The sequence below is a fragment of the Garra rufa genome, chromosome 17, assembly GCF_049309525.1.
Source record: "Garra rufa chromosome 17, GarRuf1.0, whole genome shotgun sequence".
Classification (NCBI taxonomy): domain Eukaryota; kingdom Metazoa; phylum Chordata; class Actinopteri; order Cypriniformes; family Cyprinidae; genus Garra; species Garra rufa.
In genome coordinates, this window is record NC_133377.1 from 35,196,764 (window position 1) to 35,260,880 (window position 64,117).

Here is a 64,117-nt window from a genome sequence, read left to right on the forward strand (position 1 = left end):
AGGACTACACAACCAGTCATAAGGGTCAATTTATTGGTATTGAGATGTAAAGGTCATCTGAAAAAGGTGAATAAATAAGCTTTCTATTTATGTATATATTGTTAGGACAATATTTGGCCGATATCCAACTATTTGAAAATCTGGAATCTGAGGGTGCATAAAAAAAAACAAAAAAAAAAAAACGAAATACTTTAAAGTTGTCCAAGTGATGTTCCTAGTTCCAAGTAAACAGTTAAATTTGTGGTCAAAATGAATTGAATTTTTGACAAATATTATAATGCTTTGTTTTTTACTTTGTATAAATTATAGTTCTCAAAATTTAATAATTTACTAAATGTGTTAGTAAAATATAAAAATGATTAAATCTTTACATAAAAGACACAAGACAATATTTTAGTATAAAAATATAATACATTTAATCAGTTGAAAAAAAAATGTATACATGTAATAATTATTTTAAAAAACAACATTTTTAAATGCACAATAATATTAATTAAAATGTAATGCAAGTTAAATGTATAGATTTGGGTTTTATTAATTTTATAGTATTACATTAAAACTGAAAACATTTTAAATTTAATTTAGAATTAAGCAATTAGTAATTTTTTTTTTTAAATAGTCACAGAAGACATTTTAAAAATTTTAAAGTAAACATTTAAATTTTGTATAAAATCTGTACATAAAATGCGTTTTAGGCATGGTAAAATCTTTCAAAGATGGTTTTAATATGACCTTCATATAACAAAAAAAAGTTTGAATCTGTTTGGGTGTATAAAAATCAACCTGTGGTTCATAAAAGTGCCCAAAGTTGAAGAAACATCCATTGACAGAAAAAAATTCAGACATTTATGAACCGTTATTGGAGCCAGACTTCATGAAAATCATTATTCAGAGCCAATTGTGAACAACACTAACCTTCTAATGTCTGTTTGTTAATCTTACAGTGACTTGCTGCAGAATCCTCTGATTGTTCCAGTGAAGGTTCTGAAGGGTCACAGCATCACTCATGACCTCGGGGTCCTCGATGTGACCTTCCACCCAACCCAACCCTGGGTGTTTTCCTCAGGGGCCGACGGAACAGTCCGTCTTTTCACCTAGAGAACAAAACGAAAACAGCCCTCCGTCGGGAGCCGCGACCTCGAGTTTTCGAAACCAGAAATTACACGCCAGTTACGACTCGATGAGGTTTTTTAGACTTGCTGCTCTCTTGAGGACACTGACATGTTGCTGGCAGGAATCAAGTGCCTGATCTGATATTGAACATGTCATTATAATATGTGTTTTGAGCTATGTTTTGCCTTTTTTATGTTAGAAGAAAATACATCCAGCCGTTCGTAGAGTCCCACGGGACTCGAGTGCAGCGTTAAAAGAAAGACAGGTTTGGTTTCAAACCCAAAACCGTGTGCGCTCGGAAAGGCCCGTTTCCGTATCGGGCTGTCAGTGCCCCACAGCAAATCAAGCCCAACCGCTAATCCTTGGACAAGGAAGCTGTATTTGAAATGAAACAAATGTCTGACGTTGGGCCTTGCCAAAGGAAACAAGACGTGAAACAAAGCTGCAGACGTCTGTCCTTCACTTACACCTCCCGATGTTTTCTTAAACCGCCTTCTGAAGCGTTTCATTCAGAAATGAGCGTCCTACCAGTCAATGTGTCAGTTTTTTATTTTTTACCTTAACCTGTTCAGTTGTGAAACCTTTACCTGTTGTATTTCTGAGACTGGTTAGTTTTTAATTAAACATGGTGTTTCTTGAAAAGTGTTTGGAGTTTGTTTTCTCTTTCTCTTCTGGTTTTCTCGCCACAGGTCAGCGAGGGTGATTTTCAGGACTCCTGAATTATATGCAGCGAGGGTCTGGGAATTGGTTTCGTTTCCTCCTCCGAGAGGCCCAGACGCCGTTGATCAGACGGCATTGTGTGTTATAGATCATATTTCGTGGAGGCCGTCCACCTGCAGGTCCTTCTCTCAGCTCCAGACGTCGTCTCAAGGCTGTGAGCCTCTCCGTGTGGAGATTGCAGTCCTTTGTTAATTTGCCAGCATCTCCAAGGATGAAGTGTTTGTAGACCAGTGGCGAATAAATATTATTTTAGATTGCTTACCAAAATGCTTACCAAGCATGAAAAGTACTATAATATTTGATGTAGTATTTATATCGAAATACCTCCATTCTCCAGTGATAGAACAGTTATTGTGAAATTTTATATCACAGTAATGGTGTGTTGCAAGGTATCAGATTTATTTTTGCTGGAAGTTCAAACTACTAGTCAAAACTTTTTGAACAGCAAAAACTGTAAAAAGAATTTAATATTTTTTCAATTTGAAATAACAGTTTTCTATCTGAATGTATTTTATAATATATTCCTGTGATTTCAAAGATTTTTAGCATCATTACTTAAGTCACTTGATCCTTCAGAAATCATTCTTATATTCTGATTTGCTGCTCAAAAAACATTATTTTCTTGAAAGCAGCTAATTAGAATTTTTTTCAGGTTTCTTTGATGAATAGAAAGTTCAAAAGAACAGCATTTATCTAATCATAGAAATCTTTTGTAACATTATAAATGGTTTTATCATCACTTATCAACTGATTTAGATATTGATAATAATAATAAATATTTCTTGAACAGCAAATCAGCATATTAAAACGATTGAAATGACACTAAAGAGTAGGAGTAATGATGCTGAAAATGTAGCTTTGATCACAACATTTTAAAATATATTCAAATAGAAAGCCACTATTTTAAATGGTAAAAGTATTTCACAAATCATTTGCTGTATTTTGGATCAAATAAATGTAAGCTTGGTGAGCAGAAGTGACTTCCTTAAATAACATTTTAAAATCTTACTGTTCAAAAACTTTTGACTGGTAGTTGAATAAAAAAACGAGTTGTTAATAGTTTACAAACCAAAAAAATGACAACTGAAAACTAAGATGATCTTGGCAGGTTTAAGCTGGTCTTCAAGATTGATAAACCCCCTCTTAAACCAGCTAACAGAGACCAGTTTAGGCTGGTTTCTTAACAAATGAATCAATCCAAGAGTGATTTGAAAAGAAGAGACAGAAAACTGTAATAAGCTAAGTTGTGATGCAAAATACTGACTAACCCTTACGAATATTAACCATGATTTTACTACAAATGAAACAAAAAAACGTTTAATATAGCCACGATAACGGCAAATTAACCATAGTTTATCCATGGTATTTGTAGTAAAACTGTTGTTTTACAAATGGTAGTCAGCACGCCAAGAAAGATCATCAGTCGGCCATTTTGGTGGCACTAAACGTAAACTATGCCAGTGAACCGAATGAAACTTGCTGCTAAAAATGGTCAATTATTGTCATGTTTTGTGCTGTATTAATCAGTTGGACTGGGAAAAACATTTGGAGTACTATCTGCCAAAAGTTATAACAAATCAAGGAGAAGAGTACAAAAAACTGGGGAACAAAAAAAGGTGTTTGTGGTTGGCCAAACTGAACTGGGATTTCCAGGGCAAGAATCTTGAGAACATCCGTGTTCGTTCTTATCATTTTCAGTTAGGTAGGTGAAATATTAGGCTAATATCTTGATTAATACTGCTCTTACGTATCTTTATCACCTATTAACTTTAATTTGTCAAAATAGTGTGCCTTTTCCTGCTTAAGTCCATCTCTATATAATTTATCAGCTTCCACGCGTTTTTTCCGTGGTTTAGACAGCATAAATTAGCAGAAAAACATATTCAGTAGTACATTAAACGTGCAATCCATTCTGTTTACATCTGAGAATCTCGCATATGGCCAAGGCCTGGATTTGGGTAACTCACCAAACAGTGATCTAAGTTATAAAACTCAAAAGTTGAAGCCAATGAGCTGAAACTAGTGAATTATCGCACATTGCCTGAATTTTATACTAAGTTATTTCACAGACTCTCATCTCTTTCAGCGAATTTAATCTTAAACGACTAAATGTTCATATTTTTAATGGCAATCCCTTTTCATGTTCACATATACACTCTTTGATCATATTCCAAATTAAGAAATCATTACAATGCAGGATAAATTATGAGGAACACAAATTAGTTCGACTCCCGAGCCACTCAATCGTTTGTCACGTGACAGACGCAAAGTATGGCGATTGTACGTTATCATTTTACACACATCCATATCCTGGAAAGCACTTATTCTTTTCTTTTGCGTTGATTCAGCATTAGTTTTGTGGTCACTGACAGATTGCCAGCTAGATGACCAGCCAGCGCATAGTTAGTCCGTCGATCAGTTCAACCAGAGTTGACGTCGGTCACCGTGCCAAGCCAGCGGAGGGCAGCGTTCGCGTCTTGTTCTGAAAGGCGGCCCGTTTGTCTGGATATTATTCTGTTGTTTATATGATTAGCGTTCAGTACGCCAGGCACATTCTGTTTTGGGGATGTCAGTTTTCTAAAAATAACTTAAGAAATAGTCATTGTCAGCGCTCCAGTGGTTTTCCCTCAACTCTACAAAAACATGAATGCGGTAGCAGTAATTCATCGGAGCGTGACTCCAGCGCTCATGGAAAGACAGAAGCCTGATACACAAAAAATGCCTATCTTGGCGATTATGAATATTTTAATGTTGCTAAACAGGAAGCATGGATGGCTTTTTGTGAAGTACTGTGGAAAACTGCCTGACAAATTTAGTAGAGAAGGAAGTTTTTCGTAAGAATACCAGCTGTTTAACTACAATCAGTGAAGAAAGATGCTTTTTGCCCTCACGTGGTGTAGTTACGACAAATACCAGCAAGGCTTAACTGAACCAGGCTAACCAGCCAAAACTTGACTAATACACAGAATGGATAAGTATTTTCAGCTGACATGAGTAATAATAATTTGTCTTCATAAAATGTCATGTAAAAGCTTAAAGGCCCAGCTTTTGTGCCTTTCTTTCTGGGAATGCAACAATATCGCTCATCTGCTATTCTTTTGTGTTTAGAACGATTCTTAAAAACGATGTTATAATTATTATCTTTGGTGTGAACGGGCCTTTAGTCTGACTGAAATTGTACCTGATTTTTATGGACTACCAGACAGAAATTTTAGCTTTGTTGAACATGTAAACAAGTTCAGATTACAGACATGTATGGGCTTTTCTACAGAATTGGTCCAAAGTCAGAATTGGAAAAGTCTTGAAAATAATGTATTTTTCCAAAACATTTGTAGGTATGCAAATTGTGAAATATCCAAGGTACACATTTCTAGTACTTGTGAAGTTAATTACTTCTCATATTGTATTTTCAGAAAGTTTTGGAATATTTGTCCTCTTCTCAAATTTGTCACTACCAAAACACAGTAATATATAATTTAATAAGAATGGTTATATTGACCTATTAAGACTTTTGCTTACATCTACATCATAAATATATATTTTTTTGCTATTTTATTAAAATTTTTCAGAGGTGAATCGATAACAATTACATTTTCAACAATATATCAAGTGTAATTTAGATCTAAGATTTCTTTGTATTTTGAATTCAGTTTTTCAGATCATACTGATTTCAAAGTTAAGGATTAATTAATTTGAATATACATTGAAACAAAAAGTATCATAAAAGTATCATATCGTTCCTTAAAGTTACTCAAAAGATGTTTCAGACTTTTGAACACATTTACCTCAAAATGATTTGGGATTAGGGTTCAGGACAGCCACCTCCAAATTCAAAAGTACCCAAAAGTGAGTACACCCCTCACATTTCAGCAACCATTTCAGTATATTTTTTCAAGGGACTTTACTATAGAAATTAAACTTGGATATATTTTAAGAGTAGTCAATGTGCAGCTTGTATAGCAGTATAGATTTATTGTCCCCTGAAAATGACGCAACATACAGCCATTATTGTCAAAATAGCTGGCAACAAAAGTGAGTACACCCTAAGTGAACTTGTCCAAAGTGTCACTATATTGTGTTAGCACCATTGTTATCTGGCACCGCCTTAATCGTCCTGGGCATGGAATTGACCAAAGCTGCACAGGTTGTTGCTGGGATCCTCTTCCACTCCACTATAATGACATTACTGAGTTGCTTGATGTTAGACACATGGTGCTTCTTCACCTTACGCTTAAGGATGCCCCACAGGTGCTTAATAGGGTTCAGGTCTGGAGACATACTTGGCCACTCCATCACCTTCAGCTTCCCCAGCAAGGCAGTTGTCATCTTGGTGGTGTGTTTGGGATCATTGTCATGTTGGAAAACTGCCGTTCAGCCTAGTTTCTGGAGGGAATGCGAGGCATCATATTCTGCTTCAGAATGTACAATATATAATGGATATCCATGTTTCCCTCAATGAACTGCAGCTTCCCAGTACCAGCAGCACTCATGCAGCCCCAGACCATGATGCTACCACCACCATGCTTGACTGTAGGCAAGACACAATTTTCTTGGAACTCTTCACCAGGACATCGCCACACATGCTGGACACCATCTGAGCCAAACAAGTTTATATTCTCCATATAGTCTGTATAGACCACAGGACATGATTCCAGTAATTCATGCTCTTGGACAGGTTGTCTTCAGCAAACTGTTTGCAGGCTTTCTTGTGAGCCAGCTTCAGATGAGGCTTCCTTCTGGGAAGATGCCTATGCAGACCGACTGCGGCGTATGGTCTGAGCACTGACAAGATGACCTTCTACTTCTGCAGCCTTTAAAGCAATTCTGGCAGAACTCATGCATCTGTTTTTTGAAGCCAGGTTCTGCACCTGACGCACAGAACGAGTGCTCAACTTCGTTGATCGACCCTTGCAATGCCTGTTCCGAATGGAACCCATCTTGGAAAACCTTTGTATGACCCTGACCACTGTAGTGTAACTCAGTTTCAGGGTGTTACTGAACCTCTAATAGCCTTGGCCATCTTTGTAGAGAGCAACAATTCTAATTCTCAAATCCTCAGATAGTTTTTTGCCATGAGATGCAATGTTGAACATCCAGTGGTCAGTATGAGAGAATTTTACTTAAAGCACCTAATTTTAGCTGCTCTAATACAAGATACACAACTTTGTATGGTCATGTCAAGCAGACAAAAACATAAACATGATGAATAGGACATGTGGCTTTGCATGGTTATACAACATACTGCTGTTATCGCTTAGGGTGTACTCCCTTTTGTTGCCAGCTATTTTGACTATAATGGCTGTATGTTGAGTAACTTTCAGAGGACAGTAAATCTATACTGCTATACAAGCTGCACATTGACTACTCTAAAATATATCCAAATTTCATTTCTATGGAAATTTTTTTTATAGTATTGTCACTTGAGAAGATAAAAGACTAAAATGGTTGCTGAAATGTGAGGGGTGTACTCACTTTTGTGAGATATTGTATATTGACTAATACTAATATTTACTAATATTTTAAATATTATTGTGGGTTTCCATAGATAGAAGGATAATAGAAAGATCTTAGTAAACATCTGATATTTGAATACTTAAATGCTTTTTAAATGTGCTTTTTGGTTGTGAGACTGTTTGTACCAATTCTGTAGAATGACCCATATATATAATGTATATTTGGACAGACAGATGAAAACTGTGGCTTGCCTACGCAAAAACCTGCTACTGATTACGTCTTGAAATCACATCCTTTATCTGAGGTACAGTTCACCAAAAAATGTCTTTTTTGTCCATACAATGAAAGTCAATGGGGTCCAACATTGATTTGGCCTTATCTGAAGCTGATTAAGTGGCGTTGGGGAAGTCATGGCTCGTAAGACACACTTCTCCATTATATCATGTTTCCACTCTAAAAAATTTCTCCGAAAAAACTCAAGGGCCCATCGGCGATACCACATTTATCAATTAACACCGTCAGTAGTAATGGAAACGCCATAATTGATTGCAGCTGTCCATGTCCGTGCTTTTTTCCATGGGTCATTTATATCGTTGTGCGCGCGGAGGAAACATAAAATTACGTTTAATCAACGCAAAGGGATTTTTTCGAAATTCAGTAGTACAACCAGAAAGGCCACAAAGCGTCTTGATTGACAGGCCTGCATGAGACTCGCGAATGCTGGGGCGTAACAGATGACGTGGCGGCGCGCGGTGCCCCCGTTAATGCTCGTCCAGACACGCGACACACGTTCCAAACCCCAAAATGGCACGAGACACATTCCAAGGAAAAACCTTCAGTCTGCGAGATGACATCATAAGTGCTCGGGAGGACCGGGGGTGACCTCATAATGACTTCCTCCGGTCGGGCCCCTCTTAGTGGACTTGTCAGACGCTCAACGTTGACGAGACATCAGAGAGCGTCTGTCCCACCATTAAAAAAAAGCTGGTATTTTACAAGCTCCACTAGACAGTGGACAGTGAATGGGGTTTTGTTAAATTCAGGTTATGCACAGAGAGGTTTCATGAAGTGTTCCGTATATTTTGCATCGCGGCGCTCCATAATTGGAGTATGACTTCAGATGGTGGCATTGAAACTGTCTGGTAAGAAACCCTTCAGAGGCTCTGGATGTCTATCATGGTGCGTCTCGCCCACAAGCCTATGTGTGTGTATGTGTGTGTGTACCTGTGGTTTTCCTGTCGGTGAAACCCAATAACAGTCCCATTGCATCATTTTGAATAGTTTCAGGAGAAAATGGATGCAGTTTTGGCAGTCGGCGAGTGTTTCCATTGCTTTCTCCGAACCGTTTTCCTCTTCTGCTCGCCCTCCCCGCAGGGAAAACGGTCAAAACAAACAGCAAATAGTTGGTGTTGAGAGACTTGGGCACTTGGAAGGCCACATTCCAGCATAAGTGGAAAAAATTAGAGTCCCTGCCGGAGTGCTGCAGCTCCCGGAGGCTTTGATTCACTAAGTTAATTTGGGATAGCCTCTGAGAGCTGTAGGATTTCAAGCTGGCGAGTAACAACATTGTCAGCAGGTTTTCTTCGGAATGCCCCCACGTCAAGAACGTTCTCTGACCCGAAACCCCAGCAGCCCACCTGAACAGCAGCTGTGCCAGGTTTTTGACTCGAGTAACCCACAAGGTGCCTGAAGCTTTTCATTTTATGAAGAAATAGCATCTTAAATTGTAGCCCTAAGATTGTTATTTACGTCAGGTTATTAATAAAAATGTTATTTAATTGTTTCCATTTACTTTCTTTGTGAGGAGCTGCAACCATCTGCTAAATGTCTCTTTTTGTGTTTCACAGGAAGAAGATACAAACAACATAAGGGCGAGTAAATGATGACAATTTACATTTTTATATTTACTGTACTTTTTAAATATTACATTTGGTGGTGCCCTGCTACCTGGCAAGGCCACCAGACAGAGCCACATATAGGTCATAATGTATGCAATTTTCAGCTAAATTGAAACTGGTGTTGTACATTATCAATTTAATTCAATTCACATTTGAATCTTCAAAATGTTAATCATTTTACCAAAATAAGAGGTATCATACAGGATGCTTGTTATTTTGTATTTAGTACTGACCTGAATAAAATATTTCACATAAAAGACATTTACATATAGTCCACAAGAGAAAATAATAGCTGAATTTATAAAAATGACCCCGTTCAAAAGTTTACATACACATGATTCTTAACAGTGTTGTTACCTGAATGATCCACAGCTGTGTTTTTTTGTTTAGTGATAGTTGTTTGTAAATCTCTGTTTGTCCTGAACAGTTAAACTGCCCGCTGTTCTTCAGAAAAATCCTTCAGGTCCCACAAATTCTGTGGTTTTTCAGCATTTTTTGTATATTTGAAGCCTTTCCAACAATGACTGTATGATTTTGAGATCCATCTTTTCATACTGAGGACAACTGAGGGACTCATATGCAACTATTACAGAAGGTTCAAACGCTCACTGATGCTTCAGAAGAAAACACGATGCATTAAAAGCGGAGGGGTGAAAACTTTTTGAATTTGAAGATCAGGATAAGTTTAACTTATTTTGTCTTTTGGGAAACAAAGTATCTTCTGTAGCTTCTGTAGGGCAGTACTAAATGAAAAAATATCATCGTTATGCAAAATAAGAAAAATGTACACATCCTCATTTTGTTCAAAAGATAACACCCCCTGGCTCTTGCATCATTTTTTCTTCTGAAGCATCAGTGAACGTTTAAACTTCCTATAATAGTTGCGTATGAGTCCCTCGGTCGTCCTCAGTGTGAAAAGATGCATCTCAAAATCATACAGTCATTGTTGGAAATTGTTAAAATACATAAAAATGCTAAAAAACCAAAATAATTAGTGGGACCTAAAAGATTTTTCTGAAGAACAGCAGGCAGTTTAACTATTCAGAACAAACAAGGGACTCATGAACAACTATCACTAAACAAAAAACAACAACTGTGGATCATTCAGGTAACAACACAGTATTAAGAATCAAGCGTATGTAAACTTTTGAACAGGGTCATTTTTATAAATTCAACTATTATTTTCTCTTGTGAACTATATGTAAATATCTTTTATGTGAAATATCTTATTCAGGTCAGTAGTAAATAAAAAATAACATGCATTTTGTATGATCCCTCTTTATTTTGGTTTTTACTGTATATCACATATTATTATATAATTTCAACGCAGAAATTATACAAAAACTGCATATTACCAAATCTGACCTGACCTGACCTGATATTTAAAATTATTTAGACATTTATTTTTCCGCAGAAATGGTTCTGGTTCTAACCGAAAGTTCCACTATTTTCAGAGCCAAACCATGACATAACCTACCCACAAATAAACATGCCACATCACATCTTTGTTGATGAGTGTTATGAGTTTTGAGGACATATTTTAACATCCAACTGTCTAAGCTGGTTTTGATGACACGGTCAAGTTATTCAAATATATATTGAATACAATTCACAGCAATCAATTGGCACACAATATTTGTAAACAGAATCATTTTATATTAGACAGAGAGTGAAAATAACGTCAAGCCACTGTAAAATGTGACAGGCATGGGAACGGTTCATCAACCGAACATGCTGCGTGTTTCCATTCTAGACAGTTTCATTGATTGTAATGCAAACAGTCTAGTTGTGTTTAGTCTTGAAAGTCCGAGTTGTTGTTGCTGAAAACGTACAAAACCTGGCTACCAAAAAACATCTGGTTTGTGAACAGATTGGCCACCTGCATTTAGTTTTTTAAAGAACCTGTTACCTTATTTACTACAGCGCCCTCAAACTGTGTATTTACAAGCTCTAAAATCATTTCATGATCACGTAGTTGATTCATGTAATGGATTCTTGTTTCACTTGGGTCTGAAAAATAGTTTAAGATGAAGTTTCAGCTTGAATTTTTTTCAGGATAAATCGTTGTTTGGAGAAGATCTCATTTGTATCCTTCAAAGAACATTGCACAAGCTCTTATGGAGCGAATATTTGTGCAATGTGGATATTGAATCTTAAAAGAGAAGTTTACTTCCAGAATGAAAATTTCCTGATCATTTACTCACCCCAATGTCATCCGAGATATTCATATCTTTCTTTCTTCATTCGCAAAGCGATTAAGTTTTCTGAGGAAAACATTCCAGGATTTTTCTCCATATAGTGGACTTCAGTGGTGGCCAGTGGGTTGAAGGTCCAAATTGTGGTTTCAATGCAGCTTCAAAGGGCTCTACACAATCCAAGCAGAGGAATAAGGGTCTTATCTAGTGAAACGCTTTGTCATTTTCCTAAAAAAATAGAAATGTATGCTTTTTAATCACAAATGCTCATCTTGCACTGGCTCTGCGATATGCATGTGGATCCTTACACATTGCGTAATCATGCTGGAAAAGTCTTGTGCGGTTAGATCTTTGTCTTTGTACTTCGGTTTAAAAAGGTAGGGTAGGGCGAAAAACTCCATCTCATCTCATTTGTGGTTAAAAATTATATAAATCCAATTTTTCGCTAGATAAGACCCTTATGTCTCGGCTAGGATCGTGTAGAGCCCATTGAAGCTGCATTGAAACGGCAATTTGGACCTTCAACCCGTTGGCCACCATTGAAGCCTACTTGATGGAGAAAAATCCTGGAATGTTTTCCTCAAAAACCTTAATTTCTTTTCGACTGAAGAAAGAAAAGCATGAACATCTTGGATGACATGAGGGTGAGTAAATTATAAGGAAATTTTCATTCTGAAATTGAACTTCTCAGTTAAGACCCAGAGCCTTAGCACTCCAAATAACCCACTCCAATTATATGTGAAGGGAATATCTCCCAGAACGAGTGAGTTTTTTTTTTTTTTAATGGAGTTGTAGCCTGCACGGAGGCGGATTCTAGAAGGATTGAGTGTACTAGCAGACTAGTCTGTCGGTTTTATTATACTGGCTGAACATTGTGACTCATGTCAAACATCTGATCCTCTGGCTTTGAAACCTAATTATTCACATTCAATGTTAGTGAGGTTCTGGATGTAAATGATACCGATGCTGGATCCCAAAGCCTTAAAGTCAACATGAAATCTGAATTGAGTTGGTTTGAACACTTGCTGTGAACAATTTATCAATGAATGTTGGTTTTAATATTGGATGAAAATGTAATAATAACTTTACGTTTCAGCTAACATCATTAATTCCTCTTATTTTTCAGCTTTCTATCATGTTGAGCCACTTTTCACCATTCTGCTTATCCTGTTACACACAGAGGTATGAAGTAAAATACTTGGGAATGCACTTTCTAGCTATTCCATTTTTCTTTAAGGTAGTACTTATCTAAAAACTGCAAAGTAACACACCAGCAGATGAAAAATATCATTTCGTCTGGCTTTTATTGTAAGTAACAGTGATAAAATGCTTTACCAGGTGAGCTTCAGTCGTGTCTGGGTCAAACGCTTACCCACACGAGTGCGTTTGGCCCGTCAGTAGGGCTTTGGTCGTGAATATGACAGGCTATTTTGTTGCAGGACTTTCAGGAGGAGAGATGAAGCTTTTACGTGACCAAATGAGAAATCCGAGCCTGAACATTCGGCATGCGAAGCCAAAGATGGATGGATGGTTCTTTTTGCATTTCGGTCGTTGAGTCATTCCAAACGGTAGCAGCCAAACACATTATTGACACAGTGAGGGCACATTAATATTTTCCTAGCATCTCATTTAAGAAACATTGTCGTTCTTTTTTGGAGTTCCTCTGCCTCGTTGTGACCACAGTTAAGAGATGAGGCTTTTTCATTGGAATCTGGAGGATTGCAACTTCAAGCCAAGTGGTTTTCTAAAGGGGTCTGGTCCTGATGCAGAAATGCAACCTGGTTTATTCGAGAAATCAATGCAGTCACTAGCTCAGTGTTAATGTATAAATAAACCAGTGTAAATCTCCTCTTAACCACACGCCCGCACTCAGACTGAATTCTTTATGTTGTGGGCCTTTAACAGATGCTTGTTTCCTTATATGGCTCGATTTAAGCTGGGAATAGACTAAACACCTCTTTGATCAAAGATCCTTGAAGTTAAAATGGTATTCGCACCCCATTGTACTTCTGTAATGTGGCCTTTTTTTGTGGCTTTTTATTTTTTAAGTTTAATTTTATTAATTTTGTTATATTTTCTTTCATTATTTTTATCTTTTAAATTACTTTGTTTTTTATTATTTATGTTTTTTAATCTTTTTTTCTCTTTTGGAGTAACATGCACTGATGAATCATTAACAGTAAGATCAGGAACGTGTTTCCCTACTTTAGCAAAGAAAAAACAGTCTCCTCTCGGCTTATATCAAAATCTGCTGACATTTTTCCTCACAAATCCTCCTTTTGTACTTCATGCGCAACGCATACATCCTACGTCATCCACCTGGAATGGCTTCCGTGGACAACATTTAGCGCAAGTTAGAGAAAAGTTATTATTATGTTTTAAATATGGATAGTTTTCTTACAAAAATGCATTGATTTGCTACAGGAGGCCTTTATTCAACCCCCCGGAGCCTCGTGGAGCACTTTTTATTATGAATAGATGCACTTTATTGGACTTCTTTTGGACTGTTGAACAGAAGCACCTGCCCATTTTTAATATAACTCTGACTGGATTCGACTGAAAGTCATATACACCTAGGATGGCTTGAGGATAAGTAAATCATGTGCTAATTTTCATTTTTGGCTGAACTAATCCTTTAAGAAAGGGAATGGATATCATGTTGACTTTAATGGCAGTGAAAGTTGTTTTAGGCTGAGGTGATTGTAGTTCTAGTCTTTAAGTGCTTATATCATTGATTGTTCTTCAGTGTGTCTTCTTTAGGAAGAAGGCGGGGATGCTGGGATGCTCGGATCCCATCGATGTAGCAGCACACAGTATCCAGCGGAGGCTGAACTCCAGGATCTGTCTCGGGCCAGACTGTTGTCTCTCACAGATCTTCAGTCTGTCCATGCTGACAATGGAGCCCTTCTTCAGCTTTGAAGACTTTGGCAGATGCTCCTAAAAAAGGAAACACATTCCTGTTTTTTTTTCTCTTCTCTTCTTATTCTGCAGCTTTTCTCCATCCTCTTGGAATCAAGTAATTGTTTGCAACATAAGGTATTTAAAAAAAAGGTGAGTGTGAGTGTATATGTTTATTTATTTATTTTGTATCTTTTGGAGGCCTTAAAGGAATAGTTCATCTGAAAATGAAAATTCTGCCATTACTTACTCACCCTCATGTCTTGCCAAACCATGTAAGACCTTCGTTCATCTTTGGAACACAAACTAAGATATTTTTGATGAATTTCGAGAACTTTCTGACCCTGCATAAACAGCAATGCAACTGAAATGTTCCTAGGCCCAGAAAGGTAGTAAAGACATAATTAAAATAGTCCATGTGACATTAGTGGTTCAACCTTAATACTTTTTGTGAGCAAAGAAAACAAAAATAATAACTTTATTCAACAATTTCTTCTCTTCTGTGTCAGTTTTCTTTGTGCACACTACCTTTCCAGGCCTTGAACGTGTCAGTTGTGTTGCTGTCTATGGAAGGACAGAAAGCTCTTGGATTTCATCAAAAATATCTTAATTTGTGTTCCGAAGATGAACGAAGGTCTTACAGGTTTGGAACAACATGAGGGTGAGTAATTAATGACAGAATTTTCTTTTTTGGGTGAACTGTCCCTTTAAGTACTCAATGAAGGCAAGACACAACAGACATATATCAAGCTCAATTTCTTTTTTAGCATCTGGTGTTTAATCTAACTGAGTTTTTCAGTCATTAATTTGGCACAGATAACTTCCACCAAGAATGACAACTATTTTTTGATCAATGATTTGATTATACAATTTGTACTTCTTGATATATGACATAATTTGTGTAAAAATTGGCAAAAAAGATGAATTCATTTTATAAGAGTATGTGAATTTTCTTAGTTTGTACGTTTAACCTGATCAGCTGTAGTGTCTCGCCAACATTTGAAAATGTGCACTTGTCCTGATGTTTCCTACAGAAGACATTCAAGAAATCAGTGTTTTCTTTCTTTACAGGAAACAATTCACTCAAATATAAAGTATTAGTTGTATTATATTGGAACAAGGAGACATTTGTATCATGGTTAAACCTCCAAACTTTTCATATCTCTGAAAAGACCACAATGTCTCTTTAACAGACTTAAGACTTAAAACTCGCAGTTGATCCTTCGCAAACTGCTTAATTGACAGGCAATCTGACCAATCCGAATCCGCCTTTCTGTCCAACAAACAAATCAGACAGGAGAGTAGATTAACTTCGGTGAACTTAAGCTTGAAACATTGAGTGTATTGACGTATTTCAGTACACACGGTTGAAATAAAATACGTTCTGATGTTCATTCATGTTTTTTTCGTGCTTTAAGTAAAGAAAAGACAATCGGTTTACATCTAAGATTGATCTAAGAAGGCAATGCAGCAATCTGTTATGATACATTAAAGTGCCACAAAACTGTATTAATCATTTAAATGTCTTAAGAAATGACAACTTTTTAAAGCTGAGAGTGAGGCCTTGTTTCATACCAGAAGTGACCTGCTCTGTCGTGTCTGTCGGCGTGTTGTCAGTTTCCTCTTTGCTCCGCAAAGTATTTTTCACTGCATTAGAACTTGATGTGTGTGCGAGCGTTTTTCACAAAGGGTCAATTATGACCCTAGAAATGCACTAAAATCAAATGTCCAAATGAATGAATTGCTGAGTCCAAGGAGGTTAAATGCACATAGAAAGAGCAGAGGAAATGTCTCTAGATGGACTTTTTCCACATAAGCACCAAGGCCCAATGTGCTTTAACCACTTGGTCACGTCTCTGATGTTAAAGACCGTTAAAGAGTATCAAAAGAGGGCAGCCAGATCTGATCCTCCTTGACCCCAATTTGCCGCACCTGCAGAAAGGCAAACGCTGGGAGTTTACGGCCGTTTAATTGGAGGGAAAACAGCCCTGTGAACTGCTGGCAGCCGCCTTCATTCAGATCTGTTACAAATTACCGCTAAATAGAGGAACCTTTTTCATTTTCCCCACACATGTGCTTACAACCCCGCGATGACATCATGGCACTCTAGCCGTGCAGACGGTGGTGGAAGCGAAACCGCACCGAAATTGAGTTGCCTGAGCTAATTTAGAGAAAAGTAAAAGGCTGTTCTCTGGTTACTTTAAGCAGCACATTTGATATGAAAGGGGAAGCTTTGAAGGAGAGGCCCGTCGGCGGCAGTCTCTTATTATCTGGACACGCACTGACCCGTACAGTAAGTGTGCGTGTTTGTTTCAACAGAAGCGTCGGTAGACTTTCTCACCTACTCTGGCATGAGTCAGGTCACTTTCCCGTGCGTGTCTGAGTTTGTTGTTTTTATTGTGAAAGTGGTTTGCTAGTGTTTTTCAATATGTGGTTGATGATGCCATTTTAAGCATTTAAGAGCCTCGTCTAACCAAATAATCCTTGAAAAGATACAAGCCGCAACAGATATTAGCTGTCAAACTAAACAAATGTTAGTGGTGGCATTTATTGATGAATCTGTGATTCATTTTGTTGTAATACTAAGCATGTTTTTAAAGGGATGGTGCATGCAACCAAAAATCATATGTCATTCCAAACTTGTTTGAATTCATTTACTTCAAAAGATGACTATTTGGTCATCCCAAGGTCGATAGCACTGGACAGTGACTCACTTTTGGGCACAAAAAGTCATAATTTAGTGACAATCTTGATGCCTGTCATAGATCTCCATTGCACTTTCATGAGTGCATAAAAGAGAAGCTACATATAAAAATCTTTAGAATAAAATAAAAAGAATAGAATAAAAAACATTCATTTAAGTTTTTATCCCCAATTCTGACTTTTTTGTTTATGAAAAGAGATTGCGAGAAAAAGGAGAATTTTGAGATGTAAACTCAGAATTGTGAGGAAAAAATGTATTTTGAGATGTAAACTCGGAATTGAAAAAAAAAGAGAATTTCAAAATGTAAACTCTGAGTTGTGAGGGGGAAAAAAGAGAATTTAGAGATGCAAACTGAAAATCTATTTCCACCTCAAACAAAAAAAAACAGTAATTTAAGTATTTATCTCCCAATTATACATTTTTTGTTTATGAAAGAGATTGTGAGAAAAAAAGAGAATATCAAGATGTAAACTCGGAATTGTGAGGAAAAAAGAGAATTTCAAAATGTAAATTCAGAATTGTGAGAAGAAAAAAAACATTTTGAGATGTAAACTCGGAATTGTGAGGAGAAAAAAGAGATTTTCGAGATGTAAACTCAGAATTGTGAGGATAAAAAAAAGAGAATTTTGAGATGTAAACTGGGAATTGTGAGGAAAAAAAGAGAATTTCAAAATGTAAACTCAGAATTGTAAGGAGAAAAAAGAGAATTTTGAGATGTAAACTCGGAATTGTGAGAAAAAAGAGAATTTCAAAATGTAAACACTGAGTTGTGAGGGGGGAAAAGAGAATTTAGAAATGCAAACTCAGAATTCTGAGGAAAAAAAGAGAATTTTGAGATGTAAACTCAGAGTTCTGAAAATCTATTTCTACCTCAAACAAAAAAAAAACAGTAATTTAAGTTTTTATCTCCCAATACATTTTTTGTTTATGAAAGAGATTGTGAGAAAAAAGAGAATATCAAGATGTAAACTCGGAATCGTGAGGAAAAAAGAGAATTTCAAAATGTAAAAATGAATTGTGAGAAGAAAAAAAACATTTTGAGATGTAAACTCGGATTGCAAAGTTTAGAGGTTATACTAAACAAAGCTTTCAGAATCTGAAATTGGATTAGACTGATGTAAACATACCTGAAAGCCATAAAAAATATTTTTAGTCTAGTTTTGTTAAATAAGCAAAGAAAATCCTTGAAGGTATCTTCTTTTATGTTCCATAGAAGAAAGAAAGACTTACAAGTTTGGAATGACATGACCGTGAATAAATTCTGGGCTAATTTAAATTTTTGGGTGAACTATTCCTTTAAGCGAGTACAACATTATGCGTAGTCTGTTGTGTATATAACCTATGGTGTTGAAGTTCACTCGGGTAATTTGGGTAGTAATTTGAGGTTTGTGAAATTCTCCACACAAGGTTAGTAGATTATAATGGAGAGGCCATCCAGGATAATTGAACATCATTAGCGTTTAGTCACACATTCAGCCCCGCGGGTCTGTTTCTGTGCTGTTTTAAATACAGAAAGGTCATACAGTAGTTTAACACAACTTGCAATAGCGTTTGTGGGCCTGGCTGAAATACACATATCCCATGATTCCCCGGCACAGAATTCTCTCTCAAACAGCACTTGTGGGAGTTTTCATGTGGAGGTTTAAGGATGTTGTACAGATTAATAACTCCTTTTTTAGGTCGTACCTTAAACACTCAGCTCTGCCATGTGGGTTTGTCAGGGATATGTTGAAGAATAAGCCAGCGGGCGATAAAAATGCCTCAGTGCCCACGTCCTGGCTCATGCTGCCTTTTTCGGCACCAATTCTTCTGTAAATTGACATCGGCATCTCTCTGAAAACAGGATGTGGGGAGCGAGTTAAGCAGCAGACGGATGACCAGCACTGGCCCGGCTCCTGTTACCCTGTTTTCTACTCTGTCAGCCTGCTGCTTCACTTATGACGGTCGACCCGCCTGCAGGGACTGTTATGAAATCGAGCGTGTCTGTCTGTCACAGGCTGTGTGTGTGCGTCTCCATCTGTAGGCCTCAGTTCTAAACTAAGCTTGACTGTTTAAAGAGAATCAATACAAACAAAACAATAATCATTTTGAATATCATTTAGCTTTAAGTAGAGCATGACTGAGAAATTGCAATCACATACTGGTCTGAAAAATCGTGAGTTCCAAAGAAAAGGTTAAAAAGTTCCCAGCGCATATTTGCTCATTTTTCTGAATTTGCCGCATTGACCGAAAGAAAGCTGCTTGGTAAGTATTGCGAGATATAAACTCAGAATTGTGAAATGTAAACTAGTAATTGTAAGATATAAACTCAAAATGGCAAGATGTAAACTCAAAATGGCAAGATATAAACTCAGAATTGCGAGATATGGACTCAGAATTGCAAGATTTAAACTTTAAATTGTTAGATATAAACTCGGAATTGCAAGATATAATCTCAGAATTGCAAGATGTAAACTCGGAATTGCAAGATTTAAACTTGGAATTGTGAGATATAAACTAAGAATTCCAAAATATAGACTCGGAATTGTGATATGTAATCTCAGAATTGCGAGATGTAAACTTAGAATTGCCAGATGTAAACTTGGAATTCTGAGATATAAACTCGGAATTGCAAGATTTAAACTTGGAATTCTGAGATGTAAATTTAAAATTGTGAGATATAAACTCTAAATTATGAGATTTAAACTCGTTCTCATTGTTTAAAATTTATAGCATTGACCGACAGAAGGCTGCTTGGTCAGAATTGCGAGATATAGCCTCGGAATTGTGAGATGAAAACATGGAATTTTGAGATGTAAACTTGGAATTCTGAGATATAAACTCGGAATTCTGAGATATAAACTCGGAATTGCAAGATGTAAACTCGGAATTGCCAGATATAAACTCAGAATTGTGAAATATAAACTCGGAATTGCAAGATATATACTTGGTATAGTGAGATGTAAACTTGAAATTGCAAGATGTAAACTCGGAATTGCGAGATGTAAACTCGGAATTGCAAGATGTAAACTCAGAATGGCAAGACATAAACTCAGAATTGCAAGATATGGACTCGGAGTTGCAGGATTTAAACTTGGAATTGTTAGATATAAACTTGAAATTGCGAAATACGAACTCGGAATTGTGAGATGCAAACTCAGAATTGCAAGATTTAAACTCGGAATTGCGAGATGTAAACTCGGAATTGCAAGATGTAAACTCGGAATTGCGAGATGTAAACTTGGAATAGTGAGATGTAAACTTGGAATTCTGAGATATAAACTCGGAAATGCAAGATATAAATTTGGAATTTTGAGATGTAAACTTGGAATTCTGAGATATAAACTCAGAATTGTGATATGTAAACTCATAATTGCGAGATGTAAACTTGGAATTCTGAGATAAACTTGGAATTGTGAGATGTAAACTTGGAATAGTGAGATGTAAACTTGGAATTCTGAGATATAAACTCAGAATTGTGATATGTAAACTCATAATTGCGAGATGTAATCTTGGAATTGTGAGATATAAACTTGGAATTGTGAGATGTAAACTTGGAATAGTGAGATGTAAACTTGGAATTCTGAGATATAAACTCGAAAATGCAAGATATAAATTTGGAATTCTGAGATGTAAACTTAGAATTGTGAGATATAAACTCTAAATTGTGAGATTTAAACTCGTTCTCGCTGTTTAAAATTTATAGCATTGACCGACAGAAAGCTACTTGGTCAGAATTGCGAGATATAACCTTGGAATTGTGAGATGTAAACTCAGAATTTTGAGATGTAAACTTGGAATTCTGAGATATAATCTCGGAATTGCGAGATGTAAACTCGGAATTGCCAGATAAAAACTCAGAATTGTGAGATATAAACTTGGAATTGCAAGATATAAACTTGGAATTGTGAGATAAACTCAGAATTGTGAGATTTAAAGTCATTCTCATGTTTAAAATTTTCATCAACCAACAGAAAACTGCTTGGTCAGAATTGCAAGATATAACCTCGGAATTGTGAGATGTAAACTCTGAATTTTGAGATGTAAACTCTGAATTGTGAGATATGAACTCTGAATTGCGAAATATAAACTCGAAATTGCAAGATATAAACTCTGAATTGTGAGATATAAACTTTTTTATACATATTTACGAGGTCACTTTACTTACTTAATATTAGAGTAGGCATATTTGAGGTTTGGAATTTGAACAAACATTATATGAAGCATGGCTTTTTCATGCTAAATGTGAATCTTTGAAGAACAAAGAAAAAAATTATATAACTTTTACATTTTTCCTCACTTAACCTTCTCTCCAAGATGCTCAGCTTTCTCCCATCCCTCTGTTCTCCTCCAGTCTTCAGTTGTTGCGAGACCCCCTGATTTATTCCCCCAAAAACCTTCCTGCTCCGGCCCGGGGCTAATCCCCACCCCAGCTGTGGGGTCCCGCCTGGGTCATAAATCTGAGACCCTAAATCCTTACCTGGACAGTGTTCAGAAAGTGCATTCCCTGCAGGAAGCTGGGGGTGTTTGTTGCCGAGATGAGGGGGACGGAGCAACGTGATCCTTAAGCTAGCCTAAGTGGTTTGCACCGGCGCAAATCCATGCATTTCTCTGTTGTACACTACATCACTCAAATTCAAACGCTAAGCATTAGGAAAGTGTTTCTTAGCTCTTGTTTTTTAGTAAAAAATGATGAAGCTAATTTTTGCATTGTGGAGAACTAGCCTTTTTCCACAGGGTTAAGTGGTATTCCCTTGTCCTGCAAGGTTGTGATTCTTAATGTACTATGGGAAGGGTTTCGGAAATGTTTTTACAACATCCCTGTTCTGTTTGTTTGTTTTCCTCCAGTAATCAGATGATGGATTGTGGCCTACATTTTACAGTGTAAAAGTTACATACAGCTTTCATAAGGAAAGAGAAAACACTTTCCATATCTTTTGTTACTGGCATCAAAAGAGCGTCCAATCAGTGTTGTTTTCGTCAACGATGACGATGACGAAATCATTTCGTTGACGCCACTTTTTTCCATGACAAAAACGAGACGATGACGAGATAAAAATGGCTCGTTGATGACTAAAACATGACGAGACGTGTGTGAGTTTTCGTTGACGAGACGAGAATAGACGAAAATGTTAGTGGGTGGTCCGTCAGACGTTTAAAATGCATGACATTTCTGCTTATTGTGCATGCCAATTAAAACCGAAAAAAGTACCTGCCGCTATGGCAAGCCGTTTTAGCGTTAAATGCTCTTTGCCATACTAGTATGGCAAGCCGTTTTAGCATTCCATCCTTGTTTGTCTTTTATGTTCTTAAACATTCCTTCATTATTTATTGGTGAAAATAGTCGATCCGGAAGCTCACATTGTGTTGAACTATAGATCTGCTATTTTCACAACTTATAAGTGACACTACCCAACAGCAAAATACTTACTGACCTACATTAATTTGTTAAAAGACTACTTTTTCCCCTTTTTTTGACTAAAACTAGACTAAAACCTTTTTGACTTCGTCGACTAAAACTAGACTAAAACCTTCTTGACTTTTCGTCGACTAAAATTGGACTAAAACTATCACATATAGAAGTGACTAAAATTTGACTAAAACTAATAACCATTTTAGTCCAAAAGACTAAGACTAAGACTAAATCTAAGATGGTTGTCAAAAACAACACTGCGTCCAATGCTATTTTTGTCCAAGCGATGCCAAGGTTATGGGTTCGATTCCCAGTCAATAAACTGATTAAATCTATACTTTGAATGAAAGGTAATTCTCTTTGGATAACATAGCTGCCAAATGCATAAATGTAAAGTCAGAAACCATTAACAAAACTACACAAAGTTTAAGAAAATATGACCCAGACTACTATTAAATACAGCTTCACTTCCAATAAGGGTTAAAATGGTTTGTGTCGACCACATTATGTTCTGTCTAGTGAATTATTGGCTGCTGAGAGCATGAAACTATTGAAATTCAAGAGACATTCAAAAGCCATAATGGTCTATTCAGTCTGTCATGTTAATATTTTTGCATAATTTTGCATATTATTGTCATTCATGTTAATATTAATACATCAGAGTTTAGGGCATTTAGGTTCTTTCTTATGATTAACAATTTAGTTTCTGTGTTCGGACACTGTGCTGCTCTGCATCCTGAAGCAAAACCAAATTTTTTTTTTATTCAGGCGGAGAGATGGTTGTGTCAATCACAGATTACAGCCTGCGGGACCTGAGGCGGGCTGTTGAAAATGAACCGTGGTGTTTGTTGGACCGCAGCTCTCAGGCCGGTAAGAAAATAAGCTAATGGGTGCTTTGAGCTCGAAGCAGTGGACTGTCAGACCCCCTAAAGGCAGCAGCGCTAGTCTGAGGAGAGGATGGTTGGCAAGACTGGCTGTCTGTTGTACATTAGCCGGATTTCATTTCAGATGGCCTGTAATTATACGGCTGATGGGGGGGAAACGGTTGGTGGTGCCCTGTCATGATAAAAGCGAGTAAAGGGGTGGAACTTGAGGACGTTATAATAGCCACGTACACACTGCAAAGTTTCAGGAGTGACAACTGCATTTAAAGCTATTGTATGTAGTTTTTCTGTATTTTTGAGATTTTGGAGCCCCCTAAAGTTAAATGAGTGAAATTCATTAGTCACAATTACAGTAGATGGCTGTACACATGCATTTGTTGAGCACAAATTTGTAGGGAAGGCTTGAAGGAGAACACTTCCAGAACAAAAATGTTCAGATAATGTACTCATGCCCTTTTCATCAAAGATGTTCAGGTCTTTCTTTCTTCAGTCGTAAAGAAATTATGTATTTTAAGGAAAACTTTTAGAATTTTTCTCCATATTGTTACATAGGGACGTGAGACAGTCGGATCCATATGCACGCTTTTATTAAGGTGAAGCACAGACATGGTCATAAACTGGCAGAAGGGTCGAGCAACAGCAAACGGATAAAACAAAGGCAAAACACAAGAGTAATCCAGACAGGGGAGGGTCGAAAACAGCGGCAAACTTAATCCAACGGGGCAAGACAAATGAGTAATCCAAAAGGGCTGGCAGGAGATCGAGAAACCAGACAGGGCAATATAAACACGGAAACACAAGACAGAACTAGAAAAACAAGGGAACGCTTTGTACGGCGGGTGAAAGTGCAAACCGTGCAATGGAAGATGGGAAGTGTAGTCCAGGGTGAAGTGTGAGAGTCTATGTAAAGAGCGGGCGACCCTCGGGTTGTGAGCGGACGGGAGAACACAGGCAGTGTTCGTAACACATATAGTGGACTTCTATGGTGCCCAAACTAAAATGTAGTTTAAATGTGTCTTCAAACGATCCTAAATGCAGTTGTTAACGATCCCAGACGAGAAGGAAGGGTCTTATCTAGCGTTTTTTTTTTTTTTTTTTTTACAATTTCTATACTTTTTAACCTTAAACGCTCGTCTTGTCTTGCTCTTCCTGAACTAAAGTTTGCGAAGTGAACATGCAAAGAGGATCAAACACCCTTAACAAACAAGGTAAAACAGCAATGTAGGGTGATTTTGAAGTTGAGGGAGACAATGAGATGGGAGTTTTTCAACATACCCTAGTGCCTTGAACTGGAATACACAGAGTTCACGCAGAGCAAGACAAGATGAGCATTTGAGGTTAAAAAGTATATAAATTGTAATAAAAAAACACGATCTTTTCGCTAGATAAGACCCTTCTTCCTCAGATGGGATTGTTTACAACTGCATTTGGGATCATTTGAAGCCACATTTAAACTGCATTTTTGAAGTTCGATATCTGGGAACCATAGAAGTCCACTATAAAGAGAAGTATTTTTCTCAAAAAACATTCTTTACGACTCAAGAAAGAAAGACGAACATCTTAGATGAAAAGGGGGTGAGTAGATTATCTGTAAATTTTTGTTCTGGAAGTGAACTTCTCCTTTAAGTTTTAGGGTGCTTTAATTTTTTAGCTATATTTTAGTTTTTTATATATATTTTATAACATTTAAAAGCTAAAACATTAAAATAAAAGCTAATTCAGAACAATAATAAATACTATAACACTATATAAGTAATACTAAAATAACACTTAAGTGAATTGGATTTGTCACTCGTGTAATATAGCCAGTGTGTGTGTTCTAAATGCCACATCATCAAACGTCCTATTGGACAGTGAGGAAATAATAACCCAATTAGATCATGACTTGGAGTTTCTTCAGTGGAGAGAACATCTGTGAAGTCCTTGTGTGACCTCACAGGATCTTTAGATTAGAGTTTATCCCTTCAGCTGAGTGGATGTAACTGCATAATGACAGGCCCCCCTCACTACTGATGAGGCAATTTTCCCAAAACTTACTCAAAATTAGTCACATCTCCACCATCTCAAGAATTCATCTGCTGGCTTCTCCATACACTCACTTTATCCCTTCATTAGGTCATCGTCCAGCGTATGTTTTTCCTTAGGAATGATGTAAGGTGACTCCAGAATTCCAGCCTCCAGTTCTCCTAAAACAAACAAAATACATGCGTTCTTCATTACAAAGCGCTGGTGAAAAGTTCACTTACATCAATATTTATAACTATATGGAAGCTTGTTTCCACTACTGAATAAAAAACATTTTATTTGACAATTCAGACTTTTTTCTCGCATTTGCGAGTTTACATCTCACAATTCTGACTTTTTTCTCAGACTTGTTAAATATAAACTCACAATTGTGAGTTATTAATTAAGAATTGTGAGATAAAAACCTACAAATCAGACTTCTTTCTCAGAATTTCATGATATTAACTCACAGTTGCGAGTCGTAAGTCAGAATTGTGATATGAACTCACAAATCAAGACTTTTTTTTAACTGGTATAAGATATAAACTGGCAAATCCGATTTTTTTTCTCAGAATTGCATGATATTAACTTGTAATTGTGAGTTATAAAGTCTGAATTGCAAGATCTAAACTTTTTTCTCAGAATTTCATGATATAAACTCATAATTGCGAGTTATAAAGTCAGAATTGTGTGATAAAAAGTTGCAATTCTGAGAAAAAAGTAAACTACGAAATATTAACTCACAATTCTGACTTTTTTTTTCTCAGGATTGAGAGTGTATATCTTGTAATTGCAAGTAAAGTCAGAATTGTGAGATATAAACTCACAATTCTTAAAACATATCAGCCTTTTTCCTCCTCAAAATTGGACTTTATAACCCGCAATTGCAAGTTTATATATCTTTTATAAATCTGTTTTTTATTGTTGTTTCATACAGACATTATTATATGAAAGCCTGTTTCCGGCACTGAATTAAAAAAAGGGTTTCGCGACTTTTAATCTCACAAGAATTGAGAGATATAAACTCGCATTTGCGAGAAAAAAAGTCTGAATTGCAAGATATAACTTACGTGTGCAAGAAGAAAAGGTCAGAATTGCAAGATACAAACTTGCAGTTGCAAGAAAAAAATTTAGAATTGCGAGATAGAACACATTTGCGAGAAGAAAGTCAGAATTGCGAGATATAAACTTTACAATTTATATCTCACAATTCTGACTTTTTTTTTAATTGTTTTCATACAGACATATATGAAAGCCTGTTTCTGCCCATTAATACATTTTTTAAATAGGTTATTGCGACTTTTTATCTCACAAAAATTGAGAAATAATTCACATTTGTGAGAAAAAAGTCAGAACTGTGAGATATAGTCACAATTGCAAGAAAAAAATGTAGAATTGTGAGATATAATCTCATTTGCGAGAAAAAAGTCAGAATTGTGAGATGTAAACAAGAACAAAGTTTTCGCCACTGAATAAAAAAATTGGAAAAAAGGTTATTGTCACTTTTTATTTCACAAGAATTGCGAGATAGCCTAAAAACTTGCATTTTTGCGAGAAAAAAAGATTTACAAGAAATAGACATTTGCGAAAAAAGGCATAGTTGTAATTTCATATCACTTTCTCTTCATTAACACATTCTGACTTTATTGCTTTTTTGAAATTGTTGTTTCATAAAGACATTATTGTGGAATATAATAGGGCTGGGCAATTTGGCTTAGAATCAAAATCTCGATTAATTGAACATTTTAACCCGATTACGATTAATGAACGATTATTTTATTTATTAATAAAATTATATTTAATTATATTTATATAATAATTATTTTTTTGCCCTCATAGTTCACTGACAAGTTTTGTACAGTAAATATGTTCACATATTACAAGCGAGAGATTTTTGGATGAAGGGTGCATTACTTGATTTTAAAATAATTGAAGGAAACACACTATCTACGATCTATGATTATTAATTGAACATCAGTGTTGAACAACTGAAATTAAAGCAAGCATTGCTTAAAACGAAAAGTCACATTTTTCTTAAATTAGTGAAAATAAATAACTTGCACTATTGGAAACAAAATAAATAATTTTCAATGTTTTTCATATTAAAAGTAGAAAATAAGCAGTATCTCCTCTAAATAAAATTACCCTTGTATATCCTGTAAAAATACTTTTTACTGTATAAATACTGTTTAAGCTCTCCATCGACATGTCGGCAGAATAACGGAACGGAGCGCTTGCGTTTTTTAAAGGGAAAGTAATTGAAATAATCTTCCTGGAAAAATTTTAACGATTATAGGTTCTGAATGTCGATTTCGATTATTTTTCGATTAATCGCCCAGCCCTAGAATATAATATAACAAAATAAAAAAGGTTATTGTGACGTTTTATCTCAATAATTGCGAATTGTCAGATTTGTGTGATACAAACTCCCATTTGCGAGAAAAAAGCTTACATCTCACAATTCTGACTCTAGAACTCGCAATTGCAAGTTTATATCACACAATTCTGACTTTATTTCTTACAATTGAGAGTTTGTATTATGCAATTCTGAGAAAAGTCTTAATAACTTTTTTTTATTCAGTGGCAGAAATGGGCTTCCATATAATAAAAGAAAAAAAAGTGTTGCAGTTGCAATGGAAATCCAGAGTTTGCGAGAAACAAATTCATTATTAAGCCATTTTAGTAGAAGTAAACATGAATTTTTAAAGTAGTAGACTGGAATGTTGTTTTTAACCTTTAAAGAAACCAGAAACACATTTTGCCATTTAAAATGCACAATAAATAAAGCAAGTCACAATTAATAGCATGTTTCCCGTCTTCTGTAGTGCAACTAAAGGAACAGCCAAACCTCAGTCTCACACTCCTGCTCCCACAGCTCAAAAGCTGAGAACAATCAATTTGACAAAAAAATGAGCAAGCAAAATCTTAACAATTACATCAATTTACTGCGGTCATAAACTTTAGTGGAAATGTAAAACCTGATGTATGTCTGAACCAAATACAATTCATATTGAATGCAATCAATCTGGCCACCTTAAGAGAGCCATGAGGCTTTGCTGAAATGAGTCGTGGCCTCCGGAGAGCTCTTAAAAAGCGAGTATCACACTTAAGGTGGTCCAGTGCTAAATGGGAGGCAGATGCTTGTGTGTGAGCACCGGCTCATTCCATTTGAGTGCTTTTGGATACAAATGTGTATCTAAATCTGTCAGTGGACATCAGTCACTGTGCACATCACCTCTCGCTAAAGCAGAAGATGGTTAGATGTTTACAGATTCGCTTCTGTCAGGCTCCTGAGGGCAACACATTGAGTAGCCTCTTAAAATCTGTGTCCATATCAACAGCATAAATCCAAATGATGCTAAGAGTAATGAAATCCAAGCTCAAGCCAAAAAAAAAAAAATTCACTAATACAATGATTTCATGTTTTTTATATATATTTTTTAATTTATATATTACATATATTATTAATATATTAAATGTAATTTTATTTAATTCTAATTTATGTATTATGTATATTGTTAATATCAATATATTAACAGAATTTTAGTGTAACATAAATTATTAATATATAATATAATAAAATATTAATATTACTTTAATGTAACTATATTATTTATATTACTTCATGTATTAAATCATGTTTTTATTATAAAATATATAGGCTTATATTTTCTTCTTCTTCTTCTTTGGCATAATTGTGGCATTTAAGCTAATTTTACCTTCTAATTTTTATTCTTTTTCAGTGTACAAAACTGACTAAAACAATGATTGTATATACAAAAAAATTACTTTATATAACAAATTAATATAGAACATAATTGTATTTTTAATCTTTTGTGTAATGTATTAAATTATATTTTATGGTATATTTTCCATTATTATTTTAGAATATTATTACTATATAGTCTGTATGTAGGATTGTGGGTATATGTGCATATATTAGCAAAATACTGAATACTAAAATAACTGTCAAAATAAAAAAATAAAAAATAAAAACATTATTAAGCAATATTATAAAATATAAAACAATATTGTATGTTTAATAATATTAATTATTTAAATAATGTTTTAATCTAATTTATATATTACAAATATTATTTTATTAATACAATTTTAATGTAATATGATTATTATTTATATAATAATAATGTATTATATATTTTTCCATTATATTATTATTATTATATAGTCTATATGTGGGTACATGTGCATATATAAGCAAAAGGTATAACTAAAAAGAACTGTTTCTTAAATATTAAATAATATTATATGTTTAATAATATGTTTTTAATGTTTTTTAATAATGTTTTTTGCATTATTTTTTGTATAATGAGAAAATGAGTGGGAATGAAAATAATGCAGAAAATTAAACAGAATTTTTATATAAAATGATTATTAAAAATGAGTAATTATTATTATTATTTAATAAATTATTAATCATTTATTATTATAAATGAATGTAGAACAGATATTTTTATATTTAATCACTTGTATAATGTATTAAATAACATTTTTATTATATATTATTTATATTATTATTATTATTTTATTATTATTATTATTATTATTATTATATAGTCTTTTTTAAAAACTGTTTTTTAAATATTAAATAATATTGTTTAATAATGTTTTGTTCTAATTTATATATTACAATATTATTATTATTATTCATATAATCTATATTTAATATTAATATTATTAAAATTATTAAATATTTTTTATTATAAAATATAGGCTATATCATAAATCAGGTTTTTTTTTTTTTTGCATAATGTAAAAAATTGAGTGGGAATGAAAATCATGTACAAAAAAAGTTTTAGGATCATAAACTAAACAGAATATCCCTTTAGTGACAAGTTTCATGAAAGTTGTGTGAATTTAAATAACCCAAAATGACAAAAATAAATAATTAAATAGTTTACTCTTCAGAGCCTATTTATATACCAAATATGTTGTTTACATGTTTTCTTTTGTCAACTGACAACTGATAATAATGTGTAGTACCTTAAATATACTCAGTGCAAAAAACCTTGAAAGTTCACTGAGGTCAGACGCAATGTGACCAGCTTTTGTTTCTGCTCCTCAGACAGGCTCAGACGACCTTGGCCGGTCCCGCTTTTGACTGACTGCATTAGACTGTTTTGTTCCGAGACTGAAATTGATACCGGGCTGACCGCGGCCTCTTGATCCCGCTGAAGGATCAGGTACCTTTTAACAGCGGAAGCGCGAAAGCTGCAGATTCCACAGCGCCACTCAACGTGTCACGGCGAGAGCGCGGAGGGCGGCAACGGCACTACTGGGCTCAATCACTTGAACTTCTCTCATGTTTGCCCCCACGCTGACACTCCCAGTGCTGTTGACGCCCCTCGATCCATCTTCATCGGCCAGCGGAGCTCCTTGACCCCCCGGATGGGGCGGACCAGGTAGCGCAACATCACAGGCCTTTAAAAGGCAATTCGTGGGAAAAATGGGTTGAAACCTTCACATTGACAAAGCGCTAAACTGTGACGTGCACTAATGCACATGTGGTTTTGATTCCTAGTCCCACGTTAATGGCAAATGTCAACCTGAAGTAATAACTTTGGTCTAAGTGACCAAATGAAAATGGTCAAATTTATGACATTTATTGTTGAACAATGAAATTCACCTTCAAACTAATTATTTTCCATATATTTATATTAAAATATTTTATATAATCACAAAATAATTCATCCTTAATTGTGAAGTATTCTATTACCAAATATACAGTCGTGGCCAAAAGTTTTGAGAATGACACAAATATTAGTTTTCACAAAGTTTGCTGCTAAACTGCTTTTAGATCTTTGTTTCAGTTGTTTCTGTGATGTACTGAAATATAATTACAAGCACTTCATACATTTCAAAGGCTTTTATCGACAATTGCATGACATTTATGCAAAGAGTCAGTATTTGCAGTGTTGGCCCTTCTTTTTCAAGACCTCTGCAATTCGACTGGGCATGCTCTCAATCAACTTCTGGGCCAAATCCTGACTGATAGCAACCCATTCTTTCATAATCACTTCTTGGAGTTCGTCAGAATTAGTGGGTTTTTGTTTGTCCACCCGCCTCTTGAGGACTGACCACAAATTCTCAATGGGATTAAGATCTGGGGAGTTTCCAGGCCATGGACCCAAAATGTCAATGTTTTGCTCCCCGAGCCACTTAGTTATCAGTTTTGCCTTATGGCACGGTGCTCCATCGTGCTGGAAAATGCATTGTTCTTCACCAAACTGTTGTTGGATTGTTGGAAGAAGTTGCTGTTGCGGGTGTTTTGGTACCATTCTTTATTCATGGCTGTGTTTTTGGGCAAAATTGTGAGTGAGCCCACTCCCTTGGATGAGAAGCAACCCCACACATGAATGGTCTCAGGATGCTTTACTGTTGGCATGACACAGGACTGATGGTAGCGCTCACCTTTTCTTCTCCAGACAAGCCTTTTTCCAGATGCCCCAAACAATCGGAAAGAGGCTTCATCGGAGAATATGACTTTGCCCCAGTCCTCAGCAGTCCATTCGCCATACTTTTTGCAGAATATCAATCTGTCCCTGATGTTTTATTTTTGAAGAGAAGTGGCTTCTTTGCTGCCCTTCTTGACACCAGGCCATCTTCCAAAAGTCTTGGCCTCACTGTGCGTGCAGATGCGCTCACACCTGCCTGCTGCCATTCCTGAGCAAGCTCTGCACTGGTGGCACTCCGATCCCGCAGCTGAATCCTCTTTAGGAGACGATCCTGGCGCTTGCTGGACTTTCTTGGACGCCCTGAAGCCTTCTTAACAATGCAGTGGAAAGTTTTTTTTGGGATTAAGTTAATTTTCATGCCAAAGAAGGACTAAGATTTTTTTAGCACACTAAGGCTGCATTTATTTGATCAAAAATACAGTAAAAAATTTCATAACAATTTAAAATATCTACTTTCTATATTAATATATTTTCAATTGGAATTTATTCCTGTGATCAAAGCTGAATTTTCAGCATTGTTATTTCAGTTTTCAGTGTCACATGATTATTCTAATATGCTGATTTGCTTATATTACAGTAATATTCTTGTGGAAACCATGCATTTATTTGAAATAGAAATCTTTTGTAACATTATAAATGTTACTTTTGATCATTTCAGTGCATCCTTGCTAAATAAAAGCAATAATTTCTTGCAAAAACAAAAATCTTACTGACTCTGAACTTTTGAATGGTAGTGTATATGTGACCCTGGACCACAAAACCAGTCATAAGAGTACATTTTTTTAAATTAAGATTTATATATAATTTGAAAGCTGAATAAATAAGCTTCCCATTTGTTAGGATAGGACAATATTTGGCCCAGATACAACTATACAACAACAAAAAATTTAATATTGGCAAAATTTAAAGTTGTCCAAATTAAGTTCTTAGCAATGCATATTACTAATAAAAAAATAAGTTTTGATATATTTACGGTAGGAAATTTACTAAATATTTTCATGGAACATGATCTTTACTTAATATCCTCATGACAAATTAATAACTTTGGCCCATACAATGTGTTGTTGGCAATTGCTACAAATATACCCATGCTACTTTTGACTGGTTTTGTGGTCCAGGGTCACATAGTAATCAACATCATGCCACAAAAGCTTCTACTGAACCCGACATGCTCCTTAAAGAGACGGGCAGAAATAAATGACGTTTTGGACTTTAAACTGCGGTATTCAAGGTTGCAATGAAAATATTATTGTTCTGTCATTGACAGAAATATGAAGGCCAAACAAAAGGAGAACTTGAGCATTCAGGAAAGAGTGTGGTTTACACCACTGCACTAAACATTTCACGATCAAATCTGGTGATTTACAAACGGGCCATTTTGATGAGATGATTGGGGACAGAGGAAGTGTGCGTACACCTCTTTTTCCGTCAAAGTGTTCACTGCGCTCCTGAGATGCTCAATTGTGGTTTACAGCTGTTTAAACACAAAGATATTCTCACTGTGGTCAGTATAAGGAACCCAATTAGGCAGTAAAGTTGAACTGTAGAGGGGAATAAAAACTGGAGGAGGATCCAAGTCAGTGAACTGAGGTGCCTGCTGCAGTTGCCAGAGGTCGCCATGAAGTGGAGCCATTTGGCATCGAATGTTATTCTGGTGGGACACAGGAGCTTTATTTCCCACTCCAAACACTGGTGTTACCCTGATTTATGGGCAATGGGGTTTATGATATGAAACGTGTCAGTTTTAGGTTAAAATTCATGAGAAGGTGAGAGAGAATTCACAAATATATCACTTGTCACCACGTAAGGAACACGCGGTCGATTTGGAAATCCTTTTTTTTCCGATAACAAAATCAGCTTCTCAGGTGAACCAGCGTCACACAGCTGTACTGGAACACTAGAGAATATTGTTTCCATTGACTTTAAGTACATATTGGTTTCAAAATTACTGTAAGATGTAGATTTAAAAGTCTAAATGATCATTTGGTTTCTTTACAGGTGACGTGTTGTGGTTATATCATGATAAATCTTTTTTATTTAAATAAAACATTATGTAGTGTTTGAAAGTCAAATTCATTTTAGTGAAAGAGTTTGTTTGAACAGTTCTTAAAGCATTATATGTCTTCTTTTGTGCTGAACAATATTTTAATTATACAAATTAATAAATAACAAATTATATTATAGTTTAATTATATACATTTAAATGTTTTTAGTGTCAATTTTTAAGTTAAACCTTCATCTTTTTTGCACTAAAAAAGCATGGCTCCGGTTTTATACTAAATATTATTAATAAATCAATATTTAAAAAGTATATTGCCCCCAAGTATTTTAGAGAAGTTAGCAGCATTATGTTGTATTATTATTTGTTATTTTAGTGGGACTGTTTCAAAATAGCTTGAGTGTAGTTTACATTACTAGTTGTTTGGTGAACTAGTTTAAAAGTGTGTGCATGTAGTTTTACATGCCTTACTATTAGATGGGTGAACTAGTTTAAAAGAGCTATAATGTAGTTTTAAATACTTTAATTTACTACTAGCTTGGTGAACTAGTTAAAAAGAGCTTGTATGTGGTTTTACAAACTTTAAATTACTAGTAACTTGAAGCTTGGTGAACTAGTTAAAAAGAGCTTGGATGTGGTTTTACAAACTTTAAATTACTAGTAGCTAGAAGGATTTACATACTAGTAGCTTGGTGGACTAGTTCAAAAGACTTTGAATGTAGTTTTACATACTTTACTAATGGCTTGGTGAGTTTAAAAAGACACTAAATGTAGTTTTACATACTTTAATTGCTATTTGTTGAGCTAGTTAAAAGGAGTTTGAATGTAGTTTTACATATTCCAAATTACTAGAAGCTAATAGCTTGTGAACTAGTTAAAAAAAGCTTGGATGTGGTTTTAAAAACGTTAGCTAGAAGGTTTTACATACTGTACTAGTAGCTTGGTGAACTAGTTTAAAAAGAGCTCAAATGTACAGGTGCTGGTCATACAGTATAATTAGAATATCTTGATGAAGTTGATTTATTTCACTAATTCCATTCAAGAAGTGAAACGTGTATAATGTATACATTCATTCCACACAGACTGATATATTTCAAGTGTTTATTTCTTTTAATTTTGATGATTATAACTGACAACTAATCAAAACCCCAATTCAGTATCTCAGAAAATTTGAATATTGTGAAAAGGTTCAGTATTGAAGACACCTGGTGCCACACTTTAATCAGCTAATTAACTCAAAACACCTACAAAGGCCTTTAAATGGTCTCTCAGTTTAGTTGTTTAGAATGTATACATTATACAAGTTTCACTTCTTGAATGGAATTAGTGAAATAAATCAGTTCTGAAGATATTCTAATTATATGACCAGCACCTGTACTTTTATATACTTTCCTGCTAACTTGGTGAACTAGTTTAAAGAGAGCTTGGATGTGATTTTACAAACTCTAAATGACTAGTAGCTAGAAGATTTTATATAGGCTACTTTACTAGTAGCTTGTTGAACTAGATTAAAAAGAGCTTGAATGTAGTTTTACATACTTTAATTACTACTTGGTGAACTAGTTTAAAAAAGCTTGAATTACTAGTAGCTTGTGAACTGATAGCTTCTCCAAAACATTGTTGTACAGTCGTGGCCAAAAGTTTTGAGAATGACACAAATATTAGTTTTCACAAAGTTTGCTGCTAAACTGCTTTTAGATCTTTGTTTCAGTTTCGGTGATGTACTGAAATATAATTACAAGCACTTCATATGTTTCAAAGGCTTTTATCGGCAATTACATGACATTTATGCAAAGAGTCAGTATTTGCAGTGTTGGCCCTTCTTTTTCAGGACCTCTGCAATTCGACTGGGCATGCTCTCAATCAACTTCTGGGCCAAATCCTGACTGATAGCAACCCATTCTTTCATAATCACTTCTTGGAGTTTGTCAGAATTAGTGGGTTTTTGTTTGTCCACCCGCCTCTTGAGGATTGACCACAAGTTCTCAATGGGATTAAGATCTGGGGAGTTTCCAGGCCATGGACCCAAAATTTCAACGTTTTGGTCCCCGAGCCACTTAGTTATCACTTTTGCCTTATGGCACGGTGCTCCATCGTGCTGGAAAATGCATTGTTCTTCACCAAACTGTTGTTGGATTGTTGGAAGAAGTTGCTGTTGGAGGGTGTTTTGGTACCATTCTTTATTCATGGCTGTGATTTTGGGCAAAATTGTGAGTGAGCCCACTCCCTTGGATGAGAAGCAACCCCACACATGAATGGTCTCAGGATGCTTTACTGTTGGCATGACACAGGACTGATGGTAGCGCTCACCTTTTCTTCTCCAGACAAGCCTTTTTCCAGATGCCCCAAACAATCGGAAAGAGGCTTCATCGGAGAATATGACTTTGCCCCAGTCCTCAGCAGTCCATTCGCCATACTTTTTGCAGAAGATCAATCTGTCCCTGATGTTTTTTTTTTGGAGAGAAGTGGCTTCTTTGCTGCCCTTCTTGAGATCAGGCCATCGTCCAAAAGTCTTGGCCTCACTGTGCGTGCAGATGCGCTCACACCTGCCTGCTGCCATTCCTGAGCAAGCTCTGCACTGGTGGCACTCCGATCCCGCAGCTGAATCCTCTTTAGGAGACGATCTTGGCACTTGCTGGACTTTCTTGGACGCCCTGAAGCCGCCTTAGCAAGAATTGAACCTCTTTCCTTGAAGTTCCTGATGATCCTATAAATTGTTGATTTAGGTGCAATCTCAGTAGCCACAATATCCTTGCATGTGAAGCCATTTTTATGCAACGCAATGATGGCTGCACGTGTTTCTTTGCAGGTTAACAATGGAAGAACAATGATTTCAAGCATCACCCTCCTTTTAACATGTCAAGTCTGCCATTCTAACCCAATCAGCCTGACATAATGATCTCCAGCCTTGTGCTCGTCAACATTCTCACCTGAGTTAACAAGACGATTACTGAAATGATCTCAGCCGGTCCTTTAATGACAGCGATGAAATGCAGTGGTGTTTTTTTCAGGATTAAGTAAATTTTCATGGCAAAGAAGGACTATGCAATTCATCTGATCACTCTTCATAACATTCTGGAGTATATGCAAATTGCTATTATAAAAACTTAAGCAGCAACTTTTCCAATTTCCAATATTTATGTAATTCTCAAAACTTTTGGCCACGACTGTACATCATGTCATTGCCAGAAAATGAGAAAAGGAGACCCACTTTGCTCCAATCACACCATTTATGGACCACGATAGCAACTTCAAGGCTTTTAGCTGTTTTATTCTGGTCTGAAACATGCTTTGACCTCATATTGCTTTTCTCTTTCATATTTCAGTGGTTTGAAGATGTAAAAATTGACCTCTTCTGTGGAAGTTGGAAAGATACATCTGAAAATGTGGACCGCAGCGATGTGATGATAACCCCAGTGGACATTTATTTAAGTGCTAGTGTTATTTTGACTGATTTTAAGTAATTTGTTATTCTTCCTGGTTTGCGCTGGCCTGCTGTAGAATCTGTTTTCAGTGGCGTACATCCATCTACTTTCTCTGGGCTTCCTGGTTAATTCTCTTACCACCTGCTCAACATCTCGCCTCAATACCGCCAAACACGCCGCTCAGCAGAGGGCCTCATCAAACCTGGATCTCCACTTTAAAACTCACCAGCATGTCAGAAGAATAAATACTGCCTCGGGCACCTGTGGGTTTACAGATAAATGACTTTCAACACTGCCTTCAAAGATGTACATTTTTGTAGTCATATTCTTATGCTATTTACTATCTTTAAAATAACATTAAAATAAAAATATTTCTTGCAATTAAAAAAAAAAGTCATTTAAAAATAATAGGGTATGTCAAATGTCACCTGACCAAACCCGGAAATGATGGCGATAGACTTTTAAGGTTATCAGTTAAACGAGCTAGCCGTTTTTATTGTGGATGTTTTATTCTTTATTTATATATAGTAAAAAAAGGTTAAAAAATCGTTTATATATCAATTCACATATGTGATGGACATTGGTTATGGTCATCTTTAGTGTGTACTTTGAAGGCATCTTGAGAAAATCTTATTCATATTTAACGAGGCTCATGCAAACAGCGTGAACCGGAAGCAATGAGACCTGTTTAGCAGAAAACGGAAGTCTGTTGCAAACGTTATTTTATTAAGTAAAGACAGTCAATTACTGTCTTTCCGCTAGAGGGTCTACCTAAAGTTTTTCGCGCCATACCGAATTTTAGCATTACTGACCACCAGAACCGCAACTATGAGTTTTAATAACTATAACCTTGTACATGCATATAAACAAACGCTATTTTATTAAATAAATGCATTACACAGAACAGAACACAAATAGCGTTGGTACACGACTCTTATTAGCTTTATTATCTTACCAGAAACGCAAATATAACTTGTGTACTGGAGGTACATTATTTATTAAATCGGTCGCTTTTCTTCTAGTCAGGTCCATTTTGTTTGTATAAAACTTTTCATAACATCTTGTTTCAAAGGAGCTCTACGAATAGGAGAATATATGGCCTTGACAGCAAAGACTAGAAAATTCAACACACAACGGACGGATTTTCTCCATTCAGAAATCAGGTAAGGCTTTTAAAAACTTTGATATCCACACGAGGGCAGCAAACTACAGTTTTGGACGTGAACCTGACAGATCACTAGCTTCAAAATACTGTAATAGATTTGAAGTTATAATCTATAATGTTTTAAGTCTATATAGATTATATAGGTTTTAGGTTGAATATAACCCTGGTGAAAAAACCTGGTCAACCAGCCTGGTTTTAGCTGCTCAGCAGGCTGGTTTTAGAGGCGTTTTGGCCACTTTTCCAGCCTGACCAGGCTGATCTTAGCTGGTCAGGCTGGGAAACCACCAGCTAAAACCAGCCTGGCCAGGCTGGGAGACCGGCTAAAACCAGCTACTTCCAGCTGAAACCAGCTAAGACCAGCCAACCAGCCTAGGCTGGTTTTAGCTGTTTTTTTTTCAGCAAGGAATTTCTTTAACGTTACAAATCACCTCATTTCAAATAATATGGGATATGAAAATCATCTGAAATCCCTTTATTAAGATTTTACAGATTGTGATGGTAAAATGTCTTTATTATGAGCTCCACGATACAGCTGATGGGCACTCCAAGTCTTTAACCCAGTTAAAGGTGGGTTTTTGAGCTGGTTTGTAGCTGGTTCATGCTGATTTAGGTAGTTGACAACCCAAACTAGACCAGTTTGGTCCAGCAACAAACCACTTAAGGTTTGTATGACCTGGTCATACCATATGGTTTCATACTCAAGATGGTTTACCAGGTCTCACCTGCTAGTCAGATACATAAACCAGCCTGAACCAGGTAGAAACCAACTATGTTCTTGCATTACCATTTAGAATCAAACATTTTCTATCCATCATGATCCTCAGGAATTCAACGATGCTGGACATTCAGTCTGGATTTGTAGAAGTTAAGTTTTATTTATTGGCTTTGATAAGTGTTTATCTCTCCAGGCCCTCTGGAGATTCATTTTGATTCTTCTCGCATTCCTGCTTGTCCTTTTCCATTTGTTCCTGCTCTTTGGCGTCCATTTCCTTCAGTTTTTCCTCCACGTCGTTGGGAATCTCCACCTCCATCAGATTCTCCATTCCCGCCTCCGGCTCGTCTCCAATCAAAACCTTAATCAAAGACACACGAAATTGCACATGAAACCCTAATGGACCTCAATATGTTCCGTCAGAGTCGCATATCGAGAGAAAAGTGGTAATGACGCAGGACGGGAGCTAATGAGATGCCAGACAGCACTTCACTTTTACTGTCATTCCCAAGTAGCAATTTCGGGAAGCCAACAACATGGAAAAACTTCAGTAACTTGATAGCTGTTAAAGTCGTGTTAGTTAAAAACTGCTGCATTATGAAAAAGCACCCATTAATCCTGGATAAATATTAGCCTCGTTCGGCACTTGGCATATTAGCTGTTTTATTGACGCTAATTAAAATGGTTGGGTTAAGGCAAATAGCCGAACCACTGCTTCTGGCCTGGAGTTCAAAAGGGATCTCCCAGACGTTATGGAGAATATCATGCTTTAATAGGAGACCCTGTGACATCTTTTCCATGGGGCCGTACCCAAATATACGCCTGCCACGATGCAAGGAACAGGCTTTTTCCACCAAATTAGTGTCTCTTGCTTTTTTTGACCAAACTCATAAATCCTGGTTTTGGAGAACTGGAACTGATCTGCCTACTGTCTGGGATCTTCCAAAGCACAACAATCCACATCTACAAAATTGTTGCATGTGACGATCTTGCAAAAGTGATGCAATAGAGATGCAATCATGTAATTGGACGCAACTGCATTGATTTGAACTGGAACCTAATAATCTAATGATATGACACACTCAGCATAAAAACCACAGTATACACAAGTATTGGATAAAATTGTCTCATAATATCAACTCTCATCTGCCATCTTGAATTAGTTTCTAAGCTCAGTGCAATGTATTCTGGGATTGCTTTATCCTTGCAGGATATATGTATTGCTGCCTTAAATGTTATTAGAGGAAACGTTACTATACCTGGACAAGTTTCTCACAGGCTGAAATCACATGTGGATCCTTCTCCCATTTGTGAAACTCTCTTATGATGGGATACACGTTCTTGTTATTCATAATCTGTCGGCCCACTTTAGTAGCTGTAAGCTAAATACAAACATATCATTAAGAAACAGAGCTAAAGAATAGCTAAAACCAACATAAAAGAGTTGATGGTGATTATATACTACCGGTGCTTTTATTCAGCAAGGATCCATTAAACTGATTAAAATTGGCGGTTTTGAAGTTTATAGGTTATAAAATATTAATAAAAAATGTGTCACTCGAGATTGTAGTAATGATGCTAAAAATTCAGCTTTGCATCACAGAAATAAATTATATTTTAAAATAGAAGACAGTTATTTTAAATTGTAATAATATTTCACAATTATATTGGTTTTACTGTATTTTCTATTAAATAAATGCAGCCTTGGTGAGCAGAAAAGACTAAAAAACATTTGAAAAATCTTACCGGCCCCAAACATTTCAATGGTTATCTAAGTCAATTACTTCAATACAGGCAACACATATATATACACTGTAATAAATGAAGGATTTGAGATGCTGTTCTTACAAGCATCAGGGTTTCTAAGAGCATCTTGCGGATATCAGCATCATCTTCTCTCTTTTTATCCTCTGGCAGGTATTGCAAGTCCACCGGCAAACCTGTGAACAGTTTATAATTATGTTAAAAAGTGAAGTATTGATTGTTTTACGGGTTAAAATAGTGGTGCAATAATCAAACACTTCACCTTTAAAACATTTTTAGAAGGAAAGTGGTGCTTGCTGTCATAATCCAATCACTTCGAATAGAAAAAGCATGTCTCTTAATATTTTGGGTTTGTTCAAATCTCAAACCTATAGTCCAAAAATACTCCTATTAAAGCAGATTAAAGTATGTCACAGCTGAAGTTATACAGAGTCTGAAAGGATTTCAGAAAGGTCTTATAAGGTCACTTATTAACTAGGTTTCTGCCCTATTTTGGTCAGAAAAGCATGATGCGTAAGTGGAAAAGATGGTATATATAAAGTTTTCAAACAGCTTTTATGAAACCGCAAACTTTGAACAAAAATTCTGGCTTAGCAAATTCACAACTTCCTGCTGTAATAGTGGTATTTCCACTTTGCTCATTCCATTTTCCTTACACATGTTTTGGATAATATAATAAACATTTAACCCAAAGTGTCATCAAAACGCGTAAACAGCGCCACCTATTGGACATATGAAAGTTTTAGTGTTTCTACACTGGTGAAGCTGAAGGACATAAACCTGACTTAAAAAGCATTACCTTCATTCTCTTCCTCAGAAAGCTCCTCTGGTCCAGCTAATGGTAATAAGAGGTATGGTAAAATATCCACCGCATCACTGAGCAACCACTCATGATGCGCTGTATGGACGAAAGGCATATTTAATGAGAATGAATTCCTCTGGGATTCATTTTATGCATTGGCTTTTCTTTCAATGATGAAAGTTGTAGCAATCAAATCATTTACTCTTTACATTTACTTTATTCATTAAGCAGACATTATTGATATAGATTACTAAGCCAGCACAAGCACTGAGATAAATAACTTACCATAGTCGAAGCAGCAATTTCTAAGCGTTCCCACCACTCCTCCTCGTCTGGTGGTTGATTCCTCATACTGCGTGTATGGCAGAAGCCTCTGAATCACACACCTGTAGAAACACATATGAAACAATCAGTTATACTGTTTTCTATGCTTTTGGAGATTACCATGGTATTATAATGTTTTGTTGACCCGTACCATAATAATACCATATTTTGGAAATTTACCATGATTTTTTTTTTACACATATCACCATGTTTTTGAACATGTACTATGGTAATATTGTGGGCTTTTTTTTTTTTTTACCTGTACAATGATATCATGTCTTCGAACATGTACTATGGTAACATTGTGGGCTTTTTTACCCATACCATGAAGATAGCATGTTTTTGAACATGTACTCTGATAATATTGTGGGTTTTTTGACCTGTAGCATGATGTTTTTAGACATGTACTATGGTAATATGTGTTGTTTTTGAACATCTATTATAGTAATATTGTGTTTTTTTTTTTTTTTTTTACTCATACCATAATAATACCATGGTTTTGAACAAGTACTATGGTGATTTTTATTTGTACCATGATAATATCAAGTTTTGGATATGCACCATGGTAATATGTTTTTTTAAAACCCACTCCATAATAATAATACAATGTTTTTGTACATGTACTATGGTAATATCATGTGTTGTTTTGTTTTATAAAACAACTGTAATATAATAACACCACGTTTTTGGACATGTACCATGGTAATATCTTTTTTTCCCCACATTTAATAATACTATGTTTTTGGACGTGTATTAAGAAAATACCATGTTTTTACACATACAATGATAATACCATGAATTTGGAAATAGTACTGTAATCATTTAGTACCATAGTATTATTGCCATACTACCATAGTACAGCGTACCTGTCCTTGTCCAGAATGAAGTGTCGTGCCTCAGGCAGCTGTGTGAGGTTGGACAGCAGGGGTCCCAGATAATGAAGTGAAGCTTTCTTATTGAACCCCTCCGTGCAGAAGATTTCCACCACTTTGTCCAGTCCGAACTTCTGCTCCTGCAGAGCACTGAACACGTCTCTACACGTCCGCTTGTGTCGGCTGAGGTTGCTGAGGATAGTACAGATCCGATCTGCAAACACATACTCTGGGTCCAAGAGGTTCTGGAACAGTATGGCAAGTAAGTCCGTCTCTTTAACCAAAGGCTGGTGAAGAGTCTCGTCTGCTGAGAGGTTAATCAGGGCATGATAACAGTCCTTGACAATGGCGATGGAGAGGTCACGGGTTAGAGTCACCAAGGCTTTGAGAAAGTCTGGCTTGGACCGCAGGTACCGACACCCATCCCGGTTTCCTGTGAGGCCCAGGATGTGTCCTGTGGCCTGACCTTTGACATCAGCTCTCGTCTCCAGAGTGAGAAATGACAGAAGTTCTTTAGCTTCACCGTCACTGAGCATCATGGCTAGGTCTGTTGGCAGACTCAGATAATTGTTTTTTTTCCTTTTATTCAACTGCAAATGAAAGCATAGAGAGTTTAAGCACTAGATTAATAATAACCATAGACAGCTAGAATCACAAAATAAAAATAAATAAATATAAATGCAAGCAGCGATTACCGGGGTTCAAGTGTTTTAAGACATTTAAGCACATATGCAAAAAGACATTATGTAGCCAGCCTTTTTTTTTTTTTGCAAATACAGGTAATTTACCATAAAAATATAGTGTTTTGTAATGTTTATGACTGTTATAGCGCCAGCTGTGGTCCAATCTCCTTAAAACTTTGCACGTAGATTTCACAATATTTTGGATTAATTATTGACCTAGAGAATTATACTACTATTGTACTAATTAAAGATTAAAAAACATGGATTAAAATAAATATTACATCAGACAGTAAAGCGCTTTAATGAGTAGAAAAATTCAATAAACTAAAATCACAGAATAAAATTAAAATGAAAATATATAACATAAAATATAGATTAAAATAAATAGATAAATAAAATGTTTTATTAAAATAAGAAAATACATAATACATTTTACAGTACAGTTCTATAAAAATGTAATCATTAACTTCAATATGTTCCAAATAATATTCAGACGAATGTATAATGTTAATTTTGCACAGTATAAATTTGGTCTTTGTATAAGAAACTATACTGATGCCTTTTATTTTTTCGGATGATCATATTTGCCGCTTTTTGGCATCTAAAATATTGAAAACCCCTGCCTTAGGGTATCTCAAAGTGCTATGTTATTACCATCAATGTACCATAGTAACATTGTACAGTAGACAATTTAGATTTGTAAAGAGTCAAAATGTATTATGACGGTACAGTTTGTGCATCACAATACTGCAAAATTATAATCATAACAATTGATTACTATGTTTACAGTATACAACTGAATATGCAAAAAAACAAACCAAAAATCTGACCCACCAACGATCTACAGCTGTAAAAGCGTAATAAATATGTGGTATAAAACAAAATGATTTCGTTTTCATTAACTTTCTGCGTTTCTTGAAATAGAATATACTTACCACATTGACGATATACAGTACACATGTGCGTTAAACGTAGTTCCTGCTGTAGGAATTGACATATTCCTTATCCAATCAGATAGCACATTACGCAAATCGTCCCGCCCTCTTTTGTACGAACTGGCATATGATTGGGCGATTAAATCAAGGCTACCCCTTCCTCGCGCTTTGTGATGACGCACAGTGATGAAACTGCGTGAGTTTGAAACATGGCAGCAGTTCAAGTAAGCGAAGCGGAGAAGGTTTATATTATGCATGGAGTTCGAGTAAGTAAAATCGCACGTTTCATAATTTGTGTTTAATGACAGTACTGAGGAAGGAGTAATTTGAACTTCCTTAAAAGCTCCGCAGTCTGCATCTCATCTGATTACTTGAAGTGGTCTGTTTCATGCTGTATGGGGTCCCAGCAGATGTTTAAAAATATGAATGTATTTATAATATAACAATTTTTTTAAGGTTTACCTGTAATCAAAACCCATTTTGACAGCTCTTATCCAAGCTGTACTCTTTAGTTGTAACAAAATAAGCAGAGACTTCAAAAAGTTAGCTTTCATTCAGGATAGAAACATTTTTCTGCTTTGTGTCAATTGTACTTATGGTATCATATTAACCTTATAATTTTCTGAGACCTCAGACAAAACATAAGGAGTTAAATGATGAATATTATTAACAGGATGACCTGAGATTGGACGGACGAGGATGTGAAGACTACAGACACATGGAGATTGAGACAGATGTGGTGTCAAACACTGATGGTTCTGCTAAAATCAGTCTTGTAAGTTTAATTAAACAGTTTTATGTGTAATAATAGCCCGTGGTGCAATGCATATCTGCGTTTTTCTAAATCATTATGTCGTGTGATGTGTTTGACAGGGTCACACAGATGTTCTAGTAGGAGTAAAGGCAGAGATTGGTAAACCTAAACCCATGGTGCCAGATGAAGGCTATCTGGAGTTCTTCGTGGACTGGTGAGTATTTAAAGATTATATTTATAGGTACAAAATAGACATCTATTACATCTTATTACAGCCACTCTAACTCACCACCAGCTCCACCAGAATGGCTGTGCAAGGGCTTTTAAAAAACGTTAAAAATCATGAAGTACTGTACATGGAATTTAGACATTTGTGAGTTTAGTAGATAATGCATGTGTAGGTGTAAATGCATATTGATTTGTATTTTATTGATAATGATGCATGTTTATAGAGGGTTTGCTCTTAACGTTACGATTTGGTCAGTTACCCAGATGCATGGTTATATTGGCAATACTCGGATAGAAACAACAGCATGAATTGCATTGTTAATGTACTACTGAATATGTTGTTTTGCTAATTTATGATGTGTAAACCATGGGAAAAATGTGTGGAGTCATATAGAAAAGGACTTAGTAAGCAGGAAAGGGGCAATATTTTGACAAACTAAAGTTAATAGGTGATAAAGATACGTACGAGCAATATTAATTAAGATATTAGCCTTATATTTTCCCCACCTAACCAGAAATGATAAGAACAAACACGAATGTTGTCAAGATTCTTGCCCTGAAAATCCTGGTTATGTTTGTCCAACCACAAATGTGTTTTGTTCCTCAGACAGTTTTTTCCACTCTTCTCATTGATTTGTACAGCTTTTGGCAGTCTGTAGGTACTCCAAATGTTTTTCCTGGTCTGACTGATTAGTACAGCCCAAAACATGACAATAATTGACCATTATCAGCAGCAATAATCAGCAAAATACGCAAGTTTGGTTTGGTTCATGGCATTGTTTACATTCAATGCCACCAATATGGCCAACGCATTGTGAACACACTCTGTATGTTCATGATATGCATTCTAATGTCACATCAGTTTATCCATCATTTTGATATTAAATAGGTGTAAAATGCTTGAAATTGTGCTTTTGTAGCTCAGCAAACGCCACTCCAGAGTTTGAAGGGCGTGGAGGGGAGGAGCTTGGCGTAGAGCTTAGTAACACACTCTATAAAGTGTTCAACAACAGACACAGCGTGGACCTGCGTTCCCTCTGCATCTGCCCGGGAGAGAACTGCTGGGTGCTGTACGTGGACGTGTTGGTGAGTGACCCGGATATCTGTCCAGAAGAGTATGAATAAATGAAAAATTAAATATTTTCATCAGACATTATCCACCTTTTTCTTTAACGTGCAAGTGGGCCTATGGGTGAGACTTCCTGTTCATTAGCCACTATTGGAATGAGAAGAATACGTGCAGTAAATGGAAAAATAGTTTTTACAGCAAACCAGTGTGTTTATAATTAAGATAATACATTAAAATAATATGGTATAAACCACCAATTTGCAGTAACACTAAAAAGCAGCTAAAAATAGCTGGACATGGATGAGACCCATAAAGTTTACAAATGGCCCCGCCCACTCTTACAGGAAGAAAAAGGTGGATAAAATATTGTGATATTTATGTGCTATTGATTTATGATTCATTTAAATGTGTTATTATGTGTGCAGCTGTTGCAGTGTGATGGAAACCTGTTTGACGCCATATCCATCGCAATAAAAGCTGCTCTGTTTAATACTCGGTAAGAAACTGCATGTCTTTTTCCTTTAAATTCCCATCAAAACTGTAAGGTTTCTATCACTGAATCTTAAAACTGTTGCAGGCAGTGTCGTTTTAGTAGTGCTTATTGTTATAGTACTTATGAATATTATTTTATTTGTGTACTTTCAGTTTTTATTTTAGTCTTCATATTTTTTACATTTTTATATTTTGACTGATTTTAATTGACTATTGTTTTAGTTATTTTAGTACTTCAACTTTACTTTTTAAAGTTATTTTTAAGTTTTAAAAGTTTTTTTTTCTCACAATGCATTAATGGATATTTTTGGGCACAATTTCTCTTGGGAAAATATTAGAAATTTCATCATATAAATGTGAAAGATTGAATACACACTAAAAGTCAAAAGGTTTGAAGGTAAAATTGTAAAATATTTTTACTCCTTTTCTGTTTGAATATATTTTAAAATGTAATTTATTCCTGATATTTTTTCAGCATCGTTACTTCAGTCTGCAGTATCCAAAGATCGACATTTATCTGAAATAAAAAGGTTTTGTAACATTATACACTCTACCATTCAAAAGCTTGGAGTCAGTATAATTTCTTTTGGGGGGAAAAGAAATAGAAACAGAAATTAATACTTTTATTTGATGATAAAACCATTTATAATGTTACAAAAGATTTCTGTTTCAGATAAATGCTGTTCTTCTGACTTTTCTATTCATCAAAGAAACCTGAAAATTTTTTTACTTGGCTGTTTTTTTTTTGAGCAGCAAATCAGAATATTACAATGATTTGAAGGATCATGTGACTGGAATAATGATGCTAAAAATTCAGCTTTGAAATCACAGGATTAAATTACATTTTCAAATATATTCAAATAGAAAATAGTTTTTAAATGGTTAAAATATTTCAAAATTTAGTGTAATTTTAATGTTTTTTTTATTTTTTTGTTTTGTTTGTTAATAAATATTGTTAATTTGTTGTATTCAATTCATTGAAGCATTGTTATTACGATGTTTGGGCTTCCTTTGAGTTGCTGTTACAGTGTTAAATGCTAAATAAGTTCTAAATGATAAATATAAATCTGATATTTTATTTTATTTCAGATTTAATGAAAACAAAAACAAGTTTTAATAGTTTTAGTTTTAGTTAACAATAGTAACATTGTTTCCAGACATGGAAATATCATAAATTCTATAATTATTATATTTTTAAGTGTGCTCTACAATAATTTATAACTGTTAGTACTGTTTTCACGTGAAGCATACATGGTATATCTCAGGACTTTTCTTGTTTTGAACATATTTATTTCTTCTTAAATCTTAAATCCATTTAACCATTAAATCATACACATTCCAAGGATTATGTCAAATACAAATATATATTCACCCCAGCAGTAATCAGAATTGGGAGAAGTCATCGAAATTCAAAAAGGCTTAGTTCACCCCAAAATGAACATTTCATTAATTACTCACCTTCATGTCTCATCTTCAGAACACAAATTATTTTTGATGAAATCCAAGAGCTTTCTGACCATTCATAGACTCAAAGGCGGCATAGAAATGTAGTAAGGACATTGGTGGTTCAACCGTAATTTTACGAAGCTACTATTTAATCTAAAATATCTTAATTTGTTTTGAAAATGAAAATTAGAGTGAGTAATTAATGACAGAATTTTTTATTTTTGTGTGAGCTATCCCTTTTAATATTGTGGAAACTGAATAAGGAATGAGGAACTCATTCTCATCCGCTTTTCCCTTTTCCAAAACAGAATTCCCAAAGTGCACATATCTGAGGATGAGGATGGAGTGAAGGAGATTGAGCTGTCAGACGACCCTTACGACTGCATGCGGCTAAATGTGGAAAATGTGCCGTGTATTGTAACCCTCTGCAAGGTACAACAGAGCCAGGAGCTGTTACCCACAATGCACCACTCTCTTCATCTCACATTCACTGTGTGTTTCTGTAGCATTTTATATATCGGATATATGTGACTGTGTTTCAGATTGGTCACAGACATGTAGTAGACGCCACGCTACAGGAAAAGGCCTGTTCTGTGGCCAGTCTCCTGATTTCAGTCACACACAAAGGGATGGTCACATGTGTCAGGAAAATGGGAGGAGGAAGTCTGGACCCAGAAAGTATCTTTGAGATGACAGAGGTCAGATTATTATTATTTTTTCTAAACGTTCTTGATATTATTATTATTATTATTATTATTAGTGGTGTTTCCTAACCCTAACCAGACGTATTTAACCTTATAAATACTAACACATATAATACTCTACCACAGTGTTTTTCAACCACTGTGCCGCGGTACACTAGTGTGCCGTGAGAGATCGTCAGGTGTGCCGTGGGAAATTATTCAATTTCACCCAGGTTTCACATTGAGTAGGTAGAAATATTAAAGATCAAAAAAGACTGTTTTCATTGTGTTTGTTTGATTCCTATTCAAAACACTTTGATAAGAATGACTATATATTGTTAATTGCACTTTTTATTTGACAGAAGGAATATCATGTCGCATATATGCTCCCAAAATGTAATCTGCGCGACCTCTAAATATATTTGGGAGCATTTGTGCGCGTGCGAGAAATTGCTGTGGTGCGACTTGTTTTCATTTCTTTACAAAACTTTCGTTAGACTAACTATTGCAGAGACTTCTGTGAGCTGATGCAGTGACAGCCTCGCCGTTCTCTCTCCAATATTACATAACCAATTAAATGTAATCTTTTAATTCTTATCTTAAATTCTGATTTGAGATATCAGCCGTCAATCACTCCGTCACTGACACTGCGCTCCGCTCCGCTGAAACCAAACGTTTTTTTTGCTCCAAATGTTTCTCTCTCTCTCTCTCTCTCTCTCTCTCTCTCTCTCTCTCTCTCTCTCTCTCTCTCTCTCTCTCTCTCTCTCTCTCTCTCTCTCTCTATATCAACCTCCGTTTCGATGGGTGTGTGATGTGACTTGATTGTGATTTTTGATTGTGGACCATTAAAATCTCTTCACAATATGCTTATGAAGAAATATAGTATCGTGCACATTCTCTCAGATTAAATTCTGGCGCCTCTGCCTCAGTATATAATTGTCAAGGCATACATTCACATCAGAATTTTCGAAATCCCGTTTGTGGTCCCCCACTTTCAAATTCTTTTGTTAAATTAATGCGTTAATGCATGCTCAGCACCGCCAAGAGTTTCGTGCGATCGTCAAAACGAAACCGAAAGCAAAACACGCACGCGCATTCAAAGGCAATTATGATACATCGGGTTTAGAGAGCGACTCGCCAATGTACGCAATTTAGGCTACATAACATATCTAGGCTGTTATTAGTATGTGTGGGTTATAATAGGTTCATAGGTTGTGTATTTTTACAATAGCTCTGTATCATGCTTGAAAAAAATTGGTCCCTATTTGCACTTTGAAATTGAGAGAGTACTTTGATTATGGCTGCATTTATTGTTTGCACTTAATAGGATTAAGAAAGAATTGTGTAGTTTATTTTTTGTTATTTCAACCATAGATTGTTTAAAAATGCAGTGGTTGCCTCTAATTTAAATGGCTCTACCTATAATGGAGAGAATAAACATCTTGTTCATGTACTCATATTTTAATATATTCTTGTCCCATACTTAAGGTTTAAAATAAATATTAAAAAAAAGCCTTTTAGAATCTAGAGTCAGCCCATTTGCCCATTTTTTTACAGTTTCGATTGTTGGTGTGCCTCGTGATTTTTTTCTATTAAAAAATGTACCTTGGCTCAAAAAAGGTTGAAAAACACTGCTCTACCAGTCAAAAGTTTTTAAACAGTAAGATTTTTAATGTTTTTTTTTTTTAAGAAGTATCTTCTGCTCACCAAGCCTGCATTTATTTGAGTAAATATTTTTACTATTTAAAATAACTGTTTTATATTTAAATATATTTTAAAATGTAATTTATTCCTGTGATTTCAAAGCTGAATTTTTAGCATTTGTTTGATACGTCAGGTTTTTATATTGAATGAGACAATTCATTGGAGAATTTCATCCAGCTTGTGTTGTTTATTAGCCTGGCAAGCCAGACCCACATAAATGTAGGGTCTGGGCACTCTCCATAGACAGGGCTCAACCGGAGGGGTGGGATAAACGGTTGTCTTTCAAACTCCTCTCCACGCAATAGGATAGCGCTACAACCAATCAGAGACTTAGTCGGTCAGGTGACGTAGTCAGAGCGACGAAGATTTTTAACAAAAATCAGTGCACTGTGCAGTCTGTCAGCTAAATAATAGACATAGATGGGCACTAAACCTTTAAAAGTAAACAAAAACATGCACAGACAAATCCAAATTACACCCTGCGGCTCGTGACGATACATTGATGTCCTAAGACACGAAACGATCGGTTTTTGCAAGAAAATGAACAGTATTTATATAATTTTCTTTTTACCTTTGATACAAACCCACGTCCATCTGTCATGAGCACGAGTTTAGCATATCTATGATTCGACTCGTCACATGTGAACGCGCTTTGATGTAGTATACGCAAACACCGAAAGGGGAAATATGTAAAAAAAAAGTCCAGGATGAGTTTGCGCAAGCAAACGTAATCTTTTTCAGCTTTAAATGGGTTTGAACAACCAGGACAAGCGCAAGTAATTACCATTTTGAATAGCCGCTATATCCACAATCTCTTGTGCTGTGTAAACAATGAGTGTCGTATACACGCCACAGATCGCTTCCGGTGTTTGCGTATTCTACACCACAGCGCGTTCAGATGTAACGAGCTCCTGCTCAGGACACATGGACGTGGCTGTGTATCAAAAGTAAAAAAGTATATAAATACTGTTCAGTTTTCCACGCTTAATTCACGGAACCAGGAATTCATGTCTGACTGAACTTATGGTCGCAGGTCAGTCGTCATCATGTTAAGCCCGCCCACCGACTCGTGATTGGCCCGGTACATCTTGGATTTTTCGGAAATTTAAGTGAATTGAGAGTAACTAGACTGACCTTAGAAGCAAATGTAATTTGCTGCCGCTAGGGGCGCGTCTAGATTCTAGGCTAGTTGTTTATCCCTCTATGATACGCATTATGTTCTAACCATTAAATATTTTTTTCATCTAAGTTTTTATTACATAAAATAGCTTCAATTATTCAAATCAAAACAAGTTTTTGAAAAAAAAAAATTGGGGGGAGTATTTAGGAAAACGTTGCCATATGGCAACAGTGTACCACAATGGAAAATGGCCAAAAATGAGGTTTTCTATTAAAGTATGATTTACGTCTCAAATCAAATGCACATTTCCTTTAGAAATTGATGCATCCAATCCTTATTTCCATCAAAATCTGTCACACACAGATACAAACACACATCGTTACGGTCATTAAAGGCTAACTCATCCTCATTGACATCACATGGGAGAGCCAACTCTGCACTCTCCCTATTGCCCTTTTTGTGAAATATTGCTGTATCCATTTATTGAAAAGAATAAATAATTGTCTTATTCATACATAAATACAACTATACAACAAGAAACGCTTCAAATAAATAAATAACTGCAATCAAAATATGGATGTTACCATCTATAAATATCCCAATGGGGAAATACATTACTTCAGTTCCACTGTGGCACAGAGTTGCCATATGGCAACATATGTGACCCTGGACCACAAAACCAGTCATAAGGTTAAATTTGACAAAACTGAGATTTATACATCATATGAAAGCTCAATAAATAAGCTTTCTATTGATGTATGGTTTGTTAGGATAGGACAATATTTGGCTGAGATACATCTATTTGAAATCAGAAATCTGAGGATGCAAAAAAATCAAAAAGACTGAGAAAATCACCTTTAAAGTTGTCCAAATTAGGTTCTTAACAATGCATATTACAAATCAAAAATTACATTTTGATATGTTTATAGTAGGAATTTTACAAAAAATCTTCATGGAACATGAACTTTATTTAATTTCTTAATGTTTTTTGGCATAAAAGAAAAATCAAAAATTTTGACCCATGCAATGTATTTTTGGCTATTGCTACAAACATACCCCAGCGACTTAAGACTGGTTTTGTGGTCCAGGGTCACATATCTATTTTTCTGTAGTGGTACAGCGTTTCCATTTGCCAACATTTATATTTTCTCATTTTACAGTAAAACTATGTTAGATAATGTTGATTTGTGACTAAAAATATGCAATTTGCTAACCAAAGATGATGCAAAAAAAATCCCACTTGAGAAGAAATGTTCAGAAATGAGTGTAACAGCCATTTCTGGACACATCAACAGGTGCCCTCCGTGTGAGGGTGACGATGAGAAAAAGTGTATTGGAGGAACATTCAAATGTCATTTGACTTAAAAACAGCACCTCATTGACTACCTTAGGGCTGTTCCTTTCAATAACCATATTCCAATTTATTGTATTTATTTTTATTTTTTTTAGAAAAACGGTAGTCAGTAGAAATAAATTGTTGCCATATGGGTTATGTATCTGTTTATATAGCAAACAGACTTTTTTGGCACTTTCACATGACACCAGGTGTTTTTCACTTGTATAATAAACTCACTGATTAAACGTTTTCTCCTGGCTAGGTGTCTGTATTCACTGTTGTGTGTTCATGTTTTAGGCCGGTAAGCGTGTGGGAAAGGCTCTTCATGCGCCTCTCATGGAGCTGCTGCAGAAAGAAGAAAGTCTTGGCAAGAAACGGCAGAAAGTGGGATTCCTTGGATAGCTTTCTGTTTTTGTACCGTTTTTGTTTGTTTTTTAAATAAATGAGCTAAATTTCCTATGATGTTTGTCATGTCCTACTTAAAAACTAACACAGAATCCTGTGAGGTTATATAACATTGCTGTATTCGTTTAAATTTTTCCAGCTGTTATTTTTATGACTGAATTCAGACTAGGGCTCAGACTGGTGTGTTTAACAGATGGCTGAATGTTTCCTATATACCTTTTGATCTATTTGAGAGAAATTTGAGCATTTGAGGGTTTCATAATATCTGAACAAAACACCCAGAATCCTTAAAGGAATAGTTCACCCAAAGATGAAAATTTTGCACGATGTATGTGATTGTGTTTCTTCATTGGAACAGATTTGGAGAAATTTAGCATTACGTCACATTGCTCACCAATGAATCCTCTGCAGTGAATGGGTGCCGTCAGAATGAGAGTCCAAACAGCTGATAAAAACATCACAAAGTTCCACAAGTAATCCACATGACTCCAGTTCATCAATTAATGCATTTGGTACCTAAAAACTGTGTTAGTAATAAATAAATTCATTGTTAAGGCGTTTTAAATAAGACCTGTTGCTACCAGCTAAAATACAAATAGTCCGTAATCTGTAATATTTCTTTCTCAAGAGAAAAAGTCTATTCTCTGTTGTCATCTCACATCAAAATCCACCAACATCAACTGTTTTGCTTGTAAACAAAATCTGCATATTTGTCTTCTGATTCAGATAAGGTGACTTTTCACTGGAGAAAGCAATTTTATAAATAGAGCATTCATTTTACAAACAGTTTGATTGTTGTGGTTTTCATCAGCTGTTTGGACTTAATTTCTCCGAATCTGTTGTGACGGTCTGAGGGTGTGCAAATTTCAAGCAAATTTTCATTTATGGGTGAACTGTTCCTTTAAAGAAGTTGTTGTGTGTTGGTGATTTTTATATTTCATTTAGTCCTAGAAAGGATATTTGATTTATTTGGAAATATTAGATACATTTCTGTAATTATTCATAGACTTGTGTAAGTTCACAGGTGCTGTAGTTGTCATTTTTTCCTGTGGTGGTGTTGAGCTCACACCAGTGTCCAGCAGGACGTTTTGTCTGCCACGTGTCGTCTGAAGAAGATCCAGCTGCTGTGAGCCTGGATTTATTCCATCTCATAATGACTTTGCTTCTTCCTGTGGCACGGTAAATCCAAAACAAACAGCAGCTATCACTGCACAGATAACAATATCATTCATGAGAAGAATGCAAGATGGAAAATGTGTCCTGAGGAGACCTTAAGTGCTCCAGGACTCTCACAATGTATTGAGCCATTTGAGAACCTGCTATTCTGAGTTAGTAAATTCATTCTAAATATGAATCCAGGTTTATAATCTGCAATATAACTCATAGGAGCCTTTTCAAAATGAATGATAGTCCCCCAAAAATTAGTACAAAAGAGGATTTTAAAGAATGATGGTGCAAGCTTCCCAATGACTTATAATAGATGGAAACTGAAACTTTTTGGTTACCAGCATCCCTTACTTAATGTTCTTCTATGTTCCACAGAAGAACGTCTGTCGTGCAAGTTTGAAACGACATGAAGATGATCCATTTTGGGGTGAACTATTGCTTTAAATGAGGGGAAAAGAAACCGGGGCTAGTTGTCACACTTAAAAACTGCCCATATTTATGCCATTAGAAATTACTCTACTGTTGATTTTTTTTTTTTATTATTTTGAAATGATATAACTTTTTGGTTAAATTATGCTTTTATCATATACAGTAGTAGACTCTTGTCTTAATGTATTTGATTGTGTGCACATTTTTACAGTTTGGAGTTTAGAATTCACAAATATATTCTGCATAAAACCAGCACACATCTGTATTTTATGTAACACTTCTAGCCCTGAGCTTTAAGCTTGAGGATTGTTGAGGCAGCTGTGTGTGTGTGTGTGTGTGTGTGTGTGTGTGTGTGTGTGTGTGTGTGTGTGTGTGTGTGTGTGTGTGTGTGTGTGTGTGTGTGTGTGTGAGAGAGAGAGAGAGGTGTATGAGGACGTCACTCCTCCTCTCTGCTCAGGATGAAGAACAAATGCAGCAGCTTCTTATTACAGCAGTTTTTCCTCTGTGAGCTGAGCTGAGAAGCAGAGATCTGTCCTCATTTCTCCAGACTTAGCCATGAGACTCAGAGACGGCTGTCTTCTGCTGGGAGTCCTGCTGCTCCTCACGCACACCTCACACCAGCAGAACACTTCCAAAAAGAAACCCAACGGTAAAAAAGGTGAGACGGGATGATTTCTGCTCATTTTTGTCTTCATCAGTTATTTAAGTTGAAAGCTGCTTTGTGTGGATTTTAGAGGCTGAGAAAGCATATTTTTCTTTAAAAGTTTCTGTTTGAAGAAAGTAAACTCAATATCCTACTCAGTAAGTATTTATATGTTAAATACGTGTTTTTTTAAAATAACTCATTTTCAAAATAAATTAAAATACAATTAAATGATCAATAGTTTCATTATAATACACTGCCAGTCAAAAGTTTTTGAAAAGTAAGATTTTTAATGTTTTTTTAAAGAAGTATCTTCTGCTCACCAAGCCTGCATTTATTTGATCCAAAGTACAGCAAAAACAGTAAAATTCTGAAATATTTTTACTAATTGAAATAACTGTTTTCCATTTAAATGTGTTTTAAAATGTATTTCTTTCCTGTGATCAAAGCTACATTTTCAACATCATTACTCCAGTCTTCAGTGTCACATGATCCTTCAGAAATCATTCTAATATGCTGATTTGCTGTTCAAGAAACATTTATTATTATTATTATTATTATTATTATTATTATCAATATTTACAGCTGAGTAAATTTCTTTTCAGGATTTTTTGATGAATAGAAAGATCCAAAGATCAGCATTCATCTGAAATAAAAAGCTTTGAAATGATAGAAATCAATACTTTTATTGAGCAAGGATGCTTTAAAATGATCAGAAGTGATGATAAAGATTTACAAAAGATTTCTGTTTCAGATAAATGCTGTTCTTCTTAACGTTCTATTAATCAAAGAAAACTGAAAAAGAATTCTACTCCACTGTTTTCAACATAATAATAAATGATTTTTGAGAAGGTCCATGTGACTGGAGTAATGATGCTAAAAATTCAGCTTTGAAATCACAGGAATAAATTACATTTTAAAATATATATTCAAATAGAAAACAGTCATTTTAAATAGTAAAAATATTTCACAATTTTACTGTTTTTGCTGTACTTTGTATCAAATAAATGCAGGCCTGGTTAGCAGAAGAGACTTTTTTGATAACATATTAAAAACTTACTGTTCAAAAACACAAGGCAATGAATGTATTCATATTTGTAAATTCCTTAATGTTAATACAGTACATTGTGCCCTATTTTCACAGATGTATTGCATTAAGAAAACAAATGAATTTAATTATTGTAAAGCATCCATGCATTTGACATTTTATTTATTTTTTGTGACTCACATTCTAAATTATGTTCTCAATAGTAATTTTAATGGTCTGATTCAAGGGGTTCATTTACTTCATGCACAGGTTTGGGATGAAATAGTTATTTGATTTTTCATCCTAAGATCTATTCTCTACCTGTAAGACTCAGATACTCGAGCCACTGCTGCTTTGGAGGACTTGCAACAGCAGATCAATGACATTGTGACAGAACTGAATCTTCTGAAGGAGCAGCAGGCCCTGCAGACTGGTGAGAACTTCAGAAAGTTTCCACGTTCATCTGTATGAGTTGTCCGACATGCTCAGCATTAGTGAAGAATCTACACTATATTTATAATAACCTAGTTTATTTGAATCAAAAAATTATAACGAAAAAAGAGATTCCGTCTGTCCCTCAAAAATACGAAATGTTGCTCTGTAGACTGGCGTATTGTTTGGATTAGAGTTTCTCCACTTACATAAGACACATGGCCTCCACGTGTCGCTTTTGATGATTTTTGCAGCTTGTGTTTTCCCTGGAGAACATTGAATCAGATGTTCTCCAGTGTTTGATGTGTGAGGAAATTTTGAGACAAATATGTGTAACATTTTAAAAGACCATACGACTGTAATATTCTAAAAGTAGACTAACCAAACACAGGCCAAACATCACTCCCAAGTTCTTCACTTTTGAATTATTTTATATAGAAATTTTCCTTAAATTCACCTGAAAGGTTAATCAATATTTCTTGTGCTAAAAACAATCATAATTAAGTTTTTGATGATCATTTTCCTCCTGCTTTCTGTCTTTCTTACAATTAAATAAGCTATTTTGCTATTGTAATATGTAAATGTACTTCATGTTTTAGGGCAGAGCAAGTTGCAGGTGTTGATATGTAAATATGTGACCCTGGACCACCAACCAGTTATAAGTCGCATAGGTATATTTGTAGCAATGGCCAATACATTGTATGGGTCAAACTTATGGATTTTTCTTTTATGCCAAAAATCATTAAGATATTAAGTAAAGATCATGTTCCATAAAGATATTTCGTAAATTTCCTAGCGTAAATATATCAAAACCTAATTTTAGATTTGTAAAATGCATTTCTAAGAACTTAATTTTAACAACCTTACAGGTGATTTCCTCTATATTTAGATTTTTTTGCACCCTCAGGTTTTAGATTTTCAAATAGTTGTATCTCGGCCAAATATGGTCCTATCCTAACAAACATACATAAATGGAAATTTTATTTATTCAGGTTTCAGATTATGCATAAATCTCTATTTCAAGAAATTGACCCTTATGAATGGTTTCGTGGTCCAGGGTCACATATGTTCAGTTTATGAGCTAATTATTTAAGGTTTATTTCCAGTTTCACAAAATGTTTTGACTAACAATTTAGTAAAAACACTTTTAAAATTTGATGCTAAGACTTCATTTAGTTTAATTGACTAAAATTACTAAAACTAAAACTCTATAGATATTTTAAAAAATGAATTTAAAATACATTTTAAATTTGTTTTATTTTTATAAAATGGTAAAAATAAAAATAATTCAAAATATTAATGAAAGCTATATTAGTATCCACATCCTTTAACGCGAAAGTAAGCCCATGGGTGAGACTTCCGGTTCATTACCTGCTATAGGGAAATAAGGAGAAAAATAACAACATGCACTAAATGGTAAAACTGTTTGCACTACAAACCAGTGTACTCATAATTAAGATAATACATTAAAATAATATGGTAAGACACAGCAATTTGCAATATCAAGCAGCAAAACAAGCTGTTTTGTACAGCTAAAAACAGCCAGACGTGGATGAGACCAGAAACCAGACCCATAAAATTTACAAATGGCCACTCCCACTCTTACGGGAAGAAAAAGGTTGATATTAATCATTCTAAAATAACCCTGCTTGGAACACATTACACTTTTTTATTTTAAAAGAACAACACATATGCTTTTGTACATTGTATGAGGCATTTAAAAACGTGTCTTTATTCTCCACTAGTCTGTCTGAGAGGCACTAAGATCCCTGGTAAGTGTTTTCTGGTGGACACGGTGAAGAAGCGCTACCACATGGCCAATGAAGACTGCATCGCCAAGGGAGGAATCCTCAGCACTCCACTGTCTTCTGACGAAAACACGCAACTCTACGATTATGTGCGCCAGAGCATCGGACCGGACGCTGAAATCTGGCTGGGCATCAATGACATGCAGACGGAGGGTGTGTGGAAGGAACAGTCGGGCGCAAACATTCGCTACAAGAACTGGAAGCTTCCGCAGCCCGACGGCGGCAGTGCGGAGAACTGCGCCGTACTCTCCGGCGCCTCCGGTGGGAAATGGCTGGATGACAGCTGTCGCGAAGAGAGAGCTTCAGTTTGCGAGTTCAACATCGTCTGAGATCATCCAGCGCAGCGGTTTGCTTGACCTGTGCTGTGCTTTTCATTGCATAATCCTGCTTGCATTGTGTTTGCTCCATAATTGTATATTTTTCTTCTGTGGAGAACAAAGATTGTCATTTCATGCCATAAAAATGTTCAGATACCAAAGCTGATCTATAATCAGATAAAGACAGAACACTGCAATAAAAGACACTTTTGGACAGCCTCCATTAAGTTCTAGACAAAAACACAAAGTAAACAAACACAATAGGCGTAGCTCACACAAGAATGAAAGTTTGCTGACCCTTAAGCCATCCAAACATCACTACAGTCCATCAATTAAAGTCTTGTGAATGTTTGTAAAACACAAAATCCATCATTAGGGTGTTTTAACTTTAAACCGTTGCTTCCAGCTAAAATAATAACCATTCCTCCGTTGAATCATTGTTTTCAACTGTTTTAGACTGTTTTTGGTTTTGAATGCTGCTTGATCTGTTTATATTTCTCTCCTGATTCAGACAAGATGACTTTTCGCTGAAGCAAGCGATATTATGGATAGAGGACTCATTTGGAAGCAATGGTTTGAAAACATCTTTTTGATGTATTTATTTCTTATAAACACAACTTTTCTATTTACAAGATGTAATGCTAAATTTCTCCATATCTATTCCTATGAACCAACTCATCTACATCTTGGATGGATTGAGGGTGAGTACATTTTAAGCAGTTTTACATTTTTGGACTGTCCTTTATGATTATTGAATACTGATGATTTTATACAAAGACATCCAGCCATCTGATAAAATCCAATTAAACGATGATTATTTCAGATTGCTAGCTTTGTTACTTGTTTATTTTCTAACAAACTAGCCTGATATAACCGGAATATATATTTTTTTATCTTAATAAAGCATATCAAAAATATGCCTGTATTGAGCAATTTCTGCCGAATTGAAATGCTCATTATATATTCATTAAATATTTGGACTAATTTGGTTTTGATTTGCCAGCTCCATTTATTACATTTTACCTAACGATGCACAATATCGGATATCGGCTGACTTGAAAGATTTGTCGTTATCAGTTACTCTCATTTCTGCCTATTTTTACATTTAGATTGCCTTCATCGTCTATCAATCACTTAAGGACATAAATGCAGTCAAATGTATTCTCAAAATGAACATCAATTTTTCATGCAGTACTTTATAATGCTGTGATGCTTAGCTTTAGTTTTAGCCCTGAATGAATGATTTGTAGTTTTTTATTTTTTATGTATTCAGACAAAATGTCATACTTTAATATCTGCCATTTATTGGTTATTGAGCATTAACATGAAAATAATTTATTCGTTTCAGACACAATTTTTATATAATGTATAAAATATCAGTCAATATTAAATACTTTATTTAATTTTAGCCAATAGTTTATTAGTTCAATGCAGAATTAAAATTTTCCTCATAATTTACTCACTCCCATGTCATCCAAGCTGTTCATGTCTTTCTCTCTTCAGTTGAAAAAAGAAATGACTTTTTTTTTTTTAAAGGAAACCATTCCAGTATTTTTCTCCATGTAGTGGACTTCCATGGGGATCAACAGGTTGAAGGTCCAGATTGCAGTTTCAATGCCGTTTCAAAGGGCTCTACACAATTCCAGCCGAGGAATAAGGGTCTAATCTAGCAAAATGTTTTGCGAAAGTTTTTATGCATTTTTTGGAAAAAAATTTAAATGTATAATTTTTTTTACCATATGCAATTCTAACTTTTTTCTTAGAATTATGAAATACAAATTCACAATTCTGACTATTTTTCTCTCAAATTCAAGTTTCTATCTCACAATTTAGAGTTTATCTCGCAATTCTGACTTTTTTTCTTGCAAATGCAAGTTTATGTCTTGCATTTCAGTCGTTTTTTTCTCCCAATTCTGACTTTTTCTCACAAATGCAAGTTTATGACTTTTTCTCAGAATTGTGAGTTTGTATCAAAATGAAATCAGAATTGGGAGATATGAATTCACAATTTTAATTCACAATTCTGACTTTTACTCATAATTGCAAATTAATTTTTTCAGAGTTGGGAGATACAAACTCACAATTTTGAGAAATTAAGTCAAAATTGTGAAAGATGGTGAGAAAGTCAGAATTGAGTTTATATCTGACAAATCTGACTTTCTCACAGTTGCGAGTTTGTATCTTGCAATTCCGACTTTTTTCGCACAATTCCACGTTGCTTTTTCGCAACACTGGCTTTTTTGTGACTTCACTCAGAATTAAGACAAATTTGCAATTCTGACTTTTTTCTTGCAAATGCAAGCTTCTAGCTCGCAATTCAAGTTTATATCTTGTAATTCTGGCTTTTTTCTTGCAATTCTGACTTTTTCTCAGAATTGGGGGAAAAGTCGCAATCCTGACTTATTTCTCAAAATTGCAAGTTTCTTTCTCACAATTCTGGGTTACCCACCATTCCTTTTTAAAACAAAGTAAACAGATGAAGAACAAACCATGCATGACCTTACCAACATGATTATGTAATGCTTCAGGTCATAGACGCAAATCACAGAACAAGTGAAGACAAGCATTTGTGGATAACAAGGGTATAATTATTTGTTTGTTTTTTAAAGAAAATGACCAATTGTTTCGCAAGACAAGATCCTTATTCCACGACTGTATTGTGTAGAGCCTTCTAAAGCTCCACTGAAAACCTGCTAACCCCCCCCCAAAAAAAAACGAATCCTGAAATGTCTCACTCAAAAACCTTAACTTTTTCACTGAAGAATGAAAGACACACATCTTGGATGACATGGAAGTGAGTAAATTATCAGGAATTTTTCATTCTGGAACGAACTAATCCTTTAAAACAACTGCTTTTAAAAGTAATGATAAGAATTTCTGTATTGGTGCATCCTTAATTTTACAATGTAAAATGTTTCATGTATTTCAACAGAATTCTGATGATTTTTTTTATGCAAAACTCTGCATCTGATTCTGACCCGTGTGCGATTATCTTCATTCCTAATACATTCTAGACAGAGAGGAGCTTCTATTAAAATACCTTGAGAATTTATTTTAGAAATGAATGAAGTAAAAATACAGAATAGAAAAACCAAAAACACATGAAACCTGTAGCCTGGAGACAATGTTAAAACAACCAAAAAATATTCGATAGAGAAAGTCACGGCAATCTTCCACCAGCTTCAGCTCTCAAATGGCTCTTTTAAAAGTTTAAAACCAAACTTTTATAAAATACTCAGTACATGCAAGATACACACACGACCACTAGGGCAGGAAGAGAGAGTGTGATCTTTTGAGTGAGTTCAAAGCTTTATATAAAAACCCTGTCTTTGTATGCGCACATGCACAGGCTTGCAGCCAGTGGTCTATCTGCTCTCCCAATAAAATCTGAAGCAGTTTTTGGCGAGCAGGCGAATAATCATATCCTCATCCTCACATGGTCTCGTCGTATTCTGGCTCAGGATAGGCATCAGAGTCTGAATCCATTTGCGGCTGTAGTCTAGATTCGTCGGCAGACAGACGAATGGGATTCATTTCCCCGCCACTCTTGAAAGTGTTCAGCGTGTTATCCATCATCCTACGATCTTCGAATCCTAAGCTTCCCTGCGATACGAGCGGCGAGCGAGGCCTCGGCAGGTTAAAGGTGTTTGGTGGGTTTAGAAAAGGCTGATATGCATCTCTGTCTCTTCTGTCCAGCGAATAGTCAGCAGGCGAATCCGTAGCTGCGGGGACGGGGTCAGAGGGGCCCGTGAATGGACGGTACGCGTCCACCTGATGTCCGTTGGTCCAGGCTCCGTTGTCAACCTCTGATGGTTGGTTCTTGTTCAGATGTACGTACAGGGTGGGGTCGTCGATTGAGGCATAGACGTGGGACTCATTGTCTGCCCTGGATTTTGGGAAGCCGGCGTTACCAGGGAGAAAAGGTTTCCCTCTGGGCATATAGATGGAGGACCTGTTGGTCTTTGGTTTGTTTTTCCTTCTAAAAAAAAAAAAAAAAAAAAAAAAAAAAAAAAAAGAGGAGTTTGAAAATGATATTTATTCCTAGAAGTACACAATCAGGACTAAACTTAAAATTCTATGCTACATATTTTAATTATAGATTTATGTTTGTCAGTGAAAAAAGGTCTGAATATTGTTAAATTCTTACTGCTAAATTATTCAAAATATATTAAGAGGCAATGGCAAAATTCTTAAACTTAATTCAGCTTTATATATATATATTATATACATTTAATATATTTAAGTATTTAATACTCCGATATATAGTATATCTGCCAAAAAACATTTAACTCAATATTTCATCTGGCAAAAGTTGTCTATTTGCACAAAATTGGATGAAAAAAGCAAAATAAGTTTAATTACTGCCAGGAATGCGCTAAATTAAACATGGCACACAGTGGTGTCATGTGACAATGTTTAGAAGAATGTTATTTTAGAATCATTAATACACCCATTATACTTTTGTCTAAAATATTTTTTAATATTTTCCCTTTCAATAATTTTTTTTAAATTTGGTTACAGTTTTACTAATTTTTATGTATTTTTTATTTAATTAAATGTCAATATTACTTTTTATGGAAGCCCAATTCGGCAGCTGAATAAAAAATAAAGATATAAACAATTGTGAGTTACCAAGTC

The 64,117-nt window shown here is 35.4% G+C and overlaps 4 protein-coding genes across 4 annotated transcripts in view; 3 read left to right on the forward strand and 1 right to left on the reverse strand.

Moving 5' to 3' along the window:
• The window catches only part of bop1 (BOP1 ribosomal biogenesis factor), a 94,797-nt gene extending 93,042 nt beyond the window's left edge, over window positions 1–1,755 (forward strand). Inside the window, exon 16 of the mRNA XM_073822054.1 lies at window positions 945–1,755. Coding sequence (XP_073678155.1) covers window positions 945–1,098 — 154 coding nt within the window. The 3' untranslated portion in view covers window positions 1,099–1,755. The remainder of the gene's footprint in view (window positions 1–944) is intronic.
• Window positions 1,756–38,082: 36,327 nt separating this feature from the next.
• Window positions 38,083–44,463, reverse strand: hgh1 (HGH1 homolog (S. cerevisiae)). Its single transcript, XM_073822208.1, has 7 exons — window positions 44,420–44,463; window positions 42,796–43,391; window positions 41,891–41,991; window positions 41,603–41,701; window positions 40,888–40,979; window positions 40,299–40,421; window positions 38,083–39,400 (listed from the first exon to the last, which is right to left on the reverse strand). The coding sequence occupies exons 2-7, from the start codon at window positions 43,338–43,340 to the stop codon at window positions 39,224–39,226; spliced, it is 1,137 nt and encodes a 378-aa protein (XP_073678309.1). The 5' UTR covers window positions 43,341–43,391; window positions 44,420–44,463; the 3' UTR covers window positions 38,083–39,223.
• Window positions 44,464–44,604: 141 nt separating this feature from the next.
• On the forward strand, window positions 44,605–53,711 carry exosc7 (exosome component 7). Its single transcript, XM_073822388.1, has 8 exons — window positions 44,605–44,685; window positions 45,093–45,194; window positions 45,293–45,387; window positions 46,322–46,487; window positions 46,896–46,966; window positions 48,717–48,840; window positions 48,951–49,106; window positions 53,549–53,711. Exons 1-8 carry the CDS (start codon window positions 44,629–44,631, stop codon window positions 53,651–53,653), a joined length of 876 nt encoding a protein of 291 aa, XP_073678489.1. The 5' UTR covers window positions 44,605–44,628; the 3' UTR covers window positions 53,654–53,711.
• A 2,020-nt stretch (window positions 53,712–55,731) lies between these two features.
• clec3bb (C-type lectin domain family 3, member Bb) lies at window positions 55,732–60,301 on the forward strand. The gene is made up of 3 exons (XM_073822361.1): window positions 55,732–55,910; window positions 57,251–57,355; window positions 59,100–60,301. Exons 1-3 carry the CDS (start codon window positions 55,808–55,810, stop codon window positions 59,489–59,491), a joined length of 600 nt encoding a protein of 199 aa, XP_073678462.1. The 5' UTR covers window positions 55,732–55,807; the 3' UTR covers window positions 59,492–60,301.
• Window positions 60,302–64,117: the final 3,816 nt, after the last annotated feature.

Excerpts from the sequence above, each read along its gene's own strand:
- exosc7 (XM_073822388.1), top strand. The coding sequence starts at position 44,629 with ATGGCAGCAGTTCAAGTAAGCGAAGCGGAGAAGGTTTATATTATGCAT. Across the intron at positions 46,488-46,895 it reads TGCTGTACGTGGACGTGTTG|CTGTTGCAGTGTGATGGAAA; the intron begins GTGAGTGACCCG and ends TTATGTGTGCAG. Across the intron at positions 46,967-48,716 it reads GCTGCTCTGTTTAATACTCG|AATTCCCAAAGTGCACATAT; the intron begins GTAAGAAACTGC and ends TTTCCAAAACAG.
- clec3bb (XM_073822361.1), top strand. The coding sequence starts at position 55,808 with ATGAGACTCAGAGACGGCTGTCTTCTGCTGGGAGTCCTGCTGCTCCTC. Across the intron at positions 55,911-57,250 it reads GAAACCCAACGGTAAAAAAG|ACTCAGATACTCGAGCCACT; the intron begins GTGAGACGGGAT and ends TCTACCTGTAAG. Across the intron at positions 57,356-59,099 it reads GCAGCAGGCCCTGCAGACTG|TCTGTCTGAGAGGCACTAAG; the intron begins GTGAGAACTTCA and ends ATTCTCCACTAG.
- hgh1 (XM_073822208.1), bottom strand. The coding sequence starts at position 43,340 with ATGATGCTCAGTGACGGTGAAGCTAAAGAACTTCTGTCATTTCTCACT. Across the intron at positions 41,992-42,795 it reads TTCATTCTGGACAAGGACAG|GTGTGTGATTCAGAGGCTTC; the intron begins GTACGCTGTACT and ends GTGTTTCTACAG. Across the intron at positions 40,422-40,887 it reads TCTTAGAAACCCTGATGCTT|CTTACAGCTACTAAAGTGGG; the intron begins GTAAGAACAGCA and ends GTTTGTATTTAG.